At 64.9% G+C, this 68,903-nt stretch overlaps 1 protein-coding gene across 2 annotated transcripts; it reads left to right on the top strand.

Annotated features, from left to right (window-relative positions):
- The first annotated feature begins 14,982 nt into the window (after nucleotides 1-14,982).
- NTNG2 (netrin G2) lies at nucleotides 14,983-66,276 on the top strand. Of its 2 annotated transcripts, XM_055142813.1 has the most exons (9): nucleotides 14,992-15,289; nucleotides 17,964-18,086; nucleotides 18,334-18,948; nucleotides 35,958-36,601; nucleotides 59,331-59,503; nucleotides 61,377-61,400; nucleotides 64,921-65,088; nucleotides 65,397-65,531; nucleotides 65,791-66,276. In XM_055142813.1, exons 3-9 carry the CDS (start codon nucleotides 18,736-18,738, stop codon nucleotides 65,997-65,999), a joined length of 1,566 nt encoding a protein of 521 aa, XP_054998788.1. In that variant the 5' UTR covers nucleotides 14,992-15,289; nucleotides 17,964-18,086; nucleotides 18,334-18,735; the 3' UTR covers nucleotides 66,000-66,276. The 2 variants fall into 2 exon arrangements, with proteins under 2 accessions (XP_054998793.1, XP_054998788.1); XM_055142818.1 differs by lacking the exons at nucleotides 64,921-65,088; nucleotides 65,397-65,531; nucleotides 65,791-66,276 and adding exons at nucleotides 63,380-63,445; nucleotides 64,041-64,213 and having other exon boundaries at nucleotides 14,983-15,289.
- The last annotated feature ends 2,627 nt before the right edge of the window (nucleotides 66,277-68,903 follow it).

The following is a 68,903-nucleotide window of genomic DNA, read 5'->3' as shown; positions in this document are numbered from 1 at the left end:
CACCCTCGAGTGTCCGTCCCTCTGCCGGCGTCTGTGGCCCCGGTGGGGAGCGTGTGAGCTGCCCGCTCTGGGACTGTCCCGGCCGAGGGCCCCGGGGAGACTTGTTGATTAAAAATGCTGCGCGGAAAGGGAGCTGCTGCCGCTAGGAATGATTAATTAGCGTCCTGCTCGGGGCTCGGTCTGCAACGGCCCCATTAATATTAACGACCCTGAAGAGACCACTTCACGCTCGAGCCCGCGCCGTGATTTCTCGCTCCCAGCAGCACGGCTCATCCTTCCCTCCAGCACCCACGTCCCTCCCCCAAAAACGGTCCCCCGAGAGCGCTGGCCACTCGCTCGGGCAGGGACTGACCCCGGGGTTGCCCGGCCGGCCTCCGGGCGGAGCAGCAACTCAGGCGGGTGCTGGGTGACTCGAGCCATAGAAGCTTCTGGAAGGGGAGGGCGAGTGGTCGCGGGCGAGGGCGGCAGCGTGAAAGACCCCTTCGACCAGGGAGGAGGAAGTGACTTCAGCCCTGGGGGGGCGCCACCTGCCCCCCACGCATCCCGCCCTGTTCAGTTTTTTATTATTTTCTTTATTAATTAGTGAGTCACCGTGAGGTACAGGAACAGATTTACACGTTTTCGTACTTGAGTTTCCCCCATACAGTGTTCGCGCTCCCCTTCCTCCGCCAGTGTCCATTCTCCACAGTGAGCCCGGTATCCCTCCCACCCCCCAATCCCACCCGCCCTGTTCTTGAAGTGCCCGAGGAAGGGGTGGGGCAGGACCCTCATCCGTGTCCTGCTGGGAGCAAACGGCTCGGGCGGGCCTGATGCTCATACACAGTGCTCGCAGCCCGCGATGCTCCAGGATCAGGAGCATAAACCGCCCCCGGCTCCTCCTCAGCGTGTCTCGGTGGGCTTGGGCGACGGCGGGGACCCTCGGCAGCCGGGGTCCCCCTCGTGAGCGACGCGTGCGGTCAGGGGCCCAGCAGGAATGATCTCTGGGTGTTGGTCGCTTATTTCTTGCTAATGGAATTGGCATTTATTGGGCTACAGGGCGGGTCCGAGGGTGCCCTCCACGAGCTCACCTCCGCCTCCCGAGACGGGGCTGGGTGCGAAGGCCGCGGGGCGGAATGCAACATAAAGCAGTGTGTCCGAGTATTAGACCACACACACACACGCATGCGGGCACATGCACATACACATATGAACACACTCACACATACATACACACATGCACACTGTATGCACACATGCATGCATACACACGCACACACGCACCACATGCACATACATGCACACATGCGTGCACACACATGCATACATGCACACACATACTCATGCACACACGCACGCACAAGCACACACGCACACATTCACACACACGCACACATGCACACACTCACACACACGCACACACATGCACACACTGTATGCACACATGCATGCATACACATGCACATACGCACACATGCACCATGTGCACATACATGCACACATGTGTGCACACACATGCACACGCACACACACATACTCATGCACACATGCAGACAACACACACATGCACACATACACACGTGTGCACTCACATACACACACACTGTTGCCGTTTCTCAGCAAGTGCACGCAGTTCCACAGGCCACAGGCCCCTTGACTCACCGCTCCGTTGCTGGCAGGGGAGGCCCATCGCGAGGACACACTTTGGACGCCAGAGGCCCGGATCTGACTGTCCCAGCGCGGGGCCCCCTGAGCACCACCTGAAGGACCCGTAAACTGTACGCCAGGAGTAGCCCTGAGCACTGCTGGGTGCTCCTCAAAATGAGTCAAATGTCAAAGGAGCCCCTGACCTTACCCAGCAGCCACTGAGGCTCAGAGACGCTAAGTGAGTGCCTGAGGTCACACAGCCGGAAACCTGGGCAGGCTCGGACACAAATGTGCGTGGCACTGTGTGAGCACGTGACCTGCCCCCAGCCCTTCCGGGGAAGCCTGGGGTGTCCGCAAGCCTGTGCCGCGGGCACGGCCAACCTCCCGCTCCGCCTCGACCCTCTTCCACTGAACCGCAGCTCTCCCTGGGCAGTGACGCTCGGGGCTGGCTGCCCGCCCGTCAGCCTCCACCCTGAGTCCGAGTCCTCCAGACCCCCGCAGGACTGCTTCCTGGCCTCGCCGGGCGGCGCCCTCCAGGGCGGCAGAGGGCGGTGGGTGGTCTGGCCCCGGAGCCCCGTCCCTGCGGCCCTGACAGTCCCTCCAGCACCGGCGGGATCGGGGCGCCTCACTCACTCCCCGGCTGGAGTCCTGTGGGTGACCCCTGCAGAGAGCTGCCAGGGTGGGCCCGGGGGCCCGGGGGTCTGTCTGCCCCACCCCAGCTCTGCCTGGGCTCCGGGGTCCCCACGTGCCCGGCACACTCCAGCCCGGCACCATCTCCCTCAACTCAGATCCCCACTCAGAAGCTCCAAGACTTTCCTTGCTGAAGGGTGCTCAGGAGGGCTCCTGGCCGAGTGCTCAGACATGGCCGCCCCACAGTGCTTGGGGGGCGTAGGGGGGCAGGGTAGACCTCAGGCCCAGACGAGCAGGCACCGCTCTCCCTCGGGGGCCCTCCCCAGCCTTCCAGGCACAGTTATTTATTTATTTGCTTGTTTGTTTGGTTTTGGTTCGGGGCCACACCTGGCAGTGCTCCTGCTTCCTCCCGATAGTGCTCCAGGATTACCCCTGGCCTGGCCTAGCACCCGGGCCGGCTGCACACAAGGCCAGCGTCCTACCGGCTACCCGATGTACCAGTCTGGGCCCTTACGACACACCCTAGGGAGGCCGGGGTGGTGTCACCCGTGCTGGAGCACGGCCTTGCCCAGGCTCCAGCTGGGCGTCCCGAGTCCTGGGCACTGCCAGGAGGGGCAGATGTGGCCCCAAAACCAAACACAGAAGTTAAACAGGAAATAAATAAAATGAGCGTTTCACTGGCAGCCAGCAGGTCAGCACGCTGGCCACCCGCTGCCGGCCCGGCTCCGTACCATCTCCAGCAGGCCCTAGCGGTGCCCGTGGCTACAGTGCTCCCTCTCTCCAGAGTCCCCGGGAGCGGGTCTGGACGCAGCCCGGGAGCGTCGCGCACGGCTTGCTGCCTTGCCCAGGGCCGTTCTTTCCCAAGGTGCCCCCCGACGGGCACAGCGCGAGGCTCCCGCCTTCCGCTGCAAGAGGCTTGTCTGGCCCGGCCCTCAGCCCAGGGAGGCAGGGCCCTGAAGCGGGCGGGCGGGGCGGGCGTGAGCACGGGCCCCGCTCCCCTCACAGCAGCACCCACCCGTCCCGTCCCGCGTGGTTCAGGTTCACCTGTTGGCGTGTTTGGGGCCCCTGGCTCTGGACTCGGGTCTCTCCGGCTGGGCCGCGGGGCCCTGTGCGGGGCCCGCATCTGCTGCAGGGCCAGGCCCTCCTCCCCCCGTGGGCGTGTCTCGCGGCTGCCCGCCTCCGCAGTACTGTCACCTGCAGTGTCCAGGGGCGGCTTCTGACTCGGTGCATGAGGGTCACCCCGGCAGTGCCCAGGGGACTGCCACGGAACCTGGGCGTGCAGCCCTCTGAGCAGCTTCTCTGGCCACGAGAGTCATTTTCTTGACCCAAACCAGGCTTTGAGGGCCTGGAGGAATATCTCAGTGGATTAGAGCTTTTGAACATCTGGTCACGAGTTCAAATCCTAGGGTCCCCCATGCCTGCCCACTCCTCTGCCTGAGGCCCTTGGTGCCCAAAGCAAGGGTCCTGGGGCCCCACAGCCAGTTTCCTGAGCACTGGAAGAAAGAGTCTAGTCTCCAGTGGACTCCGCAACGAAGTCTATAGATTTGAGAGCCTGGGCCAGCGAGTGTGACTCCCGGTGAACGTGTGTGTGACCTTCACAACCGTAATTGAGTGTGACCCCGTAAGCACAGGCGAAGCCCCTCTGCCCCCACTGTGAGCACCACAGACACGGGTTCCAGAGCCAGGCGTGGAGCAGCCTCGGCGGAGGAGGGGCGGGAGAGGAAGCCGCAGAGATGGCCCAGCGGGGAGGGTGCTGGCCTTGAATGTGGCCAGCCCGGTTCTTCCCCTGATGCCCCGTAGGGTCCCCGGGCCCCGCCGGGAGTGGGCCCTGAGCACGGCCAGGTGTGGCCCAAGAGCAAGCAAAACCCCTAAAAACCAAATAGCCAAAAGCCACGTTTCTAAGCAGAGCCCAAGCGTGTGCCGCGGGGCAGGAGCTGCCGGAGGACGAGCGGGCGGCCACACTCCGACAGGACACGCTGGAGACGTCTCTGGCGCTGTCGGGGAGCGTGAGCCGGCAGGCGGGCCCAGCCGGCCCCACCCTGGGTCTCTGGGCTCTGCTACAAAGCGTTGCGTTGGGTCCACACGCCGGCCCCTGGCGTGTGGCGTCAGGCCCCTGTTAGGGCTGTGAAAACCGGGTCCCAGGGCCAAGCAATAGACAGCCAGGGGCGCGCTTACCTTGCATGCAGCTGACCGGGTTCGATCCCTGGCATCCCATAGGGTCCCCTGAGCCCATTGGGAGTGAGCCCTGAGCAAAGAGCCAGGGTAAGCCCTGAGCACCACTGGGTATGGCCCAAAAACCCAAGAGAGAGAGAGACAGAGAGACAGAGACAGAAAGAAAGAAAGAAAGAAAGAAAGAAAGAAAGAAAGAAAGAAAGAAAGAAAGAAAGAAAGAAAGAAAGAAAGAAAGAAGAGAGAGAGAGAGAGAGAGAGAGAGAGGGAGGGAGGGAGGGAGGGAGGGAGGGAGGGAGGGAGAGAGGGAGAGAAGGAGGGAGAGAGGGAGGGAGGGAAGGAGGGAGGGAGGAAGGAAGGAAGGAAGGAAGGAAGGAAGGAAGGAAGGAAGGAAGGAAGGAAGGAAGGAAGGAAGGAAGGAAGGAAGGAAGGAAGGAAGGAAGGAAGGAAACTGAGTCTCGGTGAGGGAAGTCACCATCTTGGCGTGGATGTGGGTTCAGATGTGTCTACTGGTTCCCACAGTCCGGGATTGGATCAGGACAGCAGGACACACACAGACACACACAGAGACACACAGAGACACACACATACTCTCTCTCACACACACACACACACACAGAGCTGGCAGCTGGTGGCCTGGCCTGAGCCCCATTCCTGGCCCCTCGGGAGGGCGGGGAGGCCCTGGGGAGGCGGGTGTGCCTGCGGGCCGGCCTGGCGCTCCCCTCGTGTGCCCATTACCCCCGGGGCTCCACTTAATAGCGGGCCCAGCTGCTCGGAGCCTCTATCCCTGGCAGTGGGAAGGCTGTTGCCATGGAATGCCGCCTCCCGCCGGGGCACAGAGCCGGGAGCAGCCGCTCGGGCTGTGTCTCCTGTCCACGCCCAGGCCCCCGGGTGTGCCCCACCGCGAATGTGGCCCCCACGGGAAGAAAGCCGGTGCCAGGTCCGGCCTGGGACGTCCAGCACTCCCCCCGCCCCGCTCTGCACGTGCCCAGCCCCTGCCCCCCGCGCCCTGGGCTGGGGGTGCTGAGACAGGTGTGGGCCCCTCCGTCCCCGGCCACTCCTGCTGGCGCTGGCGTGAGCGGCCCCGAGTGGGGGGGGGCTCCATGTGCCACGGGCGGCATGTCTGGAGGCTCCGAGCAGCTGGGGTAACGGGGCCGAGCCTGGTCTCGCTTGTGAAGAAGGGGCTCCCGATCACAGCCTCCTCCCCTCCCGCCTCTCCTGGGGAACCCAGGGGCGCGGAGACCCCTACGAGCGGGTGGGCAGCAGAAACGCCACGTCCCTGGGAATCACCGGGGCGAGGCTGTGGGCCCCAGAGAGTCCGTCTGCCGCGTCCACTCGCGGGCGTGGCAAGGGCTGAGGGGAGGGGACAGCACAGGATCTCTGCTGGCAGCAAACTGATTCTAAATGCCCCGACCAGCAGCTGAGCTGAATCTGCCTCCCCCTGCCCCGAGCGACGGCTCCCGGCCCCCGCCCTCCGCGTCTGTCCCCGGGCACCTACGACAGGCAGCACCGGGAGCGGAGAAGCTGGAGCTTCGCGTCCAGAGGGGTGTGAGGAAGGGGTACCGGGAAGCGTCAGTGCAGCATGGAGGCCCCTAACGGGCGTGTGGGGTAGAACCTGGCGGGATCTGGTGGGTCTGGTGGGTCTGGTGGGTGTGGTGGGATCTGGTAGGACCTGGTGGATCTGATGGGACCCAGTTGGACCTGGTGGGACATGGTGGTGCCTGGTGGGGTCTGGGTAGGACCTGGTAGGATCTGATGTGACCTGGTGGGATCTGGTGGGTCCTGGTGGGATCTGGTGGGGCCTGGTTGGACCTGGTAGGACCTGATGGGATCTGGTGGTGCTTGGTGGGATCTGGGTGGGATCCAGTGGGATCTGGTGGGGCCTGGTGGGGCCTGGTGGGATCTGGTGGGATTGGGTGAGAGCTGCGGGGTCTTGGGTCTCCATCATGGAACGCAGCTTCACGAGGCAGCAACGCTGTCGTCTTCTCTGGGAGCCCCCAGCTCGTCCCATGAGTGGCCTCCAGCGCCGGACACTAGGCCAGCGCCCCTGTCCCCTCAGGGCCGCGCACAGGCCCCACACGGCCAAGTGGCACGGGAACCGTTGTCGGGCTGTTTTGCAGCTGTGGGGCCTCGGTTCTGAGGGGACGAGCCTCACAGGGTGGGCGCCAGCGCCTGTCCTCCCCACACCGCCCCTGCCTCGACTGTCCAGCCTGTCCCCCCCACACTGCCCTGCCTTGACCGTCGGGCCTGTCCTCAGGCAGGCGGCTCGTCCGGGCAGCTTCATCTTCTGACGCGAGGCTCTGAGCGCCCCTGACTCAGCAGGATATTAACAGCCTCAGGTCCTGGGGGGCTCTGCCCGAGGAGCCGCCGAGCCCGCCCACCTGCACTCACCCTGGCTGCTCCCGCCAGGGCTGAGGCCACACCCTCCTCGGCGCTGTGCAGGGCGGGGTCCCGGACCCCAGGACACGTGCCTGCAGGTGCTTTGCTTCCCCTTTGATCGCGCAGGAGCCCTGTGAGGGGCCGGGGGTCACACAGGGCGGGCCGTGCGTGTCCGCCTCAGCCTCTCCGGCCCTCCCGCGCTGGCGGCCTCTGCTTGCGGCTGGCCTCTCCACCCGGCCTCGGCCCTGCCCGCGGGGGCCTCCACCGGGTGGGTCCCCGCCAGCGAGGGCCAGTCTCTGGACACTCCCGTGGCTGCTCCTGGGCGGGGCCAACACTGCCCAGGTCCGGCCCGCTGTTGGGGGGCACTGGGCAGCCGAGCGGGCTCCCGCCTCCCTCGGGGGCCGCCTGCTCTGGCGGGAAAGGCGCCCGGAGACTCTGGGGGGAGCGGGCAGGGGTTGCCTGCCCAGGGCCAGAGGCCCTTCCTGCCTGCTGTGCCCGTGGCCAGCTGGCCCTGAGGGGAGGCCGGGTGGGGGGGCATCTCCCTGCAGCCGCCCGGCGGGCCCTGAGGGACAGGAGAGGCCCCTCCCCCCAGCCCCTGGGACAGCTACAGCGCCGGGTGCAGGTGGCGCGGGGTGGGGCCTGCAGGGGAGCTGCCGGGCTGTGGGCAGGCCTGGGTCCAGGAGAGGACCAGGGCCGGTTCCTCTCCGTCTGCGCAGGAAGTGTTTCGGGCATGTCCACCGGTCGGAGCAGCGCCCCCTGCAGGCCAGTGGAACAGCAGCAGCCGTGCCTTCAGGACCCCTGGGGCCAGGAGGACCTTTCTGGAAAAGCCCAGGTCACCGGCACCTCGGCTCGGGAGCCCCAGCGCACAGTGCTCACACGGCACCTGCTCCACAGTGACTGGAGTCACTTTCCTACCTGCTCCCGGCCTCGGCCTCTGCGACCGCGCAGCCACGTCAGCTGCCCCGGCCGCTCTGGGTGGTGGTGCTGTGCGTGTGTGTGCGCGTGTGTGTATGTGTGTGCATGTGTGTGTACGTGCGTGTGTGTGCGTGTGTGTATGTGTGTGCATGTGTACGTGCGTGTGTATGCACGTGTGCGTGTGTACACGCGTGTGTATGCATGTGTGCATGTGTGTGTGCGTGTGTGTATGTGTGTGCATGTGTACGTGCGTGTGTACACGCGTGTGTATGCATGTGTGCATGTGTGTACGCGCGCGCGTGTGTGTGTGCATATGTGCATGTGTGTGTGCGTGTGTGTATGCGTGTGGGTGCCTGTGTGTGTGCACGTGGGGAATCCATGTCAGGCCCCTGGCAGCCGGCACTGAGCCGTCTCCTCTCCTCGGGAGTGTGCAGGGTGGGCGCTGAGAGCGCCTTGAGCTGTTAGCCAGCAGTGTGGGGGTCCTCCAGGCCACACAGCCTCCCCCCTGCCAAGTTTGCCAGAGGCCTGGGGGCGCGGGGGCTTGGGTGCAGCCGGGTCCCAGGGCTCTGAGAGCACAGAATGGGGCCGGAACTGGGTCAGCATGGGGTGGCCGAGGGCTCCGGGTGCTGGGAGAGCCCCGTGGGTCAGGCGCTGGGCACCCGCAGACACAGGCTCGAGCATGATGGGGGGGTGCTGCCACCTGAGCCCCAGGAGCGAGCTCTGCGCACCACCAGGGGTGGCCCCCAAACACACAGAGGCACCCGGCCCCCGCCGTGCGAGAGGCCTGGTCACGCGCCACCTTCCTGCAGCTTTGGCCCAAGTTTCTTCAGACTGAAAAAATAAAGCAGCCCCGGGTCCTCCATCAGACTGGCTGCCAGCAGCCGCCTTCCTCTGTCTCTGCAGTGACAGAAAGGCCAGCCCCGCGCCGGGCAGGGTGCCACTTCTGTCCCAGCCCCGAGCACGGCAGGCGGGAGCAGCGGGGGAGGGAGGAGGGGCCGGTGAGGCGGGGCCTGGAGCCCCGAAGAGGACCCCACTCTCTCGGTGGGCAGAGTCCACCAATGTGGACTCTCGGGGTCACTGGGGTGGCGGCAAGGTCACAGGACAGTGGCCAGATCCCGGGGCCCGTGAACAGGCGGCTGCCGAGCTTTCTCCACCCACGAGACCGAGGCGAAGAGAAAAGAAGTTTGTTTTCCAGGTCAGGAGTCGAGCTTCGGGGCCGGAGCCATGGCACAGCGGGGAGGGCGTTGGCCTTGCACACAGCCGACCCGGGTTGATCCCCGGCATCCCGGACGGTCCCCCGAGCACCGCCAGGAGTGATCCCTGAGTGCAGAGCCAGGAGGAAGCCTGAGCACCACCGGGTGTGGCCCAAAAACAAAATTGGAGAGTTGAGCTTCTTCAGTGATGCCACCCACGACCTTGTCAGGAACCCCAGTCCCGGGGCACTCCCCAGTCCTGGGCAGAAGCAACTGGCCAGGATGAGGAGAGACAGGAAGTGGCATCACCACCTGGGCTGACCGGCACTCCCAGCAGCACTTTGTACGGCACGTGTGCATGCATGTGCATGTGCATGCACATGTGAGCGTGCATGTGTGCGTGCATGCATGTGTGTATGCATGCACATGAGTATGCATTTGTGTACACATGTAGACATATGTGCACTTGTGTGTGCATGCATGTGTGCATATGTGCCTGCGTGTGTATACGTGCATGTGTGTGCGGTGTGTGCATGTGTGTGCCTGTGAGCGTGTGCGCATGCATGTATGCATGTGCATGCTGAGTTGGGGAGCAGGAAGGTGAAGCTGGGGCTCCTCCTCACCGCGTGCTGCTTTCTCTCCCTCTGGGTCCCCTCAGACTGTCCAGCTGCCTTTGCCTGCGGGGGCCTTGCTGTGTGCCCGCCCCCCTCTGTCCCCCCGCCCAGGGCGCTGTGTGTTCCTCCAGGCGGGGCCCGAGTGAGTGGACGGCACGGGAGGAGGAGCTGCTCTCAGGGCCAGGCTGGGCACCGCTGCCCCGGCAGGGCTGGGATCCTGCGAGCGGCACCAGCACTCACGGGAGGTCCTGGGCCCCTGAGCCCCCAACTCGGGGGGAGGAAGCGTTTCCTGGACTCGGGGGCAGCTCACGGGCGGGGTGGGGGCCCGCAGGCTGTGTCCGGCTCTCTCCCGCTCTGCAGGCACCTCGCTGCGGGTGACGGCCGGAGAGGGAAGAGCTGAAGGCGCTCTGGGTGCCAAGGGCGCCGACACCGGCCGTCTGGCTCCCCAGGGGGGTGGGGCTCCTCCTCGCAGCAGCCACACACACCCGCAAACACACCGCAGCCCTGCTCCACCCTGGCTAAACCCAGCCGTCCCACAAACACAGCGAGCTTTGCCCTCCACCCTGGGCTAACCCCCGCCCCCCGCGATCCCCCTCACCCTGCAAGCACAGCAGCTCTGCTCCCTCCCGGCTCACCTCACCCCCACCCCCCACCCCCGCCCCCCCCACCCGCCATCCTGCAAACTGCGCTCCATCCTGGGCCGACACCCCACCGCCCCGACACGCCCTCCCCCAAGCTTCCTGGGAGCCAGGGGTGATGGGTTCCCCATAGGCGACGGGACCCTCGCTGGCTGCCATGGAGCTGGGCTGCAGGGGGTCTCACGGGCAGAGGCAGGGAGGGAAGGGCGTGCCCAGGAGCCCCCGACTCCCTGCAGCCGGCCCCCACGGGGACGGGACGAGGGCGCCTGCAGCGGCTGCGCAGCACAGAGCCGGCTTCAGGACCCGGCCCGGGCTGGGGCTCAGACACGCACCACGGACCAGCACAGTCCCTGGGGAGGCTCCCCGGCGTCGTGGTCTCGCCCGCACGGCGGCAGCCCCGCGGCCTCTGTGCACTCGCCCGTGTCCGGCGGCAGGGACCCGGGGGAGCCCAGTGGGCCTGGGGTGCTGGCTCTCACCCTGAGCCCCGACTGTGACGAGGGGACGCTCCCCCCGGGGACTGTGAGACAGCACAGGGCTCGAGGGACCTGCCTGGCACCCTTCCCACCCCGATTCAGATCCTGGGCACCACAGAGAGACTCCTGAGCACTGCCAGGGGTTAGCGCCGAGCACAGAGCCAGGAGTGACCCCTGAGACTGGCCCATCTTCCCATGTTCCATCTGAGAAGATTCACCTGCGTTAGATCCCTGAGCCCAGATGGTCCTCCAAGGCCTCCAGGAGTGACCTTTGAGCACAGAGCAAGGAGTCAGCTCTGAGCACTGCTGGGCGTGGCCCAAAACTTGAATAGAAGAAAAAGAAGGGAGGGTGGACCTAAGGCTGGCCCAGGGTCCCGCTCAGCGCGGGAACAAAGCGCCTTCTGTTGATCGCACGGAGATCTCACGGGGACCCTGGGGAGACGTTCACGTGGGTAAACGGAGGCAGAGGGGACCATTTGACTCTCAAGGCCGTGAAGCGAATGTCCAGGCGAGGGAAGAATCAGACCCTGGAGCACTGTTCCTGGAGCAGCCCAGCAGCTGCAGGCCGGGTAGGCTTTCCTGCCAAAGGGACGGACTCAGCCACTGCCCGGGGAGACGGGCGTGAGGGCAGCTGGCCAGCCTGGTCGGTCGGAGAGCCACGAGCTCGGGGCCGAAGTGACCGGCCAGCAGGCAGGCGCCCAAGCAAGAGGAAGGAGGAGGGCCGTGCGTCCTGCACTGTGAAGCGGGGACCCCAGAACACAGGCCCGCGGCGGAGGCGGTGGGAGGAGGCGCCACGTAAGGCGCGCTCCATCCCGAACCAGCATCACCGAGTTAATCGCGAGGATGATTAATACAGTGATAATAATTAATGGGCGGCCGGTCCACAGCCGGGAGCCGGAGCCAGCTGGGGGGAGGGAGGCAGCGACACAGCCTTTGCCACTGCCTGGAGGCGTCACCCTGGGGACCGCTGGGGCGGGTACTTGCTCTCTGCCATCGCCCTGCTGGGCTGGGTCACCAAGGCCGGGAAACCCCCCCTATCAGGGCCCCCGGCCACTTCTCAGGGGCTTACCAGGAGTCCCAGCTGCTCAAGGTCAAAAGGACAAATCCTACTTTTGTCTGGTGTGGCTGGGAAGGGCCCGCAGGGGAGGGGGCGCGGGGCTCGGCTTGTCCGTCTCACCTTCCCTCCCAAACCCCCAAACCTTGGGTCTCATTGTGAAGCTACCGGGCAGGGGGCTGGGGGGGCCACGCCCAGCGGTGCTCAGGCCGCCCGGCCCGGTGCTCCGAGGTCCTTTGTGGTTCGGGGGACGGAATGGGGTCAGCTGTGTGCCAGCCCCCACCCCCCAATCGTTTTCACGTGGGACCTTGTAATTTCCTACAACTTATCTGCCTCCTGAGTGTTTCCTCCCGGGAACGGGTCACGCGGCAGCGGGTGGGGCGGGGAATCCACCGGTGACCTCTGGCCCGCATGCCACTGGCCCGGGCGCCCGCCAGGGCTCCGCACTGTGTCTTTATTATGAATCACATGTACGCACATACAACGTATTTGAAAGCAGGTCCAGGTCCCTCCCTTAAAGACCGGGGGCTGAAATGAAACGCATTGTTCTGCTGACGGCACTCGGTGGTGGATTCCTCAGAATAGTTCCAGTGGACACCGTGTGGGGTGGGCGGCTGGGCGGCCTTAACTCTGCGCCCCTGGTCTCCTGGCTCCTTTTCGTGCCTGTGAAAAGGTCATTTGTCACAGGGCCCCTTTAATGAAGTTTCAGCGCGGAGGGTTCTCCGCCACCTGGTCCCTCTCTCCCCGCTCAGGCCCGCCTTGGCCTGACAAAGCTCAGGCGGCTGTCACCCCGGGCGCGGCAGCCTGGGGACCACCTTCCTCTCCTCGTGCAGTCACCCACCCCCCCCACGCCCAGGCACATGGCCCCTTAGGGCTGAGCTGAGCCGTCACTGTCCGAACTCCTAGCTCAGTGCTCTTTCCACTGGCCCCCGTTTCCAGGGACAGCCTCGGACAGAACGGAAACTGCCTATTGGTGGCATCCTGGGGAGGAGCTGGGCAGGGGGGCAGCGGGCGGGCACCCCTCCGCGTGGCTTTGCTGGCGATCGGCCGCACCTCCCTGCGGTAACCTGGAGGGCGTGCCGGGGTCCCCCCCTGGCCCAGACCCGAGGCCCTCCCTCCCACCTGGCCGCTCCTGACAGCCTGGAGTCTTGATGTAGATGGAGAAGGGGCCTTGCCTGCGATTGATGATGACGGGGGGGGCGGGGGGGCTGTGGCCGCCGGGCCATCACTCACGCTGCCCGCCGGGAACCCGCCCCGCGCCCTTCGCCGCTGCCTGCAGGCTGAATGCTTAAAAACCAAACCGCTGAGCTGGGCTCTCCTCCCAGCTGCCTCCTCCTCCTGCTGGCTGCTCGAGGCCAGGGAGCAGAGAGCTGGGCGGGGCGGGGGGGCTGGGGGGCTCTGCTCTCCCGGGCAGCGAGGTGAGGTGGGCCACCCGGCGGGGGCAGGGGGGCGTGGAGGGGGGGGTGAGAACCCGTGCTGAAGGAGCCCCTTGGCAACCTGACTCTGGCCCTTCTGTTTTAAAGGCATGACTCCCCACTTCAGAGTCACAGAGGGGGCAACTGAGGCTCGGGGGGGCCCGGGCATGGCGCCCCCGGCTCACCAGGGAGGCAGGTGGCCGCCCAAACCCTCCGGGGCCCAGGAACCCAGCCTGGCCTCTTCCTTACCTGTGTGACCTTGGGCTGGTTTCGTGACCTCCTGGAGCGGCACCTGTAACTCGGGCTGCGGGTAGGAGTGAAGTTCCGAGGCTGTGGGAAGGACCCGTGGAAAACACGCGAACGCCTTTGCACAGAGCCTGGCGTGGGACCAGTGGGCAGCGGGCGCGGGAGTATGATTACGGCTGTTGTTGTTGTTGGCGCAGTCGCCTGCCCGCTGACAGGAGCCGGGTGGGATTAGCCCGTGTGCCCCTCTCCCAGCTCAGGGGGGCCCGGGGAGGGGCAGGGCGGTGGAGGTGGCTGCGCCTGGCTGGGTGCAGACCTTGCTCCCCGTCCTTACACCCTCTGTGACCTTGGGCCCTGGGTCCCTCCCTCTCTGTCCCCGGCAGGCTCTGTTCCTGCACCCAGTGCGTGTGCACCCCCCCCAGGGCCCACCACCCCCCCTGCTGGCGGCCAAGCACCTGGCGACCACAGGTCCCTCGGGAGTGGGAGGGGCCGCGCTCTCCGCAGCCCGGAGCAGCCCAGCGGGAGACCTTCCTGCCACTGCGTGCCCAGCGCTGCCCAGGCTGGCCAGCTCCCTTGGCTCTGCCCCGGCCCCCGGAGGAGGGGGTGCACCCACACCCTTCTCCCTCGCTGCGGGGAGCGAGGCCCCACCAGCACCCCCTCCCGAGCTGGCTTGGCTCGCGGAACCAGGCCCCATCAGGGTGGGGGCGGAATGTGTCAGCTGTTATTCAGGCTCTGGTGTGTGCTCAGATGCTCCCCCACCGCAGCTCCCCAAATCCACCCACCACCCCGTTACCCACTGCTCGGGGCCTTCGCCCGAGGGAGCCAGAGCCGCAGCCCGGAGCCCTGGCCGCGGGGGGCGGGTGGGGGGTGGGCGCACTGACTCCTGGGGCCCCTCCCCGGTGGCAAAGGGGGCAGCCCCCACACCAGGGGCGCCGGCACCCTGCAGAGCCTGGACGCGGGGCCGGCGGGCTCACCTCACCCCTTCGCGGGCAGGACACGCTCCGGGCGCGGGGCCCCTCTGGCCCCGGGGCCCCGGAGGGGCCGAACGGGCGGCGAGGGCCCGGCCGGGGCGGGCTCGCTCCCGCGGGGGGCCGGGGCGCGCGGTGCCCCTCGCGCGCCCCCGCGCTCCGCCGTATTTCCTCCTGCACCTTTAAGAAGACCGCTGCTCGGAGTGGGATGGTGTGTTCAAGCCACACAGAGGAAGTTACGCAGCCCGGATCAGACCGAGAGATAAAAGCCCCGATGGTGCTCGCCGGGGATGGCAAGAGGATTTAGCCGCGGCTTTAACTCGCCGCCGAGCGCTCGCGGGCCCTGAAGCGCCCGGAGCCATCTGGCCCGCGCCGCGCCCCGGGGGGATGCCCGGGCGCCCCGACGAGCAGCCGCGAAGCCCACCCGGGCCGGGGGCTGGTCCTTGCTGCGCCGCCCAGGGGGCCCCAAAAGTTTGCACTTGTTAGCGGCGACCTCCGGCTCGGCCGGGCGGGCGATGCGGGCGGCGCGCGCGGCCCCTGCCCCCGGCCCGCGTCCCCGGGACGGCTGCGCGCGGGGTCCCCGGCGGCCGCTGGGCGCCCGGGCCGCGCTCTGAGCCCGCGGCGGGAGCGGCCGGGCCGCAGCCCGCGGGCCTCGCCTGCGCCCCGCGCCCCGGAGCGCGCCCCGGGAGGCACCGCAGCCTCGCCCGGCCCGAGCCCCGCCGCGCCGGCCGCGGATGCCAAAGTTCCTGGGCGGCGGCGGCGGCTGGCAGCGAGGCCCGGGCGGCCGCCGGCAGGGGCGCTCGGGCTGCCGCAGCCCCGGGGACTCGCGGGGCTCCCCGCCCGCTCCCCGCGCCCGGCCCCGCGCCCCGTCCTGCGCGCGCGCGCCTGGAGGCCGAAGCGGACCCTCGGCCCGGCTCCCGCCGGCGCCCCGCCCGCGGCCCGGCGCCCCGCGGCCCCTGCCCGAGTCCCCGCCCGGTAAGTGGAGCCGCTCGGGACGCGCCGCGCCCGCCGCGCTGCAAACTTCTCGCGGCGCCGGGCAGGGGTGGGTGGCGGCGTGCCGGGGGAGGGGGCGCGCCACAGGCCCGGGGGGCTCCGCGCGGCTCGGGACCCGGGGGGCGCGGCGGGCAGGCGGGGAGCGCGCGGCGCGGGGCCGGGGCGCCCGAGTAAGTTGCGGGGCGCGGCGGCCGCGGGGTCCTGCCGGCCACGGCACGGGGGGCGGCGGTGGGGACGAGGCAATTAGTTCCCGGGCGCTCGGCTCGCTCCTCCCCGGCGCCGCCGCCGGCCCGGCCCGGACAGCCCCGGGGCCCTGCGGAGCCGGCTGTGCCCGCGCCGAGCCCGCCCGGCCCCCGCCTCTCCGCCCCGCGCCCCGCGCCCCGAATCCAACTTTTCGGGGCTCCCCGTCCCGCCGCGGAGAAGGCGACTGGGGGGGGGGGCGGCGCGCCGGGCACGGGAGAAGCTTCCGGATGGGGGGTGCCCGGACGGTGTCGGGGGGCGCGGGAAGGTGACCCCGGCCGGCCGGGGGGCGCCGCGACCCCTCCTGCCCCCCTCCCTGTGCCCCTCATCCCGCAGGCAGATCCCGCTCCCGGGCGCCCGGGCGGGGAAGGCGCCGCCGTGGGCGCGGGGCGGGGGGGGCCCGCTCGGGAGAAGCCCCCCGACCCCGCGCCGCCTCCGCCCGGGTCCCCGCACCCCTCCGCGCCAAGTTTCCCAGGACTCCGGGGCGCAGCGGCGACTCGGGAGCTGCAGCCGCCGGCCCCGCCAGCTCCGAGAGGCGCTAATTCAATAAGGCAGAGAAACCCGAGTTCAGAAATCCTGGCAAAATCTAATTTTCGGGGTTTAATACCCTGGCCATCAGCACCCCCCCACACACACACCCCGGTTCCCGAGGACTGTTAAAAGAAAATAAAGCGCATTGATTCTATTTGTTTCTGGGAGCCGCAGTTTCTTAATAATATCAGGTGAAGATTTATTTTCCAAGGAGAAAGCGATCCGCGGGGATCCAGCGCGCACTCCGGCACCCCCCTGCTGTCTCCGCCGGTCCCTTTCCCTCTGTTATTCCCAGGCTCTGGTGCCTACACCCCCACCCCCACACCCTGGGTTTTTTTTTTTTTTCCTTTTTGGCAAAAGCCCTAGTACTGTTGGAGAGCTAGAATCACAATCCCCCTTCGCCATGCCAGCAACGCCCAATTGATTGACTAGTTGTAAACACATTTATTCCCCCAGCAGATTTCACTGTTGTTGGCTCACCGCTCCCCCCACTCCATTTTTTCCAGGGAATCCTGGCTTTTAAGGCAATGGAACCGCTAAGCAATCTGCGTTTTCGATCCAGCTCAGCCCAGCCTGGCCTGCCCGCCTCCCTGCCTGCCCCCAGGGCAAGCCTGGGGCGGGACTGGGGACCGGCAGCAGCTGGGCCCCGGGTGGCGGCCCCGGTGGCACCCCCGTCGTCGGGAGCTCCCTACCTGTTAGGGAACAGTTGGGAGTCCGCGGCTGGGAGAATTAATTAGGAACGTGCTGTTTTCTGGGCTGCACGAAGAAAGCTCGGAGAGCGGCATCCAAACCTTTGCTGGCCGCTATTTTATTTTTACTACATTTTCTCAGATTGTAAAAATAGTCTCCAGGCGGCTCTTTCTGGGAGTTTTCTAGCAAGGAGCGCGTGTTCAAGGCTGGGCAGACGCTGAAACAGCCTTCACTCGCAGCCCGGCTGGGAAGGGGGTTGTGGTGGGTTTCTCATCCGTCTCCATCACGGCTCCTTCAGCCAGGAGCGGACCCGGGGCTGCAGCCTTAATGCAGATGAATGATCCCCCTGGTCGGGGGCGGGGGGCTTCTCCAGGGAGGCAGAGGCGCCGGACAGCAGCCCCCTACCACAGTGCTCACCCCTCGGGCTTGTGGCGGGAGTTTCTGTCTGGGTGTAGAATGCAGTTTGGTGGAAATGTCGTCAGCGTTTCGGGGACCCTCCAGTCTGTGAGAGATGAGAGGTGGGGGGCCAGGCAGAGGTGAGCAGGCCCCCCTCCGAGGGAAGACTCCTAGCCCAGGTGCTCCCGCCTGACCCGTCGCTGGCCAGACTCAGGTGCTGGTCGTGGGTGGAGCGTGTGGTCAATGGCCACGCTGCCAGGCTTTCCCCACGGCGACGGTCATCTCGGTGCTCTGGCCGTGGAACCCCAGGCTGGTTCCCTTAATCCAGGGACAGGAGCGTCACAATCGTGACCCCCAGACAGAAGCGGGGCGCCCCGGCTTCTTCCACACCGAGGTGGAATTCACGGAGGGCTCCGGCAGCTGCCGTGCCACGGCCCCCTCTGCCCGCCCCCGCCCGCCCCGGCAGCGTGTCCCTGCGTGCTAACCACTTTGACATTTTGACTTGTTCCCGGTGGTATTTGAAAGCCAACCACTCGATCTTGACTCTTGGGCACGTGCTTGGAGGCACTGACAGCCCCCACCCCCACCCCATCTGCTGACCTCACACCCCCCAGGAGTGGACGCCTCGGTCCTATCCTCCGCGCCCCATCTCCAAGCGTGCAGCTCCAATATTTCGGAAAGCCGCCCCGTGTCCTCGGGAGACGTCAACGATAATGCAACCTGGGTGTTTTGCACATCCTGCTAGCGGGCTTTTGTTCCTCGCCGGCCTCATCCCGTTCCTCTTTTTAATTTGTTGCAGGTGTTGCCGCTAATGAGCCGCCTCTCTCCTCCCAGCTACCCTGAGACCCGCCGGACCCCGGGTGCCTGGAGGGTGCAGGGCTCCGGGAGCCTCATCCTAAGTTGCTGATGGCTCCCCGCCAAGGTCAGCAGAGCCCCGTCCGTGCCTGCCCCCAGCCCCCAGCCCCCAGCCCCACCCAGGCAGGCGAGCGAACTCCCCCAGCTCACGCCTCGGGAAACTCCGCCGTGCCTCTGCCCAGCCTCACAGCCGCCATCACCTCAGGCCCTGTGGAGGAGAAACCTCTCTGTTGGCGCGGGGGGGCCGGCCCCTCCGAGGGCCGAGTGGGCAGCCCCCCGCCCCCCTCCTGATTTGCTTCTCTCTTTGCTTGCAGGCCACCGGGCACTGCCGCGTCTGTGCTGAGCGCGTCGCACGTTAAGGCCCTTGCAGCACCCGGACTGCTTGGAAGGACAAAACTTAAAAGCCATCGGATCCGGCCCCGGGCCAGGTCCCCGTGGAGTCCCTCCCTATCCCATTTCCACCCACTGTCACAATCTGAGAGCCAGCCGGTCGGATCTGCGGCACCCCGTGGGGGCGGCGCCATGGCAAGGTGAGGAGGACACGGCGCGAGGGGCCGCGCGGGGCTGAGCCCAGGTCCCTCCTGTCTGCTGGAGAACGTGACTTCCTGTCCGCCGGCGCGACCCCTGGCCTCCGCGTCGCTGGTCCATGCTGAGGCCGCCAGCGCCCCCCGCCCCAGCTGCTGCCGCCCCGCCCCGGGGCCCCTGCGGGCGCCGCCATGCCGCCCCTCCTCGCCCTCCTCCTGCACTGGCTGCCGCTGGCCGCCGCCGACTATGACATCTGCAAGTCCTGGGTGACCACGGACGAGGGCCCCACGTGGGAGTTCTACGCCTGCCAGCCCAAGGTGATGCGGCTGAAGGATTACGTCAAGGTGAAGGTGGAGCCCTCGGGCATCACGTGCGGGGACCCCCCGGAGAGGTTCTGCTCCCACGTAAGTCAGGCCCCGCCGCCCCCTGGGGAGGGCTGTCTGCTGGGGGGGGGCAGAGCTGGGCTCTGTCCCGCCCGGGAGTGTGCCGGCACTGGAGCCATGCCCCTGCCACCCAGGACCCTGGGGTGGGTGTGGGCAGCACCTCCCCCTGGACTGAGGGGGCCTCCCCTCCCTCCCCTCCCCTCCCCTCCCTGCCAGTCCGGGCACGCCCAGTGCCACGTGGCCGCCTTGCTGGCGCAGGGTCGAGGACTGCAGAGCATTTGCCCTGGGGCGGTGGAGGGGCGGGGGCAGGTGGCCCTGCCCGGTGCCATGGTCACTGGCAAGTGGGGCAGGCGCAGGTGCTGTCACTGAGTCCTCGGGCCTCTGTTCCGCTCTGCCGCCGGCAGGGCTCCCGGTCCTGGTGCTCCTTGGCGGAGTCTCAGAGCTCGGGGGTGCCACCGCCTCTCGGCCGGGTTGTGGGGCATGAAGCAGCACTGTGGGCGCGGGCGCACTGAGCGGAGCCTGGCGTCCCCTCCCGGAGACAGCCCAGAGCCGCGGCCTGGCCACCTTGGTCAGCTGGTCACAGAAACCGAGGCCCAAACTGCACCAGAAGTGCTGCAGCCGGGTGGGGGTGTCCAGCTAAGGTGTCCCCAGAAGTGTCTGCCCTCGGCAGGGTTCTGGGTCCTTCCAGCAGCAGGAGCCGCAGGAGCTGGCCGGGGCTCGAGGGGCTAGGTAGGGGTGCACTGCATGGGTGCCGGCTGGGACACCAGCGCGCGGGGGCTGCACTGCGGCAGGGGCGGGGCTGGCAGGAAGGGTAGAAGGCAGCCAGGGCCCCGGGCACCACGGGAGGGGCACAAGCCCCCGAGGGGTCGGGGGTCGGGGGTCCAGCCGGGTGCACTCACCCCCAACTACTGTGTCTGCACTGTCTCTGCTCTCAGCTCTCCATGGCCGGAGCTGGGAGCCTCGGGGCCCGGGGAGGCCTCCCGTGCCAAGCTGCCAGGCCAGGGGTCACCCCTGCCCAGCCGAGGCGGGCTCAGCCCGGGGGGGGGGGCGGGCAGAGGGGACGGGCCTGGGTTCTGGGGAGCTGCTAGTTCCCCTTTATCCCGGGTGAATGGGAACACCCGAGTGCCCGGAGCGGGGCTCCGTGACCCCACAGCTGTTTGAGACTCAGACTCCCGTCAAGGGCCTGTGGCAGCTCTGCCCCATTACGGAGACGGGCGGGGGGGCTGCCCTTCAGAGGTGGCCCCTACGGGGAGGGGGGTTCACACCCTGACGGACTCAGATCCCAGGACTGCAGCTCCGCATGGCAGGGCTTGTGCCTGCTCCCAGCTGTCACGGCTGGGGTGTGCCCGGGGGCACCGTCCTAATCCCCCTTAGGGATTAGAAGGGACTCGCCTCAGTCCGGCCAAGGGTGCCGGGTCTAGGTGAGCCAGAAGCTTGGCTGTGGTCAGTGCTGGTGTGTCCGCCTGGGGCGTTTCTCCTGCTCTGAGTGAGCGGGGGAGCCAGTGCTGGAGGGGGTCCGCGGTGCGCGCGTAGCCGACAGTTCTGTCCTCAGCCTGTTGTTGCGCCCCCAATGGGGCCCCTGGACCACTGAGCCGGAGGACGTGCGACCCCGCCTCCTAGTTCTCAGGAAGGGCTCGAGAGAGCGGCAAGTGGTCCAGCCCAGTCATGAAGTTTGAGTGGCCACCAGGGGGCGCTCTCGTGGCAGCCCAAGGCACTCCCCGCCCCCCTCTAAACTGCCTGGTCAGCTTTGCAGACCCGGTGGGTCCCTGTCCACAGTCCTGCTCCCCTGGTCAAGGGCTCTCTGCATCTCCGACGCCCTTGAGCGTGCAAGAGGGGCCACGAGGCAGCGTTTTGTTCTGTTTAACTTGGGGTGCAGACCCTCTGCGTCCTTCTGCAAGGCCACCTGAAAGCTGAATTGTAAATTCTAGCCAGTGAGGAAGGAGAGGGAGAAGGAAGACCAAGATGAATGAATAAATAAAAACCTACTGCCTCTAAATGCACAGTGAGAATTAATCGGATGAGCTCTCGGCGGCGGATTCTTGAGCAAGGGCAAAATTTCAGTAAGGCTGTGGGGGAAGGTGGGGCCCGCCCTCCCCAGCCCGCCCCGCGGCCCCCGACGAGAGGAGGACCTCTCCGTGCGCCTCCGAGGCAAAATTCAGCCAGGAAGGTCGTAGCAGGCATGAGACGATGGTACCCGAGGCCGGAGAGAGGCCCGGCCCCGCCCACCCAAAATACAGTTCCCTGAGACATGCAGACCCCCGGGCCCCACCCCAGACCTGCAGAGCGGGAATCTGCATTTGAGCCTGATGGGCTGGCAGCTCCCGGTGGGGCCCGAGCCATAGTCCAGCAGGGAGGGCGGATGCCTGGCACGCAGCCGACCCGGGTTCCATCCCTGGCATCCCATAGGGTCGGTCCCCTGAGCACCACTGGGAATGATTCCCGAGTACAGAGCCAGGAGTGACCCCTGAGCATCGCTGGGTGTGACCAGGGATGGGCCTGGTTCTGTGATCTCTGCAGTTAAGGGAGTGCGGCTGTCGCGGGGGGAGGAGGTCGAAGCATGTCTGTGTGTGTGTGTGTGTGTGTGTGTGTGTGTGTGTGTGCACGCGTGCATGTCCTGGGGGTGGAGATGCAGCTGAGATTCCCGCCTGTTGAGTCCACGGTGGAAGGTTCCAGAAGGAGGAGGGGTGATCGCCCAGGCAAGAGCCACAGATTCTGGAAGACCTGAGTCACGTCTCTGCTTTGCCACCTGCAGGCTGAGCCTCTGGGTCAGCCTCAGTTTCCCCGGCTGTAATTGTGTGGCTGCCTCGCCCACGCCAGCAGCTTCCTGGGGGAAAGAGGATGCGGAGTCCAGAGTCCCCGGAAGTGCAGGGCGCCTGTGCGGGTCCGGTCCCCATGTCCTTGGGATCTCCACAAGGAACATGAAACTTACCCTCTGCAGACACTTTGGCACCCGGGGGGGCCTTGGTCCTGCCAGAGGGGGGGCTGCGAGGTGGGCCTCTGAGCCTTTGCATAGAGCCTGCCTCATGCCTCAGTTGTCTGAATACAGCAAATGGCCACAATCTGATTTTATTTTTATTTATTTAGCTTTTTGGGTCACACCTGGTGATGCACAGGGGTTACTTCTGGCTCTGCACACAGGAATCACTCCTGGCAGTGCTCAGGGGAGCCTATGGGATGCTGGGAATTGAACCCGAGCTGGCTGCATGCAAGACAAACGCCTCCCCGCTGCGCTATCTCTTCGGCCTAGATGGCCACAGTCTGCGCCCTGGGCGCTCCTGGGTGCCCAGCCCCTCACCTTGGCATCCCACAGCACGCACAGCCAAGGTCACAGAGGTCAAGGTCCTGACACCCAGAGTCACATGTGGCACCAGGGTCCCGGGAGCCCCTCCTGCCTCAGCTCTGCCCTTGAGACGTTTCCCGTCTGCAGACCAGCGCCCGGGGTCCCGGCCCACCAGGGCTCGGGTCAGTGGGGACACATGTGCCAGCCCTGTGGCCGGCTCAGGGGACAAAGCGAGGTGCAGAGAGGCCCCCAGGTCTGGGGGCGCAGGCCTTGGGGGGAGGGGACAGGTGTCCACTGAGCCAGGGGCCGGGGTGACACAGCTGTGTGGCGCCCCCCGCCCCCGACACTGAGGGGTGGTGGCCGGAGGCCGCGGGAGCCTGGGAGTCCCGGGCATGGGGCAGTGCCAGCGGGTGCCACCCTGGGAGGGGCTGTGCCACTCGGGCCCGTCATGCCCCGGCCCCCGGGTGAGGCTGGACTAGCTGCTGCTTTCTGGACGCTCCTGGTGGTGCTCAGGACTTACTCCTGGCTCTGTGCTCAGGGATCCCTCCTGGCGGGCAGGGGGGGGAAGGATTGAGTTCTGGGAGCCACACCTGGGTCGGCCACGTGCAGGGGCGGGGGGGGGGCAGTGCCCTCCCCGCTGTGCTGTCACCGGGACCCTCGGGAGCAGCTGTTTCCGCCCTTGGGTTTGTGATGCTTCTGGCTCGGGTTACAGCTGCGCAGCTTCACGGAAGCTCATGAAAATGTACCCCAACGCCCGGCACACTCCAGCTTCCTGCTGGGCACAGCAGGGGGGGGTCGACAGGTGGTTCTTGGGTCCCCCAGAAGCCTTGCCCCTGGACCCCGCAGCCTCAGTTTCCCCAGCTGACCCACTGGCTTTGGATCCTTCCTGCATTCTGTGGGACCACCAGCTGCCTGCTGAGACTGGGGGGACGTCCCAGCTGGGGTCCAGCCTGGGTCACAGACAAGTGTGGGGACCCCGCTGCAGAGAGAGGGTTCCACAGACGGGTTCTGGCCCCCGCACCGCAGCTGGCCGCTCCCTCAGTGTTCTTGGAATAAAGGCAGCCCCCGGCACACAGCCAGTAAGTGCACAGGCTGTGGCTTGAGCACCGCCAGGAGTGAGTCCTGAGTACAGAGCCAGGAGTGACCCCCGTGCATCACCGGCTGTGACCCAAAGAGCAAATAAAAGAGAGATTTAGGTCTGTACGTATGTCAAAGGAATTACCTCCCATTTACCATTTAGTCAACCTCTGTAGATGCTACATTTTTTCCCAGCTTTTTGGATATTGGAAGGAAGGGTATTTTTTAAAAAGAACTTAAATATTTCTGAATCGAGGTGCAATTTTCCACTGCTGCAACTAACGGTTGAACTTTTTTTTAAATCATGACAAAACTATATAACATCAAATTTTCCTTTTTTGCCAGATTTCAGTAGCATTTAGCACATTCACTGAGTGCCAGCACCACCTCTCTCTGCCTCCAAGACACTTCCTTCCCCCCTAAGGAACCCCCAGGCCCGATGGCAGCTTCTCCCCACAGTCCCGCTCACCCGCCAGCCTCGCACTCCGGAGCAGCTGATTCCGAAAATCTATAAATAGAGCCAAGCTCCGCGTTCTGCCTCTGGCTTCTCCCTCACAGCCTGTTTTTAAGGCTCTCCCCTGTCCCCGCCTGTTCAGAACATCTCTCCTCTTCATGCCCGAGTAATATTCCCTCGCCCCCACGTAGCTTGGATTTGTTCTTGCACACCCAAGTTGCGTCCGCATGGGGGCGCTCGTGAGTAGCAGTGGGACAAATATTTGTGTACACGCTTTTGCAGCGGCCCATGTTTCCGTTTTCCTTGAGTCTATCTATACCTCTGGCTGGAAGGACTGAGTCATATGGTAATTGTAGGGTGACGCTTGGGCGACTCTGCCAAACAGATTTCCACAGCAGCTGCGCCATTTTGCATCCCCCCGGCCTTGCCGAGGCTCCTTTGCGCCTTGTCCTCGCCAGCGTTTATTCCTGGCTTTGTTTGTTATTGCTGTGGCCCGCTCTGTGGGTGTAAGTGGTATCTCGCTGGGGTTGGATTTGCATTTCCTAGTGAGTCATGGTGGAGGGTGCTGACTGGCCACTTGCCTTTCTGTGGAAAAATGTCTCCACGTAACCTTTGCCCACTTGTGATCGGGTGGTCTTTTTATTGTTGGACTGTGTGTGCTCTTTACATAGTTCAGGTACCAGACCCCTGGGTGTTGGATTTGCAAAGTTTAGTCCATCTCTTTGGACTCAGGTTCTAATGTTTTATTTGTTTGTGGGGGTCACCCCCAGCGATGCTCAGGGGTCAGTCCTGGCTCTGCGCCCAGGAATTACTCCTGGCGGTGCTTGGGGGACCCTATGGGATGCTGGGGGTCAAATCTGGGTCCACCACGGCAAGGCAAACGCCCTCCCCGCTGGACTACCCAGTGCTGGGCGTGGGGCTTTCCGAGGCCGTCAGACTGGGCGGTTTCTCCCTCCTGGCTCGCTCCTGTGCATCTCGTCTGAGACGGGCTTGCTACGCCGAGGCTCCCTCAGGCCCCTCCACGCTGGGTGGATTTGGGGGTGTGGGGTGAGACCATCTCTTGCTCAGGGGTCCCCCGTCCTGCCGGCACCACCTGTGGAAGGGGCTCTTGTCACTCATTCTTGGTGCCCTTGGGGACTCTCACGTGGAGATCCAGCCGAGGGGCTGTTTCCGGGGGCGGTTTGCGGGTGTGACTGCCAAGCTGCTGGAAAATGGGTGATCTGGGTGGAGGAGCCAGTCTGGAGATCTCAGCCATGGGTCCCACACACCTGGGTCCCTCTGCCAGTTCTTTTTTTTGGGGGGGTCACACCCGGCAATGTACAGGGGTTACTTCTGGCTCTGCACTCAGGAATTACTCCTGGTGGTTCTCAGGGGACCCTATGGGATGCTGGGAATCGAACCCAGGTCAGCTGCATGTAAGGCAAACGCCCTCCCCGCTGTGCTGTCGCTCCAGCCCTGCTCTGCCAGTTCTTTCATGCGTGAGGCTCGTCCAAGCGTGTGGAGAGTGGCCTTGAGCATGGCTGTGGCTGGGTTCTGGAGGTTTGATGGGCTGTTTGCTCTCCCTCCTGAGGTCAGCGGCCCACCAGCCCAGACACGCCCCATTCCATCCCATTCTATCCGTTCCAATCCCATTCTATCCCATTCCATCCTATCCCTTCCCTTCCCTTCCCTTCCCTTCCTTTCCCTTCCCACCCACCTCCCTTTCGCTGCTTACCTGGGGCACTGCTTGGTCACAGCAGGTGCCCCGGGTGCTGACGCTAATGATCCTTCTAACGCAGGAGACGGTTTGGAAAGGGTCTGGGAGACTGTCTGCAGCCAGGGGAGCTGAGCCCCAGGAGCCTGTTACTGGGATGAGCTAACCGGGCCTTTGAGGGAGGCTCCAGCCATCCCCAGCGGCCAGTACCCCAGGCCCAGCACTCTGCTCCTTAGTGGGGGTAGGAGCCTGGATGTTGGGACCTCTGGGTCCCTCTAGGGTCCCAGGAAATTCTTGGGATGCTGTGAACTCCATGGGAAAGTCCCAGAGTCTATTCCCCACCTTTTCTGCCTGGGGAAACTGAGGCAGAGAGCAGGGAGTGCTTTCTTCAGCCCCGAGTAGGGGTCTGGGACCCCTGAGCCAAGTACATTCCTGAGGATGGTGTCCCTCTCCCTCCCAGGATGTCACCCCATCCACAGAGGAGCCCCCTGCGGCCAATGCTATGACAGAGTTGACTCTGGCCCACAGTGCTCAGAGCCGCTCTGCAGGGTGGGGTGTCATAGCTCCGACTGTCCCCTGAAAGTGCTGCTCTCCCATGGGGCAGGGCTTCCTGGGCTCAGGGTCACACGCATGGCCGTGTGCAGGGCCTCCCAGGGGCCAAGCACTGACAGCAGCTCTGTGCCGCCACCCTCCGAACCCCACTCCCTGCTCCCAGCATGGAAGACAAACAGGGAGGAAAAGTGAGACAGACTCAGTGCCCAGGACCCGGGACATGCACAGCAGCACCCAGCAAGGCTCCTGACGCAGGGGCCTGACCCCCGACACTCCAGGGAGGGATTCCCGAGACAGCGCACAAGGGTGACGGCAGACCCACACACACCCACAGGACACGCATGCAGACACACCTCACTTGTCACACTAATTCACAAACATGCTGAACATGCACTGACTGTACACTAACATACACCGAGTGTAAACACACACTGAACATACATCGAGTATACACACACTGAACATACACCAAGTGTACACACACACTGAACATACGTCGAGTATACACACACTGAACATACACCAAGTGTACGCACACACTGAACATACATCGAGTATACACACACTGAACATACACCAAGTGTACGCACACACTGAACATACGTCGAGTATACACACACTGAACATACACCAAGTGTACACACACACTGAACATACGTCGAGTATACACACACTGAACATACACCAAGTGTACACACACACTGAACATACGTCGAGTATACACACACTGAACATACACCAAGTGTACACACACTGAACATACATCGAGTATACACACACTGAACATACACCAAGTGTACACACACACTGAACATATATCGAGTATACACACACTGAACATACACCAAGTGTACACACACACTGAACATATACCGAGTGTGTACACACACAGAAACACTGAACATGTAGTGACCGCACACAGGAAAAAATGTGCTGACTATGCACGTACATACTGAGCAACACCAACTGTGCAACACCAACACAAGCTGAGCATACACTGTGCGCACACACACACATTGAGCATGCACCGACTGTGTATACACAATCTGAACATACACCAAGTGTGCACACCCACTGAGCATACACTGTGCACACAACACTGAGCATACACTAACTGTATACACACACTGAGCATACACCAACTGTGCACACACATGCACTGAGATGCACCCACTGTTCACACACACTGAGCATGCATCAACTAGATACACAGACCGCAAATACACTATACACAAACTGAGCATGCACTAACTGTGCACACAAAGAGTGAACATGAACTGACCTTGCACACACTCACTGAGCATACACTGAACATACACTGTGCACACTGAACATACACTGAACATATACTGTGCACACACATGCACTAAGCATGCACCGACTGTGCACACAGTGAACATGCACTGACCATGCCTACTCACAGAGCATGCACCAACTGTGCACACAAAAAGTGAACATGCGCTGACCTTGCACACATACACTGAGCAGGTACTGACTGTGCGCACACACTGAACATGCACCAACTGTGCAAACACACTGTGTATACACTACTGTGCATACACTGAGCATACAATGGCTATGCAAACACAACTGCGCATGCACTACTATGCACACACAGTGTATGCACTGACTATGCACACACACACTGAGAATACACTGTACAAAAACACAGAAATTACACTGTGCACACACACTGAGCATGCACCGACTGTGCACATGCACTGAGTATGCACTGACTGTACACACACACTGAGCATACAATGACCATGTAAACACAAATGTGCATGCCCTACTATGCACACACACTGAGCATACGTTGACTATACACACATGCACTGAGCATGCACTGACTGTGCACACACTGAACATACACTGTGCACACACATGAGCATATGCTGACTATACACACACATGCACTGAGCATGCACTGACTGTGCAACAAGCAATGAACATGTATTGACCTCGCACACACACACTGAGCATGCAATGAATGTGCACACACACTGAGCATACACTGACTGTGTATACACACTGAGCATACACCAACTGTGCACACACACTGAGCATGCACCGACTGTGCAAACACACACTGCGTATGTACTACTGTGCACACACTGAGCATACAATGACTGTGTAAACATATCAGCACATGCACTACTGTGCACACACAGTATGCACGAACTATGCACACACACAAAATACACTGCACAAAAACACAGAACTTATGCTGACTGTGCACATACATTGAGCATGCACCGGCTGAACACTCACTGCACATACACTGTGCACACAGAGAATACGCTGACTATATACACACATGCACTGAGCATGCACTGATTGTGCACACAAGCAATGAACATGTACTGACCTCGCACACACACACTGAGCATGCAACGAATGTGCACACACTGAGCATACACCGATTGTGTATATACACTGAGCATACACCAACTGTGCACACACACTGAGCATGTACTGACTGTGCTTGCACACATTGAGCATATGATGACTGCACACACTGAGCATACAATGACCATGTAAACGCAACTGCGCATGCACTACTATGCACACACACTGAGCATGCACTGAATGTACACACACACTGAACATACACTGTGCACACACATGGAGCATATGCTGACTATACACACACATGCACTGAGCATGCACTGACTGCACACAAGCAATGAACATGTACTGACCTCGCACACACACTGAGCATGCATCGACTGTGCACACACACTGAGCATGCACTGACTGTGCACACACATTGAGCATATGATGACTGTGCACACACGCTGAGCATACAATGACCATATAAACACAACTGCGCATGCACTACTATGCACACACACTGAGCATGCACTGACTGTACACACACACTGAAAATACACTGTGCACACACATGGAGCATACGCTGACTATACACACACACTGAGCATGCATTGACTGTGCACACATACTGTGTATACACACTGAGCATGCACCGACTGTGCACACACACTGAGCATGCACCGACTGTACTTACACACTGACCATGCACCAACTGTGCACACACACTGAGCATACACTGTGCACACACAATGCCCGACTGTGTGCACACACACTGAGCATGCACCGGCTGCGTGCACACACACTGAGATACGTGCCTGGTTGAACATGCCTGCTTGTGGATTTCCCCCTCAAGCCGTCGCCTCGTCCTGGCAGTGCAGAAGGGTTCCCCACCCAAGCAGGCAGGGCCCCTCTAGGGTCCCCGCGTCAAGTCACCCAGCCCCCCAGCTCCTGCCTGGACCCACAGTCCTCAGCTCCCCACGTGGCAGGGGGAAGGGGCGGGTACTGAGGGGCTCCCCTCGCAGATGAGGCCCTTGGCACCCTCCTCAGGCTGCTGGGAGCAGGCTCTGCACCCCTGCCCTACCACCGGCTCCTGTGACCAGCGCCTCCCTGCATGGGGGGGGCGCGGAGAGGCTCCGAGCGGAGGGCAGCAATGGGCAGCAGTCTGGGGGAGATGCAGGGAAAAGGGGGGCTGGGGGGCAAGCGCCACCCAGGACACAGGGCTGCCCCCTCCCAGGGCCCCCGGGACACAGGGCTGCCCCCTCCCAGGGCCCCCGGGACACAGGGCTGCCCCCTTCCGTGCCTTGGCTGGATGCGGGCTCCTGAGTGCCCTGTGCCGCCGGGGAGCGGATGTGGTTGGCCTGGGGTAGCCCGAGGACCCCCATGGGAACTGCCGTAAGCACTTTCGAGCTCCCTGGAGCTGCGCCACTGTATCCCCCGAGATCTCGGCTCGCCTCAGCTTCTCTCCCACACCCCCGGTGCCAGAGCCTCTGGGGCACGGCTGGGCACGCCCCCCAAAGCTCCCGGGCTCGGGGCACAGCCGAGTTTGAGAAGCCATTCCTCGTGCCCGGGACCCTGCGGGCTCCCTGGTTGCCCCCAAGGTGGAGACCGGCCGCCGCGCCCTCCTGCTCTGAGCTGGGGGTCGGCTGCTCCTCCTGAAAGGGTGTTGGCGACAGCCAGGACCATCCTGGCAGCGCCCCCGCCCCCTCCTCTTTGGTGTGGCCTCTGCAGGCGCCCCCACCCCCACTCCGGCTCAGCCAAGTGCACTAACCCACGTGACCCACGGCCTCTGAGCAGGGGCTGCCCCTCCCAGCCCCCTCCCAGCCCCCACCCCCTCCCTCTCCCTCCACTCCCCCCCTCTAAGCCCTCCGGCTAGTCCTCCGCACACACCTCCCAGGACTGCTGCCACCAGCTCCTGCGGGTCGCACAGCACACTGGCAGCGCCCGCACCATGCATGAAGTGGGCGTGGCTGACGGCAGAGTGGGCCCCGTGGGGGCGTGGCTGACGGCAGAGTGGACCCCCTGGGGACGTGGCTGATGGCAGAGTGGACCCCCTGGGGGCGTGGCTGATGGCAGAGTGGAGCCCCCCTGGGGGCGTGGCTGACAGCAGGCAGAGTGGGCCCCCCTGGGGGCGTGGCTGACAGCAGGCAGAGTGGGCCCCCGTGGGGGCGTGGCTGACGGCAGGCAGAGTGGGCCCCTGGGGGCGTGGCTGACAGCAGAGTGGGCCCCGTGGGGGCGTGGCTGACGGCAGAGTGGGCCCCCTGGGGGCGTGGCTGACGGCAGAGTGGGCACCATATAGCTCTTCTTTGGACCAGCCTGGGGGTCCCACTTGGGGTTTGGGGGTTGGCTGGTGGCTTCGCTGGCCAGCTGGGGGCTTGCTTGGCTTTGGAGCTGGGGCGAGGCTGGTCCCAGGGCCTGGCCCTTCCCTGGCCCCCCCTGGTGAAGGCTTGGGGCGCCGCAGCCCCCCTGGTCACGGTCTCTCCAGACCTTTGGAAACTGGGGGTGAAATAGTGACGGAGAGAGCGAGTGAGTGACGGGAGCGCTGGGTCCCCCCCCGACAGCCCCCTGTGGCGAGCCCCACGCACGTTAACCAGGGAGTCTGGGGGGAGTCTCGACAGTGCCCCTGAGCCCTGGGTGGGGGTGTCGGGAGGGAGGCTGGGAGGGCCCCAGGGCCTGGAGAAAGCGCCCTGACCCCCTTTCCCTCCCCGCCTTGGCGCTTTCTGGGTGGAGGGCGTGGGCAGGTGGCGGGGGTCCGGGTTTTCCTGGCCTGCCACCCCCTTGCAGGAATAACGCCGCCCAGCGCACCCCCTAGAAATCCACCTTCTTTTGCTGTCGTCATTTGGCTTGGGGGCCACACCTGACAGTGCCTCAGTTTCCTCACTTGGGAAATCAGAAGATGGTTCTCAGTAGACGCTGAGAAGCTCCCGCCCCGCTGCTGGATGCCAATGAAACGTTTCCCCCGGCACCAGCGGGGTCTGGACTTGACCAGGAGGGGGCTGGGGTCCCCGGGCAGCAGGAAGGCTGGGGAGGCCCAGCCTGCACCCGCGGTCCCTTGGGCCCACCCCCGCCTCCCTGCGCCGCCGCCCCCGCAGTTAGAGCCACTTCTTCATCCTCGGTGATGAAATATTCATGTCAGCAGAGCGGCGCTCCGGGCGCGCGTGGCGGGCTTTTAGAGAGCAGGACGCGGTTCTCCTCTCTAAGCATTTTCTGGGCCCGAATCAATACGGCTCGCGCCGCCCCCGCCCGCCCGGCTCCCCGCCCCCGCGCCCTCCCCGGCCTGGACGGGGCCAGCCCCCATCCCGTCGCCCCCCACCCGCTCCAGGAGCCACCCTGAGCGCCGCGGGTGCGGCCCCCAAAATAGAGACAGCCACAGGTGGAGCAGTTTGGGGCAGGGGGGATGGGGAAGGGGGAGGGGTGGGGGTAGGGGGATAGGCGGGGGGGGGGCAGGGGGCGGAGCCTGAGTGAGGGGGCAGCAGGAGGCCGCGCTCGCCCCACTCCCCTCTCCAGTCCCGGCAGTCAGAAGCCCAGGCCGGACCCCAGGCTCCCTCAGACGCTGCTCCCGGGCCCCTGCTCTCACCCCCACCCCCACCCCCTGTCATGATAGACTTGCGGGCTGGGGGGCACTGAGGAAGGGGCTGCCCCAGGATCTCAGCCAGAGGCCCTGGGGCCAGGGGTCAGGCACAGACCCCCCACTGCTGAGCTGTCAGCAAGGGGAGCTGGAAGGGACTCGAGCTGCAGTGCTCGGAGCACCAGGGGCCTCACTGGTGTGGAAACACGTGCAGCCGCCAGGAGGCCCCGGGCCGGAGAGACTGACCCCCTGTCCCAGCCTCAGTCCCTGCCTGGTCCCCCTCTCTCCTCCCAAGCCTGGTGGGCGCTGGGGACGGGGCCGTTGCCCTTGCTCCCGGCCAAGGCCTGCGGGTGCGGGAGGCTGCCTGGGGCGTTGTCCCGGGCAGACCTTGGCCAGGCGGTGCCCACCTTGGCCGGCTCAGGGTCTAGGGGTGCCTGGGGGCTTGTGACCAGGAAGGGCACGTCCTGGGAAAAGCCCCCCCCCCCCCCCCCGGGGCCCGCAGCCCCGCCCCCACCCTAGCGGGGGAAGGCGCCAGCGGAGAGGCCAGAGGCGGGCGGCCGGGTCAGTTTCCGCTGATTCACGCGCGGACGGTCACCTTGCGGGCGCCCAGGCCCCGGGGAGGAGAGGGGCCCGATCGATGGGGGTGCGGGGTCAGGGCTGCAGAGCCGAGCCGGCTCCCAACTCGACCCGCGCGTCCGCCGGTGAATTATTCATCCTGCTGCAACTTTCCTTACCGACGCACAGGAAACAATTGGTTAGGGAGAATTCCCGGGGCACCCGGCCTTCCGCGGGGCAGGGCGGGCAGGCGGTGGGGGCCCAGCTGCAGGGCAGGTGTCACGTCCACGGGCTCTGCGGAATGGCACGAGGCGGGGCCAGGCCACCCCGAGCCACAGGGACACTCGGGGCGGTGCCACCCAGAGGGCAGTGGGCGCTAACCCGGGCTGTGCCCCCCCCCGGCCGAGCAGATCTCGCCACAGCTGGTTCTAAAGAACCTGCCGCGTCCCCTGGGCAGCCCCAGTCCTGCAGGGGAGCAGCTGGGCTGGCCCGACCCCCGGAGGGCTGTGACCTAGAGAGGCGGCACCGCCCCCTCCCCACCCACCCGGCGCCGGGGCCAGCTGCCGTCCCATGGTCGTGGCCTGTCCCCCAGCACGGAGGGTCTCGCCCGCGCTTGGCGGTCAGTGTGCAGCTGGCCAGGGCTCTTCGCGCTCAGCTGTGTCCACTCTGCAAAGACCACATGGCGCGGCCCAGCCGCCCTGCCCCCACCACACACGCCCGCAGCTGCCTGGAGGGTGCTCAGGGCCCAAGCCGGCACCCCGGGGCCCGTGCACGGCAGCGCTGGCTCCTGGCCCAGCTGTGGCTCAGGCCCGAAGCGTTTCTCGAAATGCTCAGCCCGCAGAGCTGTGACCCCAAGCGCCAGGGAAGGGCGGGCCAGGCTCTGTGCGTGGTGTCGGGATCCCGGGGTCCCCTGGTCTGAGCCTCTCTCTCTGCGCCCCTCCCCCAGCTGCTGCAGTCTGGGGACGTTCCCCACGCTCTGCCCCTCTGTCTCGGCTGGCAGGGACCCGGGGCCACTTACGTGCCCCAGTCGCTTCCCTCCCTCAGGGGGAGCTTGGAGACCCCCGAGTTTGCTGGAGATGGTGGCAGGTTTTCGGCCTTGGTGCTGGGATTTTATGCACATCTATGAAATGTTTTATATATGTAAAAAAATTCTTCCAGTGGGGTCAGAGGTCAGCTGTGGCATCTCTGAGAGGGCAAAGGTGTGACGAGGACTCGGAAGCCCCAGGCCTGGCCTGAGGCCCCGGTATCTGGGCTATGTCTGATTCCGGGGGAATCTGGCCCTGGGGGCACTGGTACGCCCAGCCACGGGGCACCCCCAGCCACGGGGCCTCAGGGGGCCGAGCCCAACCCCCCGCCCCTGCCGCCTCTCATGGCCTTCCTGGTGACGAGCAGGAGAACACAGGGCGCGGCGGGGTTCCTGCGTGCCTGCCGCCACTCTCCGTACCCCTAAACAGTTAAACGAAGTGCTGGGGGCCCGGAGGGGGCAGAGAACCTTGTTGGCTGCGGTCGGGGATTTATTTATTGTACTCTCGGCTGCTGAAGCCGGCGCTGCGGCCGGATGGTAAATACACAGGCTGATTCATTAGTTCCCGACCATCTGCTTCCCGCCTGCTGGGGTGGGGGTGGGGAGGGGGTCTGGCCTTGACGGCCAACCTGGGGGCCCGGCCTCACCCCATTCCCAGCCCCCCCCACCTCCAGGCTCCCGACAGGTGAGGGCAGGGAGGGCAGAGGCCCAGGGAGCCAGGGAAAGGCGGGATGCGGTGGGGTGCGGGGGAGCGAGGGAGTAATAGCAACTCCAGAGGCGCCAGATTAAATTAATTCTGTTACTGACTAATTAACATGATGGCAGCGATCACTGTGATTTCATGAGTGGTGGCCGGGGGCCCAGGCCCAGTAGGGAGGCTTCAGCGCAGACGAGCCCAAGAGGCCCCAGAACACAGGATGAGGTACTCGGGGACTGAGTCAGGCCAGGAGGGCCTCTTGGAGGAGGTGTGTGTGTGGGGGAAAGCTCAAGGAGGAGGGACCTGGTGTGGGGGGACAGCTCAGAAGCGAGAGGAGCGAACAGGACGGGTGGGGGACATGCTGCAGGTGGGCGTGTGCCGGGGGCTTCTGAGAGAGCTCCTGTGGGGGCTGCCTCCCCACCCCCGCCCTGACGCGCCTGCACTGGCGCCCGGCCGGCTGCTGAAGCCGCAGATTCACCTTCTCGGCTCTGGAGGAGAAGCTCCGGTCAAGGTTGGTTTGACCCCGGAGCCCGTGGCAGGGGTGGTGCAGCCCCTCCTGCAGCCTCCTGGGCGGGGGCTCTGCTGACGTGAGCACCGCCCCCCCCAGCCCCCGCCGCAGCAGATATGGATGCGGAGACCCGCCCGCCCGCCCCTGCGCTCACACGGACACCCCCCGCACCTCAGCCCTGCACCCCAGCCCCAGGGAGGTCCCGTCCGTGTGCTGGGTGGGCCGGTCCATGGCCGGGTGGGCCGCCCCAGCATGTGGGCTTTGAGGGGACACGGCCCTGCACGGAGGGGGCGGTGGGGGGTGCAGGCTGCTGCTGCCCCAGCCTCTGTGTCCAGTGCGGGCTGGGACGTCTGACCCCCTCGTGTCCCCAGACAGCACCTGCCTCTGGGCCCAGCAGCCCCAGGCCTGGCCCAGGCCCTCCCTGACCGGCTCTGCCTGTGACCCAGGGACAGAAGCCCACCCTCTCTCCCAGGACTGGCCAGTCCCACCCACCCCGAGCTTCGGTTTCCCCGTTTGCTCCATGCAGGAGCCCCTGCGTGGGAGCCCCTCGCCGTGCCCCCAGACCCGCAGGGCTGGGCCTGGCGGGGGCGGCGCGGGGGGTGGGGACAGAGCTATTTCGGTCAAGGGCGCCGTGTGGCAGGCAGCCAAGCCCAGGGGCCTGCGGACTCTCCCCTGTGCCGAGGGGCTTCAAAGGTGCAGACCGGGCCCCACGGGACGGCGCGGGGGCGGGGAGGCCCCGGGAGGCCGCACCTGGGCCCGAGCGGCTCGTTTGAGAAAAGCTTTAACTCGGACGCAGCCATTTGTCTCCCGGCCAAGCAGGCCCTGAAATATTCATCAAAGGGCTGGAGAGGTCGGGGCTCGCGGGCGGCGTTTTTAATCAGCTTTATTTCTCGGAGCATCTGGGGGCCGACGGCAGTGCCGGACAGCGCGGGCGCCCCGGCCATCCTGCTTCCGGGGTGCGCGCCCCGCGTCTGCTAGCATTGGGTCCGCCGGGGCGCATGGTGCGGGACCCGCGGCCGTGCTGGGGTGCGCCCCTGTCCGGGACGCTCTGAAGCGGCTTCTCCACACCCTGCCCCCCAGCACCCCTGGACTTGCCCTTCCGGCTTGGAGGGCTCCGTTGGCGGGGACCCTCTGGGGGGACCCCCAGTGCACGCGGGCTGAGTGACCGTGGTCTTGAGGGAGGTGGGCTGTGCCGGCTCTGCTCAGCCCGCCCCGGCCTGCACCCCACCCCCCCCACCCCCGCCCAAGGCCGCAGCCCGCCGCCCTCACCCCTGCTCTCCCCGCCCGGCAGGAGAACCCCTACCTCTGCAGCAACGAGTGTGACGCGTCCAACCCCGACCTGGCGCACCCGCCGCGGCTCATGTTCGACAGGGAGGACGAGGGACTGGCCACCTACTGGCAGAGCGTGCCCTGGAGCCGCTACCCCAGCCCGCTGGAGGCCAACATCACGCTGTCGTGGAACAAGAGCGTGGAGCTGACCGACGACGTGGTGGTGACGTTCGAGTACGGCCGGCCCACGGCCATGGTCCTGGAGAAGTCGCTGGACAACGGGCGCACGTGGCAGCCCTACCAGTTCTACGCCGAGGACTGCATGGAGGCGTTCGGGATGCCGGCGCGGCGCGCGCGGGAGCTGGCGGCGTCGGGCGCGCACCGCGTGCTGTGCACCGAGGAGTACTCGCGCTGGGCCGGCTCCAAGAAGGAGAAGCACGTGCGCTTCGAGGTGCGCGACCGCTTCGCCATCTTCGCGGGCCCCGGCCTGCGCCACATGGACAACCTGTACGCGCGCCTGGAGAGCGCCAAGGGCCTCAAGGACTTCTTCACGCTCACCGACCTGCGCATGCGCCTGCTGCGGCCCGCGCTCGGGGGCACCTACGTGCAGCGCGAGAACCTCTACAAGTACTTCTACGCCATCTCCAACATCGAGGTGGTGGGCAGGTGAGCACGCGGGGGCGCGGCGGGACCCGGGACGGTGCTTGGGGGCGGTTCCTGGTACCTGGGACAGTTCCTGGGTTGGTGCCTGGGTTGGTGCCTGGTTCCCGGGACCCTGCCTGGGGCGGTTCCCGGCAGCTGGGACAGTGCGTGGTTCCCAGGATGGAGCCTGATTCCTGGGTTGGCTCCTGAGACCGTGCCAGGCACGGGGGACAGTGTCTGGTTCCAGGGGTGGATCCTGGGACAGTACCTGGGACTCGTCTGTCACCTGGTTCCTGGGGTGGTTCCTGGTTCCCACGGCTTTGTCTGTTTCGGGGGAAATCCCCTGCTTCCTGGAATGTTGCTGGTTCCAGCAGAGCCTGAGCATGGGGGCCAGGACCCCTGGAGTCCAGGTGGTGGAGGGAGGTGAAGGGCAGCTGACCCTGAGGTCCAGCTGGCTGCAGGGCCCAAGGCCTGTAGGATTCCATAACCTGTGTGACTGCTGGGAGCGCCCTGACCCCTAGCACACAGCAACTTTTTTTTTTGAAAAAAAAAAGTATACATATGTATACAAATTTATTTATTGAATCACAGTGAAAACAATTACAAAGCTTCTGGGTTTAAGTCTTGATGATGCACTGATGAAATACCCGTCCCTTCAGCAGTGCACATTTTCCACCACCAAAAACCCCAGTATCCCCCCATCCCACGCCCTCCCCCTTCCTGTGCGGCAGACGATTTCCACATTACTCTCTCTCTACTTTGATTACATTCAATATTTTGACACCAGACCCACCATTATTATTTGGGATTTCCCCCCAACAGTCAGGCCTGCCGGAAGGGCAACATTAGACAGTTTGTCTTCCCTTGCTGATTATGAATAGCATGTGATGTCGCGAGTTTGGAATTCTGAAATGTTAATAATTGAATCTGAAGGGATTTCTGCCGAGCCGCTGAGTTCCGAGATTCGCTTGTGTGTCTCTGGGATCATGGCCATTAAGCAGCTTCATCAGTGGCTGGAGGGACTGTTCGTGGGTGGCGACTCTTGGGGTCTTCCTGGGGCGGGGGAGGACAGGGCCAGCTCCAGCCTCATCCCCGCGAGGCCCAATGTGTCTCCTAAGAGCCGGAGCCCTCCCAGCCGCTGGAACATGCTGAAGCCCTGGGTGTTCGCGGACGCCCTCTGCTGGCAGCCGTAGAGACAGGCGTGTTCCCGGGACGCTGGCGGTCAGATCCCCTCTGCTTCCCAGGGGCATCTAGGCTGGGGTGCCCGGACACTCCCCAGGACCCGGGGTCGCAGGTGCAGCAGATGAGCTACGCCACAGCCGGGTCTGCCCCGGGGCTAGATGTGGGGCACCCCATGGGCGTCCTCCCGGGCCCGCTGCTGTGAGGGGCAGTGCTGGCCCTGGGCCCGCTCTGGACTGACTGTTTGGTGGGCATGGGGCAGGGAGCAGGGGACACCGGTGCTTCGGGGCTTAGCAGCTTCCTGGGGGCAGCTGACGTTCCCCCAGGGTGAGGACTGCAGAGCAGTCGGGTCAGGGCTGGAGTCCGCTGGGCCGTGCATGGCTGCGCCTCAGTTTACCGGTCCCTGCAGTGGGGGCAAGTATGGTGCGGTTCTCACTGGATGGTGCCGCGTGGAATGAGCTCAAGGTGTTCACGTGTGAGCACTTGCATGCCTGGAAGCCAGCGCTGAAAGGTCACTGGGTAAGAGAAGGGGCCAGAGCCGGAGCACAGCGGGGAGGGTGCTCGCCCCACACGCGGCCCACCTGAGCTTGATCCCCGGCCCCCCATGCAGCCCCCCGAGCACCGCCAGAGGCAGTTCCTGAGTGTAGAGCCAGGGGTAAACCCAGGGCATCGCTGCGCCTGCCCACTCCCACCCAGAAAAGTGTCCAAAGTCTGGGAGGCTGGAGGCCACTGGACACACTCAGGGCTCAGGCACGTGGGCGGAGGCCACTGGGGGGCCCCGGCTGGCTGGGCCAGGGTGGGGGTGGGGGGTGGGGGGCTGCCCTGGGGGCCCCCTCTAAGCTGTGGGGACGGGACACAGAGCTTATTCTGGGTTTGTAAAATCATCACTGTGTGTGTGTGTGTGTGTGTGTGTGTGTGTGTGTGTGTCTGGTGTTTGAGAGGGGACGGGAAGCAGGTTGGGCCGAGGCCCCCGGCTGAGCACCCATCCACCTGCTTCTGTTGATTCCACTTCCTTCTTCGCTAACTTCACTCACGCAGCAGGGGGGTCGCCCCTGCAGGTGCGAGCGCAGGTGTGCAGGTGAGAGCCTGCCGCTCCCCACCTGTGCTTCCCGGCCCCTCTGCTGGGCCGGGTCACGGGCATCTCCCTGACCCAGCTCAGGCTTCGGGGGGTCCTCGGCCCTCCCCGTGCCCTGCCCTTGCACCAGGTCAGCGGCTCTGGGGTGGGGGGGAGCCCCCACACCATCTCGAGTCTGGACCTCGATTGGGACCTGCCTCAGGCTGCGCCCTGCCCCCCCCCCACCTTGTCCAGTCAGACACGATGTGGGGCTGGGGGTCCTGGTGGGGGCAGGGGGGTGTCGCCTGTCACCTTACGGGCCTGTCAGAGGCGTGATTCTGCACAGCAGAGCTGGGGCTTGGGGCAGGCATGGGAGAGCTAAAGGTGCCGCCCAGCCGCTTCCTGATCAGAGGGAGGTGTGGCCCCACGTGCCCCAGTCCTGGGGCCAGCCCCCCCCCCCAGCCACACTCCTCACCGGACCTTCGTTCCCGTGACGTGGGGGCGGGCTCCCGGGTAGCCCGTTGGCGGCGGCTGGTGCCAGTGTCGATGCACAGATGGGCGCGTCCCGCGGCTGCTTGGTCTGCGAGGCGGGCGGCCTGCCCGGCCGTGCCAGGGAGCCCCGGGGGCCAGCCGAGGCCCGGCTCCTCCCCGCGGGCCCCTGCACTTGGCTCTCGGGTTCCGGGACTTCCCACCGGGGCCGGGACGGATTCCCGTGGAACGTCGTGACCCAGAGTGGCTCCTGCACGCAGCCTGCCAAGAGCCGCTGGGCCTCAGCCAGCACCGAGGGAACTTCAGGTGCGATTCTCGTGGGGTCGCCGGCCCCCCGCTCCCGGCAGCGCCCGAGGCCCTCAGACTGTCTGAGAAGCCCGGCCTGGTCCCTGTTCCCCGGGGTGTGCCCCTCTCTGCCTCGTGGTTACTTTGCTTGCTTGTTTGTTGGGGGGTCACACGTGGATGTGCTCAGGGTTTAGTGCTCCTGGCTTTGTGCCCACTGATCACTCCTGGCAGTGCTCATGGGTGGTGGGGGTGGAGCCAGGGGCGGCCACGTGGCACGCAAGCAGGTCACGTCTGTGCTGTCTCTCCTGCGCCGTCTCCTTGTTTTGAGATGAGGCTGAGCACTGAGCAGAGAGAATCATACGGCCAGGCGGGTCACTGGGTCGGGGGTGCTGACGGCTGCCCCAGCCCTGCCCAGTCAGCTGTGAGGGGCTACCCTCCCTGCAGCCCTGGAACGGGGGGGGGCGCCTGGTGCCTCCCACACCCAGGCTCGGGGAACGGGTGCCCGGCAGCTGCCAGCCGATCACGAGGCCTGTGACCTGGCGCGGTCTGCGCTGGGGGGACGAGGTCATCCCTCGCATTGCTTGGAGCAGAGACGGCCCCTCCTGTGCCCCCAGCCCAGGCCCTGGTTGGCTCTGCCGAAGCTTGGGGTGGGGTCCAGAAGCCCCTCGAGCGAGTGGGCGAGCAGGGGCCTCCGGCGGAATTCGGGCCAGCCGGGGTTAGGGTCTGGCCTGTGGTTGCTTTATGGAGTCCCTGTCTGGGGACTCTTGCTGGGCCTCAGTTTACCACCTGCAGAGCGGAGCTGTGGGGTGTGTCCAGGCTCTGCTCTAGGGGCTTGAGGCGATGGGCAGGAGGCCGCATCCACACCCAGACCCGCGCCTGGGAGCTTAGGAACAGGGGCACCTCCAGGGGGTGGGTGGGGGTTGCCAGCACCCAAAGGAGCCACGAAAACTATATCCCTAGTGGGGGGCAGGGTGATAGGGCAGGGTGTGGCCTCCAGAAAGGGGGGCCACCGGCTGCTTGCAGGGGAGAGGAGGCGCACGGCAGACATCAGGCAGTCTCGGGTGACTGATGTTGGTGCCGCCCCCCCAGCCCTCGAGAGGCCAGACAGAGCGGGAGCCGCGGAGCTGGGGCGTGGGTGGGCTGTGACGCCCACGGGGCATCGGGCCCCTGCCGAGGTGCAGGCTGTGCTCACAGGAGGACCGCCTGGTGCCCAAGCACTGCCAGGCGTGGCCTAGAAACACACACATGAATGAAGTTAAATCTCTGGTGCTGTCAGTGGCAGGCTGTGCCCTGGTGCCCTTCTCTGCTTCCTGTCCTTTTTGTTCGTGTGGGGCCACACCCGCTCAGGGCCTCCTCCTGGCTCTGTGCTCTGGGATTGCTCCTGGTGAGGCTCGGGACACCGTCTGGGGTGCCGGGAACCGAGCACAGGTCAGCCGCATGCCAGGCCAGCGCCCTCCCCACCGTGCTCCCTCCCACCCAGGATGAGGCGAGGTCCCGAGTGGGAGAGACTCACCCGGGGAGGATCTGGGCAGCCTGACCGGGAGAGCACCCCCGCCACCCCCCAGCATCCCGGGGTGCTGGGCTCCCCCCGCCCCGGCTCTCCCCCGCTCCTTGGCTTCTTGTCCTGCTCCACAAATGCTCTGTGGCCATCGATCCCTGTAACCGGAGAGGGACGGAGCCCAGGACGAGAATAGAAAGTGCGGTGGGAAGGGTGGTACCCACTCCGCGGCCCGGGGGAGAGGGCAGACCAGACCCCTGGGGACATGCCCGACCCTCCTTAGGGAACTACAGGGAAGCAAGTGCCAGGAGCTCCCCGTGTGGCCGGGAGGACAGGCCCCCCCGGGGTCATCACAGACTCTGGGAATGTGATGTCCTGCCCAGGATGGTCACTATGGAGGGCAGAGGGGGTAAACTGAGGTTTGTGGTAGGAAGAAGGGTGGGTCATCAAAGAGGCAGGAGGGAACAAGGGCGTCAGGATGGGGGGGCTGGGTCCCCCACGCGCTGCTGGCGCGGACAGCCGGGGGTGTCAAGTCAGTGAGATTGCATGCAGCCCAGCCCCCGCTCCGGACAGACCCCAGGGATGGAGAGTGGGGTGGGCAGCACCTGCGGGCGAGTGACCGCACACCCGGCCCAGCTTTCAGCATGAGGAGGACGCGCCCAGTGAGAGCGACAGGCAGATCCCGCCTCCTGCGGCGTCCGGGTCAGAGACAGGCGGGTGGTGCGCTCAGGGTCCGGGCAGTGTGGGCTGTGACCCGAGGGGACAGTGGGTGTGAAAGTCCTGGCTAGGGCTGCGGGCTGCACCCAACGCCGGCAGGAAAAGCACGTACGGTCACTGCAGCCCGGGACAGTGATTACAGGTAGGGAAAGTTGGGAAAAGTCAGAAACTGACTTACAGGCGGAAACTGACTGTTACATGCATGCTTCTGTTACATGCAACAAAGACTGTAGCTTATGTGCAGTGGAAACAGTAACCCACAGGGGCAACTGTAACTGCCTCGCAGCCAGTGGCGCACAGGCGTTTGTTTCCCAGTGAGAACACAGCGCAGCTGCAGACTGGAGCTGTCCCCCCTCGACCCCCGCGGCCTGGCCCTGGCCCGGCCCTCCCAGCTCTGTGCTCTGACCCCCACCAGGGTCAGTGTGGCGAGGCTGGGGTGAGATGCCCCTAGATGGGCTCAGAGCGTGGGGGAGGGGCTGGAGACCCCCGGAGGCGTCTGCGGGGCCGGCGGGCGTTGGGCCCGGGCTGCCGGCCGTGTGCCCTCTGCGCAGCGTGCGCGGGCAGGGGCGCCCGTTCCCACTCCGTCACCCAGCGGTTGTGCCCCCAGTGTGGAGCGGAGGATGTGCTCCGGGTGCAGCCAGTGTGGGCGGGCTCGGCCCGTGTGAGCAGCGGCTCTCGCCTGGCCCGGGGGAGACTTCCTCTGCCGGCCACCGCCCAGTGTGGCCTGGCCCTGAGCCCGTCACAGCCGGGGAGGGCAGTGCCACGGGACTGAGGTGAGACCCACCTGCCTGCCCTAGGCACCTCGGGCTGTCCCCGTGCCCGGGGGTCTGTCTGCCCCTTCGTGAGGGCTTCTCCCTGCGTCTGTCATTACAGCCCATCCCCCAACATCCCTCCTGGGGGACACGTCTCTAGCGGGCACTCGGGCTGTGCCCGACACAGGGCCGGGACCCGCCCCCACGAGCAGAGGGACCAGCGGGCGCCAGACGATCACCTTCCCCCACATGGGCGGCCTGGAGGGGCAGGGACAAAGACAGCTTGTCTGGGGGGCGCAGAGTCCTGGCGGGGACCGGCGGGGTGCGGCCAGAGGCCCTGCTGTCCAGGGGCGAGGCTGGGGGCTGGGTGAGAGGCCCCCCCCGGGGACGGAGCATCCCGCCACGGCAGCCACCCCTCTGCAGGCCTGGGGCGGCGCTGCCCGGTGCCCCTGTGGTCGGCGGGACCCCACGCAGGACGGTGGCATTCTGGGATGGCTGGACGCTGCAGTGACACTTGACTGCAGGGACATCCGTGCCGCTGTGACCCTGTTGCTAAGCAACTAATGTGACAGGATAGAACAGCGCACGCTGAGTCCTGGGCTGGGAGGCTGGAGTTGGGGGCCTGGAGGGGGGAGGGGCGCCAAAGGTTCCTCCAACACCATCCTACCCGGGCTGGGTTCTGACGGGGATGGGGGCGTGGGGACGGACACACCCCCCCAGAGGGCGGGGGGTGGGGGCGCAGTCAGCCCCGAGCTTGCACCGCAGACCCCGGAGGACGGAGGCAGATCGGCTGTTTAGTTGGGGGTTAGCATGAGGCACTCCAGGCTCAGTGCTCAGGTAATAACCACTCCAGTAACCAAGCCCAAGCCGGCTGTTTGCAAGGTGACGGCTTCCCCAGTGGGTCAAACCAGCAGAGCATCCCCCTGGCTCCTTGCCTGGTCCCATCCCGCCCCCCCTTTCAGTGACCGCACTGTGGGTTTTGTGGGGCCCAGTTTCCACACGGAAGTGAGATGCTCTAGTGTCTGCCTCCGCTGTGACCCCCTCCCCCCCGTGAGCCGGCCCCCTGGGCTGCCCGTGTGGCCAGACGGCAGGTGTCCTGGCCTGACCTAGGCGCGTCCCGCCATGTGCCTCGGGGCCCCAGGACAGGGGGGAGCAGCCCCGCCTCCAGCCCAGGCGGGGGCGTGGGACCCCATCTGTGCCGTGTGTCCTGTGCAGTGCCTGGCCTGGAAGGAACAAGGCTACATGTGAGCCCGATTCCTGCCCCGCGCCCCGGCTCTGCATTCTGTGGTGGCTCATGATCACCACACCACCATAGCGTGGGGTGGACACAGATTTGAACCCGGGGCCTCTTCTGCAGAGAAGTGCCCTGAAATCGACTTGCTGCCTGGCTTAGCTATTTTTTTTTTCTTCTTGGGTCACGCCTGGCAGTGCTCAGGGCTTCCTCCTGCCTCTGCACTCAGGGCTCACTCCTGGCGGTGTTGGGGGACTGTTGAGATGCCGGGGATCGAGCCAGGGTCAGCCGCGTGCAAGGCAAACGCCTTCCCTGCTGGACGATCGCTCCTGCACCCCTGGTTTATCTGTTATTTTATTCTTGTTTTGCTTTGTTTGGGGGCCACACCCAGTGTTGTTCAGGGGCTACTCCTGGCTCTGTGCTCAGGCATCACTCCTCGGGGGGCTCATATGGGATGCCGGGGGCTGGACTCAGGCGGGCTGTATGCACGGCGAGCCACCCTGCCCAGAGAGAGGCTCTCTCCCTGGCCCCTCTGCTTAAAAAATGTTTCTAGCGGCTGCCCCCGGCAGTTCTGGGGAGACGCCGTAGCCACTCCTCAGGGCCCTCGGCCCCGTGGTTAGAGCTGGAGGCGCAGTGCTCAGCCCGGTGCACTCTGTGGGGCCACACCCAGCCGTGCTTGGGACCACGCGGTGGCGGGAGTCAGAGTCAAGGCCTGAGGCACGCCGGGCCTGCCCCCTCTCAGCCCCTCCCCACCCACGAGCTTCCATGTGCGCGTCACACCCTGCGGTGCTGGAGATCTCAGTTCTCCGGGCCACGCGATGCCGGGGTGGGGCTGGGGCCTCACGCATACACCTGGCTCAGCACGAGTCACTGCCCAGCCCCTGTCATTTCTGAAGGAGCTGCCCCCTCTATGCTCCACCTACAGTGCTCCACCCATCCGCTCCATCCCCCCCTCCCCGCATCTCCTCTTCCTCCCGGGGTCCCTGTCTCTGCTCACAGTGGGGGCGCAAGGGCACGTTCCTCCTGTCCCTGGCCGAGGGAAGCTTCACTTCGCTGGCTTGGGGCATTTGTGAATCCCCAGTGCTACGAGCACTGCAGAGAGAGTGAGGGGCAGAGAGAGAGAGAGAGAGGACAGGGCTCAGGGCGCGCGTCTTGTGCACAAGCCAACTCCAGTTTAGTTCCCAGCAACCCCAGGGTCCGTAAAGTCCCGCCAGGAGTGATCCCTGAGCACAGGGCCAGGAGTGATCCCTGAGCACAGGGCCAGGAGTGATCCCTGAGCACAGAGCCAGGAGTGATCCCTGAGCACAGGGCCAGGAGTGATCCCTGAGCACAGGGCCAGGAGTGATCCCTGAGCACAGGGCCAGGAGCTGTCGGGCGCGGCCCCAAACTGATACATAAGTAAATGGGGCGACGAAGGGTTCGAGGTGAGCATGAGCTTTCATCGCTCCTGGTCCACACCTAGATGTGAATTTGTCGAGTCACGCGATAATGATAACTTTATAAGAAACTGCCAAACTGTTGGGGGTGGGGGCGGCTGCCCAGAGGTGACCAGTTCTCCACAGGACATGCCAGGGCGGGCAGGGTCTGGGCACGTAGGGTTTAGCTTGGTACACAGGTGACCTGAGTTCGATTCCTGGGCACCCCAGATGGTCCCCTGGGCATCGCCAGGAGTGATCCCTGAGCACAGAGCCAGGAGTGATCCCTGAGCACCACTGAGGGTAGTCCCGCCCCCCCCCCCAAAAAAAGCAAGGGCAGGGGCCGGAGCGATAGCACAGTGGGTAGGGCGTTTGCCTTGCATGCGGCCGACCTGGGTTCGATCCCCGGCATCCCATATGGTCCCCCAAGCACCGCCAGGAGTAATTTCTGAGTGCAAAGCCAGGAGTAACCCCTGAGCATCGCTGGGTGTGACCCAAAAAGCAAAAAAAAAAAAAAAAAAATTAAAAAAAAAAGTTAAAAAAAAAAAAAAAAAGCAAGGGCAGGTGAGAGGGGGCTTCCAGACGTGCAGGTCAGAGACGGCCAAGGAAGGGCGGGATGAGAGAGAAGGCAGGACCCGCAGAACAAGGAATCGAGGGACGACTCCAGGAGTGCTGACCGAGGAGCCCAGTGGAAGGGTGTGCCGGGGGAGCAAGCATGGAGGACATCCCGGGGCAGAGGCCAGTGTGAATATAAGAAACCCACCAGGAATGACTCAGGCGAGGGATGGGGAAGGGAAGACTTTAAGGCACGGGAGGCCCCTTTGCGAGCCAGCTCACGGCTCTGGGACAAGTCTCTCCCACCCACCTCCCCGCCTCAGTTTCCCCACCTGCCGTGAGGATGATCCGAGAGCACACAGGGTGGGGGTCAGCCGGCTGGGCTCAAGCCCGACTTCTGCGAACGCAACCCCAGACCCCTGCCCGTCCCCCTCGCACCCCCCTGTCAGCCAGCGGGGGCAGGACCGAGAACCTCTCTTAATGGGAGGGACACGGAGCTGCTGCGGACAGCAAGGGGGTCCGAGCCCGGCCCCGCGCCCCGCGGCTGCCGGCCAGCTCTCCAGGCACCAGGGACGCTGGATAATAGGATTCGGCCTCCGGCTGGAGGATGTGAAGACCGTTAAAGCACTTAATAGAGAGCACTTCGCCCGGGACCAGATTTGATTTGGCCAATGAACTCAATTGCCGGCCTGGTTTGCTCCAGAAGTTCCCACAGCATCTGTCCCCATTAGCCTGGAAGTGGCCTCCTCCCTCCTGGGTCTCAGACCCCGGCTGGGCTGGCGGGGGGCGGGCTTCCCTTACTCCCAGCACCCCTCCACCCCACCTCCGTCCTTGAGTGGGACAGAAGTCCAGGGGCTCAGGGGGGCTCCCAAGGGCACTCAGGACTGGGAGTCCACTGGCCACTCTTGGCCGGCTGGGCTGACACTTCCGGGCCGGAGTCGGAGGAAGTGACGTCGCTTGGGCGCTGCAGTGCAGGGGGCCCGAGGCTGTGCCCTGCGTTGCCCAGAGAAGCACTCGGGTGGCGCTGTGTCACCCCCAGACCCAGAAGTGCAGGGTCTCACCAGGCCCCCCGGGGGCTGTCCCAGCTCCATCGGCACGGTCGCTGCGTCCGGCCTCCTCGCCGGACATCTCGGCTGCACCCTGCTGGCCTCACCCGTCCCCCTGCAGCTTTGCCCCAGCCCAGGACACGAGGATGAGCAAAGGGCCGGGAGAGAACAGCCACTCCCACCAGTGCCTCCCCTCATCCCGAAGCACTGTGGGGCGGGGGGGGGGGGGGTTTCTGTGTCACCCCATCCTTCGTGCCAGCAGAGGTTTGAGGTCTGCTGTTCTCTAAACCCCACAGCCCCTTGGAAATTCTTTTCTAAAGAAAAAAAAAAAAGAAAGAAAGAAAATAGAGGCTCGGGGCTGGAGCGATAGCACAGCGGGGAGGGCATTTGCCTTGCACGCGGCTGACCCGGGTTCAAATCCCAGCATCCCATATGGTCCCCTGAGCACGGCCAGGGGTAATTCCTGAGTGCAGAGCCAGGAGTAACCCCTGTGCATCGCCGGGTGTGACCCAAAAAGCCAAAAAAAAAAAAAGAAAAAGAAAATAGAGGCTGGAGCAATAGCACAGCAGGGAGGGTGTTTCGACACGGCAGGCCCGGGTTCAGTCCCCGGTATCCCATAGCACCCAAGCACCACCAGGAGTGATCCCTGAGCGCGGAGCCAGGAATAGCCCCTGAGCACTGCAGGTGTGGCCCCAACCGCCCCCAGAATAACGATAAATCAAAATGATGGTGTCTCGGGTGAGACGGCAGGCGGGGACGCTGGGGACAGCCTGACTTCCAGCAGCTCTGGCCTCCGAGGCACCAGCCATCTGCCGGGTCACTCCGAGCCACCGCTCACCCGAGATAACCCAAGCTGAGGGGGGGGGTGTGAGTGCACCCCACCCAGGGGTGATGAAGCCCCGAGAGCCCCAGGGGCCTGGCTCCCTGCACCCCGGGGGGGGCGCCCCCTGCGCTGGGCTCCAGCTCTCACGGTCCCCTCTTCCGGGAGGGTGACGTCAGCCTTCTGGCAGCCGGGCCTGACCTACATTCCTCCCGCCCGTCTGGGAGAGGCTCCAGGCCCCGAGAGCGGGCGCCCCAGCCCACGAGCTTCGCGGCACACCCGTGCCAGGCCTGGGTCCAGATGGTGCTCCCAGCGGCAGCACCCGGCATAGCCCCCTCCCCGCGGGGGGGCACGCACGGTGGCAGGAAAAGGGGCGAGTCCTCTGGGGAGGTGGCTGCCGCAGGGTCAGCTCCCAGCGGGCATGGGCTGTCCGGCCACACAGCCCCGTCTCAGCCAGATGGTGGAGACAGGTGGGGGCAGCCAGGTCAAGTGCAGGGACCCCCGGTAAGTTTGGGTGTCGGAGAGGCACCGAATCAAAGGCCAGTGTCCGTATATCTCGTGCCGCCAGGGGCTTCGAGTCCCCCAGGCGCCGGGTCCCCGACTGCCCGTCTGACCGCCAGCCTCGGGCCAAGCCGAGGCGGCTGCGTTTTGTCAGGGAGACCAGCGGGAGGAGCACGGCCCAGGGGAGCCGCCAGGGACGAGGCTGGCCCCGGGGCAGGGGACACCGCGCTTGTCCCCTCCCTGCCATGTGCTGGGGTCAGAGGGGCTCGGGGCTCCCCTCGCGCCCCCCTTCCACACGGGCACTTCCTGATTTCCTAGCCTGGCAGAATAGTGGCCACCGCGGGCTGCCCGACGCCAGCTGTGCCCTGTCCTGCCCGTCTCGTCCCCCTTGGTCCCGCAGGAGCGGAGGGCAAAGTCAGGCTCCTCTGGCTGCTCACGACCCCCGGGAGCCGGGGAGGACTCTCCCCTCTCCCCGCCTCTCCTCCCCGGCTCTCCTCCCCGGCTCTGTCTGCCCGTTTCCTTCCCTCCTGCCTGCTGTGGAGCCTCTCCTGCCTTCGTCACTGACGCTGAGGGAGTGTCGGAAGGGCGGGCTCGTGCTGGGGTCCTCTCTGGTCTCCACCAGGCCCGGGTGCTGGCCAGCCTCACATCGTCACCGGTTAATAGTGCTCCCAGGGGCCAGAGAGATGGCTCGGTGGGTAGGGCACAGGCGTTGCAGGCGGGAGGCCTGGCTTCCCTTCCAGGAGCACATGGTCCTCTACGCACCGTAGGAGCAACCTCTGGGGCAGCCCTCAAGCGCTGCAGGGTGTTGCCCCGAGGGCAAAAGTAAATGAGTAATAATTAACTTTGGAACACTCTGATGGGCGTGCTGAGGAGAGCTGTGTGGCAGGGCCAGGAAACGCGGGTGGCTGTTTCTATAAAGACAGAATCTTCTAGAAGGCCTTGTCCAAAGTTCCTTGGTAACCCTGAGCTCTGGGTGGGGCCTGAAGTGCAGCGGGCACCCATCTCGACTCAGATGCCGCCTTCCTTGGCCTCGGAATTGGGTAGCGGGGTATGGGCAGGATGGGCAGGGGGCAAAGGAATCAAGGTGAGTCCAGCAGAGACCCAGCCACCCCTGCTTCCTGCCACTGACCCTGCATGAAGTGGCCTCCTCTGACTGTGCGGCCTTGGGCAGCTTGCTTAACCTCTCTGGCCCTCTGCCTGCCTGTCTCCAAGACACAGGGGACAGCAGCAGCCCCAGGGGGTGGCTGTGCATGCTCACGCACTCACCCGAGACTGCCCAGCCTTCAGGAAAAACATGGAGGCCTTAAGACTGCAGGACCCCCTTGGGACTCCTTCGAGGGGCCCCCAGCCATCTGCCCTCGGGAGAACGTCGGGGAGGCCCAGCAGCTTCGTGGAGGCCACATCATCAGGGCCAGGGCGACCAGGGCCGCCAGCACGTGCCCGAGGCGGGAAAGGGCCATGCCCGGTCGCACCTGCCACGTGCAGAGTCCAGCAGCACCGGCCCTGGGTGGGTGCGTGTGGGGACGGCGGAGAGGCGTGGCTGGTCCCTGCATCCGGCTCAGCTGGGGGAGTGCAGGGCTTCCGGGTACCCGCCCCCCTCCCCCCCGTGCAGGCGTGCAGGGCTACAGGGCTTGGCTGGGTAAGCCCAGGGCTCCCGGGTACCCGCCCCCCCCCCCCCCCCGTGCAGGTGTGCAGGGCTACAGGGCTTGGCTGGGTAAGCCCAGGGCTCCCGGGTACCCCAGTGTACAGGGGTCAGGGCTCGGCTGGACAAGCCCAGGCTCCCGGGTACCCCAGTGTACAGGGGGTCAGGGCTCGGCTGGACAAACCAGGGCTCCCGGGTACCCCAGTGTACAGGGGGTCAGGGCTCGGCTGGACAAGGTCAGGGCTCCCGGGTACCCCAGTGTACAGGGGTCAGGGCTCGGCTGGACAAGCCCAGGGCTCCCGGGTACCCCAGTGTACAGGGGTCAGGGCTCGGCTGGGTAAGCCCAGGGCTCCCGGGTACCCCAGTGTACAGGGGTCAGGGCTCGGCTGGACAAGGTCAGGGCTCCCGGGTACCCCAGTGTACAGGGGGTCAGGGCTCGGCTGGACAAGCCCAGGGCTCCCGGGTACCCCAGTGTACAGGGGGTCAGGGCTCGGCTGGACAAGCCCAGGGCTCCCGGGTACCCCAGTGTACAGGGGTCAGGGCTTGGCTGGACAAGCCCAGGGCTCCCGGGTACCCCAGTGTACAGGGGGTCAGGGCTCGGCTGGACAAGCCCAGGGCTCCCGGGTACCCCAGTGTACAGGGGGTCATGGCTCGGCTGGACCAGCCCAGGGCTCCCGGGTACCCCAGTGTACAGGGGGTCAGGGCTCGGCTGGACAAGGTCAGGGCTCCTGGGTACCCCAGTGTTCAGGGGGTCAGGGCTCGGCTGGACAAGCCCAGGGCTCCTGGGTACCCCAGTGTACAGGGGGTCAGGGCTCGGCTGGACAAGGTCAGGGCTCCCGGGTACCCCAGTGTACAGGGGTCAGGGCTCGGCTGGACAAGGTCAGGGCTCCCGGGTACCCCAGTGTACAGGGGGTCAGGGCTCGGCTGGACAAGCCCAGGGCTCCCGGGTACCCCAGTATACAGGGGTCAGGGCTCGGCTGGACAAGGTCAGGGCTCCCGGGTACCCCAGTGTACAGGGGGTCAGGGCTCGGCTGGACAAGCCCAGGGCTCCCGGGTACCCCAGTGTACAGGGGTCAGGGCTTGGCTGGACAAGCCCAGGGCTCCCGGGTACCCCAGTGTACAGGGGGTCAGGGCTCGGCTGGACAAGCCCAGGGCTCCCGGGTACCCCAGTGTACAGGGGGTCAGGGCTCGGCTGGACAAGCCCAGGGCTCCCGGGTACCCCAGTGTACAGGGGGTCAGGGCTCAGCTGGGTAAGCACAGGGCTCCCGAGTACCCCAGTGTACAGGGGTCAGGGCTCGGCTGGACAAGCCCAGGGCTCCCAGGTACCCCAGTATACAGGGGTCAGGGCTCGGCTGGACAAGCCCAGGGCTCCCGGGTACCCCAGTGTACAGGGGTCAGGGCTCGGCTGGACAAGCCCAGGGCTCCCGGGTACCCCAGTGTACAGGGGGTCAGGGCTCGGCTGGACAAGGTCAGGGCTCCCGGGTACCCCAGTGTACAGGGGGTCATGGCTCGGCTGGACCAGCCCAGGGCTCCCGGGTACCCCAGTGTACAGGGGGTCATGGCTCGGCTGGACCAGCCCAGGGCTCCCGGGTACCCCAGTGTACAGGGGGTCAGGGCTCGGCTGGACAAGCCCAGGGCTCCCGGTACCCCAGTGTTCAGGGGGTCAGGGCTCGGCTGGACAAGGTCAGGGCTCCTGGGTACCCCAGTGTACAGGGGTCAGGGCTCGGCTGGACAAGCCCAGGGCTCCCGGGTACCCCAGTGTACAGGGGGTCAGGGCTCGGCCTGACAAGGTCAGGGCTCCGGGGTACCCCAGTATACAGGGGGTCAGGGCTCGGCTGGACAAGTTCAGGGCTCCCGGGTACCCCAGTGTACAGGGGTCAGGGCTACAGACACAGGGGTACAGTGTACAGGGGTCAGGGCTCGGCTGGGTAAGCCCAGGGCACCCGGGTACCCCGTGCAGGACTCGGCTGGGTATGCTCTCAGGGCATACACCCACGGGGGTCAGGCTCTGGCTGCCCCACTGGGTACTGGCTCTGCCCTGACCGTGCGGGGGCCGTGGCAATTGCCAGGCTGCCCTCGTCTCGGCCTCCCGCCCGCAGGACAGAGGTGACGCTGTGTCTGCGGCTGTTGAAGAGCGTGTGGTGTTCTTGCGGCTGCTGTGAGCTGCGCTGTGTGTCAGGTGCAGTGCCGCCGGTTCGTAAGGACAGTGGAACGCACTGTGCAGGTGTGAGGGCACCACCTGTCCCCGGTCCTGTCGCCCAGTTGAACGCTTCACCACCTCCCACAGCCCCGCTGACGGAGCCTGTAGAGCTGTGTGTCGGGGCTGAAGACAGAGTCCAGGGCTAAGGTACACGCTGCGTGGTGCCGGAGCGATAGTACAGTGGGTGGGGCCTTTGCCTTGCATGTGGAAGACCCGGGTTCAATCCCCGCCATCCCAGCTGGTATTCGGAGCACTGCCAGGAATGATTCTTGATTGCAGAGCCAGGAGTTAAGCCCTGGGCATCACCTGTGCATTGCCAGTGTGGCCCCCAAACCCAACCCAAACCAAACCGAACCCAAAAAAAGGTACATGCATTGCATGAAGCCTACCCCAGTTTGATGCCCAGTGACATATGTCCCCCGAGCACCCCTGAGTTGGCCCTGGTAATCCCCCTAACTGCAGGGCCCAAACAGCACCCTATTCTGGGCCCTTGAATTAAACCACTTGGCCCAGAATTATCGATGGGGCTGCCAGGGCTCCTGACCACTGCTGGGGAGCCCCAACACCCCAAAATCTGTGCTTTACGTCCAGAGACCAGTGACAACTAAGGAAGTGCGCCCCAGTACCTGCGTGTAGTACCTTCCCCAGCTCCCAGCCTCCAGGTGTGCTTACACTGAGCATCCGGGCGAGGGAGAGGCAACGGAGGCTGACTGGACGCAAGGATTATGGAATCCTGCCTGTGCGAGCGACACTTGACTTCCCAAAGGACACCCTGTTGGCCTAGGAGAAGGGAGGGGGCCTAAGGGCACATTCCAGTCGGCCCAGACAAAGGGGCAAAGCCCATTCCAGTTGGCCCGGGAAAAGTGGGTGGAGCCCCACAGCCCATTCCAGTTGGCCCGGGAGAAGTGGGTGGAGCCCCACCGCCCATTGCAATTGGCCTGAGGAAAGTGGGTGGAGCCCCACGGCCCATTGCAGTTGGCCCGGGAAAAGTGGGTGGAGCCCCACAGCCCATTGCAATTGGCCCGGGAAAAGTGGGTGGAGCCCCACAGCCCATTGCAATTGGCCCGGGAAAAGTGGGTGGAGCCCCACAGCCCATTGCAGTTGGCCTGAGGAAAGTGGGTGGAGCCCCACAGCCCATTGCAATTGGCCCGGGGAAAGTGGGTGGAGCCCCACAGCCCATTGCAATTGGCCCGGGGAAAGTGGGTGGAGCCCCACAGCCCATTGCAATTGGCCTGAGGAAAGTGGGTGGAGCCCCACAGCCCATTGCAATTGGCCCAGGAAAAGTGGGTGGAGCCCCACAGCCCATTGCAATTGGCCCAGGAAAAGTGGGTGGAGCCCCACAGCCCATTGCAATTGGCCCGGGAAAAGTGGGTGGAGCCCCACAGCCCATTGCAATTGGCCCGGGAAAAGTGGGTGGAGCCCCACAGCCCATTGCAATTGGCCCAGGAAAAGTGGGTGGAGCCCCACAGCCCATTGCAGTGGGCCTAGGAGGAGGGGTGACTCCTCGGCGACTGGAACCTCCTGGCCATTGCAGGCGTAAGCAGGTGCACAGATAGAGAGAACGAGGTCGGAACCCTGCAGAGTCGGGAAGAGAAGCAGAGAGGCAGACGGGGAACATGGAGAAAGGTCAGCCGTGCACACACACTGCCCCCCACCGGAGTCACGGAAAGACGTCCCCTGCCCGCTGAGCTGGTTCCGTGACAGCCCTGGGTCGGTTCCCCACGCTGTGGGCTCCTGCTGGCAGGACTGCCCGGCAGGGAATTCTTAGCTCCGCCGGTGGTGGAGCAGGTGCCACACTGCTGCCCAGTTCGGCCAGCAACAGGGGAGGGGCTGCTGGACAGGCGGGGGCCCACGAGGGGCGGGAGGGGCCGAGCCTCGCCTGACCTTGGGCAGCCTTCTCCCCACCTGTGCCGCCCGACGGCACCCTCCCCCATCACAGCGCAATATGCTGCTCAGAGTCAACTGCCAGTTCGTGCATTTTTAACAAGCCAAGGTCAGTGTTATCACCCGGAGTGAAGATGGCAATCTTTGGCCGATGTAACTGACATCTAAAAATACCCGTGTTCGGCCAGAGGCCGGTGGCCGTTCCTGGATCCACACACGGGATGTTAAATAGGGCTTCGGGAGGCGAATGAACACGCTCTGAGGTCAGACTTCTGCCGGATGAGGCAAGCAGGGCTTTTTCCCACCGGACCTTCCGGGCCCCGGATGCTGAGTGCCAGGGCCCGGGAAGGGACAGGGTGTTAATGCATCAGTGTGCTGTCGCTTAAGGTCTAGGCACGGACCCTTTTTTGCCCAGGGGCGTCTGCGTTCTGGTCTCCCTGAGATAAGTCTCCATTGCCCGCATCTGCCTGTGCCCCCCGCAGGCCCACGGTGCATGAAGACTGCATGCTCTTCCCGCCCCATTCAGATCAGCCCCGAGGTCCAGCCGGGCAGGGACTAGGGCAACGTCTGGCTTCCCGGCTCTTGGGAACAGGGTTACGATTCAGCACCACGGACAGTGCCTTGATCCTCGATGCCCTTGGACCCAGGGGCTGAGTGCAGAATTGTGCGTGAGGTGAACCAGATTCTCAGCCCCTTCACAGCCCCCCCCAACACCCCCGTTGAGGAGAAAGCCACGTGTGTCTGGGCCCCGGCACCTCCCTGGTGACAGCACTTATTTTCTTTTGTTGTTGTTTTGGGGCCACACCTGGCAGTGCTCAGAGGTTACTCCTGGCTCTGTGCTCAGGAATCACGCCTAGGGATGTTCAGGAGCCATCTGGGACACCGGGGATCGAACCCGGGTCAGCTATGTGTCAGGCTAGCACCCTCCCCACTGTGCTGTCACCCCAGCTCTCCCTCCAGAGGGGCAGAGGGGAAAGTAAGCATGGGCACAATGACAGAAATTTTGTGCTCTAATTTTGGGCTGGGTATGTGGCTGTCACACCCCAGCAGAGGGACATGTGAGCAGCAGCTCAGAGCTGCTGGCTGGGCAGAGCCCACAGAATCGCAGTTCCTCGGTGGGTGGCAGCAGGAAGGGGTGCTGGTGACATCATCACCCTGTCTGTGGGGTGGGGAAGAGGCGCTGAGGCCCCGCCTCCTCAGCCCATCTGGCTAGGACCCCCTCTCCAGACCCCACTAACCCTTAATGTCATCCGACAGGGGCGGGGGCCCCACCCCAAATTTATCACACTGCAGGTTAATATTTTTAAATGTTTATTTATTTTGGCTTTTTTGGGTTCATACTCAGTGACGCTCAGGGGTTACTCCTGGCTTTGAGCTCAGGAATTACTCCTCACATTGCTCTCGGGACCATATGGGATGCTGGGAATCGAACCCAGGTCGGCCACATGCAAGGCAGATGCCCTACCCGCTGTTTTATCACTCTGGTCCCTGGGGGTTACGTCTTTACCATAAGACTGGGGGTTCCAGTTCAGCTCACGCTGCTGCCGTCCACTCAGCTTGCTCCCCCACCCTATCCATGGTTCAGATACTTCTGAGTTTGGGTGGCATCACATCTGGGGGAGCCTTGAACCCTGGGCAAGGTCCTTCACCTTCCCGAGCTTCCTCTCCCCGTGTCTGACCTTCTTGTGGCCTCTCAAAGAGGAACAAGACCCCCCACACCAGAATGCGTGGTCCTCTGGGGACCTGCTGATTCCACGGTGGCCCCGCCTTCCACATCCTTCAGGGTCCCACGGGGAGTTTGCGGGTGGGGCGAAATGGGGAGCAGCAGCATGGATGCCCTGGGGCCACAGGGAAGGGGGTCCTTGCCCCGCAGCACTGCGTCAGGGGTGCCGAGGGCCCGGGAGCCGCGGGAGGCGTGGGGAAGGGGCAGTGCCTCTCCAGGAGAGGGTCGTGTGCAGCACGCAGGGACGGGGACCAGCAAGAACACACCTCAGCCCGAGGTGGCTGGCCACAAAGGAGAGGGAATCTGCCAGCCAGCAGGAGGAGAGAACATTCTAGAGAAGCAGGGCCACCTTGTCCAGGCCACTGTTCTCTGCTGGCGGCAGGGCTGCGGCTTCTGCCTCTCTTCTCTGGCTCTCGGCCCCCAGACCCACCTTATTCTGGTACAGCCCTGGCACAGCTGGACGAGGGGCCGGTCACCCCCAGTGGCCAGGGGTAACCCGTCTGAAGGACTCGCGAGCTCCAAGTCAAGTCCCTCCCCCTGGACTCTGCTGCCACTTGCCTGGCTGAGTTTCTCTTTGAGCTTCCAGAAGTTTCCAGAAGGTTCTTTTCTCCTGCCCTGGCTGGCCCCTTAGGTCTTCACTTAAAGCTCTCTCTCTCCTGAAGCCTGGCCTGCAGGGCCCCACGGTGCCTGTTCCTGGGCTGGCTTGAGCGCTAGGAATAGCTGAGATCAGAATCGTCTGTCACTGGGGCTGGGCAGGTAGCACGGCGGCCCAGGTCCAATCCTGGCACCCCTCATGGTCCCCTGAGCCCACCAGGAGAGATTCCCAGGCACAGGGCCAGGAGTGGCCCCTGAGCACAGCCAGGTGTGACCCTACAATAAACAAAAAGAAGCGTGTATCGCCTCCAATGACAGGAGCGAGCCCAGCACCTCTGTCCCGGAACGACCAGCACAGAGCAGGGTCCCAAACCCGGGCGGCAGAGCCCAGGGTCCAGGCTCCAGTCGGTGGAGTGGTGCCCGCCCACCTCCACGTCCTGCGTGGACCCGGCCCTGAGTGACAGCTGGGTGTCAAGCGAAGCATGCTTAATTTTGATGAAGCGTGTTTGTGGGTTTTTTAGAGCAGTTGTAGGTTGGCAGAGAGTCGGACAGATTGTGCTGACAGCCCCTAATGCCGGCACGTCCTGGCATGGCTCTGCCCCCCCCCGCAGCCCTGACGCTCACCTGTCGGCGGGTGACACTGAGCCACAGCCAGATGCTGACTTGGGCTCACTCGTGGAGTGCCCCCTCCCTGGTGTCGGCAGGGGGGCCTTCGGTGGGCCCCTCTCCATACTAGCACAGGGCCAGACCGAATACCCTCACCCCCACGCTCCCCCGCGCCACCCCGTCCCCCCACCCTGCCTGTGGCACGGTTCCCCGTGGCACACGCTGTCCCAGCTCAGAGTGTGCCACGAGCAGGGGCCCGGTAAATACTGCTCTGTGCGTATTTTAATGAAAACAGGCTCTGACTCAGCACGTTGCTCTGCAAGTTGCATTTTACAAATATTGATGATATACGCTGGAGACTTCCTGTCCAGGATCTAGAGCCCGCTCGGACACACACCCCAGCGTTCGCCGTGGGGACTCCAGCACGCAGGCGCACGGACCGGACAGGCTGCCCACACCGTCCCCACCTGGCAGGACCCCCACGCACGGCCCCTGCTGCTGTGTCTCGGTCTCTGTCCGTGTTCTCCACCCCGAGCTAATCCCTGACCTCGGATCGCTGCCCTGGGGGGGCGGGGGGTGTCCCTGCGACTTTGGAAATAGAAGGACTGCGGGGGCCAGAGTCACAGTACGTGGGGAGGGCGCCTGCCTTGTGCACAGCCAACCTGGTTCAGTTTGCAGCATCCCAGAGGGTCTCTCAAGCACCGCCGGGAGTAATTCCTGAACGCAGAGCCAGGAGGAACCCCTGAGCACTGCCAGGTGTGGCCCCAAATAGCACACAAAAAGATAAGGACTGTTGGGACCCATCACCTCCCTGTCCCCAAGTCCAGGCCTGGGCTCACTGGTCGGCGCCGGGTGCAGAATCTGCTGGTTGAACTCAGGTGGTTTGACCCAAGAGCCAGGTAGGGCCCCTGCGGCTGCCGAGAGCTTTGGGCTCCTCTCGACCCAGGGCCCTTGAGTACAGGCCCGTTGGTCTGACTGCGGGCACAGCCCACCTGCCTGGCGTTTGCTGGGCTTATGTCAGTGTAACTGGGTCCAGGCCGGAGCCATGGCACAGCGGGGAGGGCGTCTGCCTTGCATGTGACCGACCCAGGTTCAATCCCCGGCATCCCATAGGGTCCCCCGAGCACCGCCAGGTGTAATTCCCAAGTGCAGAGCCAGGAGCAACCCCTGAGCATCACTGGGTGTGACCCAAAAATTAAAAAAAATTTTTTTTTAATTTTTAATGTAGCTATTTTAATTCAATTTTAATTTAAATGTAGCTAGGGGCTGGAGTGGTAGCACAGCAGGGAGGGCATTTTCCTTGCACGTGGCCGACCCGGGTTCGATTCCCAGCATCCCATCGGGTCCCCTGAGCACCGCCAGGAGTGATTCCTGAGTGCAGAGCCAGGAGCAACCCCTGAGCATCTCTGGGTGTGACCCAAAAAGAAAAAAAAATTGTAGCTGGGTCCAGGGACTTGGTCAGCTTCAAGTTCAGCTCGTGCTGGTGAGAGTGAGCTGGGGAGGAGGTGAGTGCAGGGGTGCGGGGCTGCGGGCAGCCTTCTGGGGAGAAGCATCTCTCTGGCCTCTGTGTGACTATGTGTGCATCTGTGTGCTTGCGTGTGTCTCTGTATCTGTGTGTCTGTATATATTTGTATCTCTGTGTGTCTGTATGTTTGTATGTGTCATGTGTATATATCTGTGTGCATGTGTATCTGTGTGTCTGTGTGCATGTGTGTCTCTGTGTACCTGTGTGAGTGTATGTCTGTCTCTGTGTGCATGTGTGTGTGCATGTGTCTCCGGGGGGCTGTGTGTGTATGCATGTGCATCTCTTTGTGTGTCTGTGTGTCTCTCTGTATATGCTATTTCAGGCTGTTGCTACTCTGAGCTTCAGTCATTCATTGAGTCTGTGTGTGTGTGTCTGTGTGTTGTGGGTCTATGTGTCTGTGTCTGTGTGTCTCTATGTCTGTGTCTGTTTCTCTGTTTCTCTGTGGGGTGGGGTCTGTGTGTGTTTCTCTGTGTGTGGGTTTGTGTATATGTATGTCTGTGTGTACATCTGTGTCTATGTGTGTTTGTGTGTGTCTCTGTTTCTGTGGGGGGGTCTGTGTGTGTCTCTGTGTTTGTGAGTGGGGGGGTCTGTGTGTGTCTGTGTGTGTCTGTGTGTCTGTGTGTCTGTGTGTCTGTGCTGTTCCAAGCTGTCGCCACTCTGAGTTCCAACCCTTCATTGAGTAGCAGCTGTTAAAGGGCGACCTCTGACCTCTGTCCTCCTCCTCCAGTTCCCAGCTGGGCGCTTCTATAGCAAGCCCCGCCCCCAGCTGCGGGCGCGCGGAGGTACCGTCTCCAGGGGCGGGGCGGGCGGACAAGCGCTCTCCTCTTTATTTACCGGATTGTGGAATAATGAGTTGCCCATGAATATTTCACCAGGGCATGAATAATGCAGCGTGGTGGGAGCACAGGGCGGGGCGGGGCTCCTGGGGACAGAGGTCTCCCCTCCCCGCGCCCTCCTGTGCCAAGGCTTTGCTTCCTGCTGTCCCGGAGGGGAGGGAGGCTGGGAGGTGCTCGCTGACCTCTGCCTTCCGCCCGCAGGTGCAAGTGCAACCTGCACGCCAGCCTGTGCTCAGTGCGCGAGGGCAGCCTGCAGTGCGAGTGCGAGCACAACACCACCGGCCCCGACTGTGGCAAGTGCAAGAAGAACTTCCGCACCCGCTCCTGGCGCGCCGGCTCCTACCTGCCGCTGCCCCACGGCTCGCCCAACGCCTGTGCGTACCGCAGAGACCACACCCCGTGCCTCCTGCAGCCCTGGCTCCCCTGCCTCCCGCCCAGAGCTGGGGGCACGCACACGCCCCCGGGCTCAGGTCCATGCACACCCATGCCCCCCAGATCCATGCACACCCATGCCCCCAGGCTCAGATCCATGCACACCCATGCCCCCCAGATCCATGCACACCCATGCCCCCCCAGATCCATGCACACCCATGCCCCCCAGATCCACGCACACCCATGCCCCCCCAGATCCATGCACACCCATGCCCCCCAGATCCATGCACACCCATGCCCCCCCCAGATCCATGCACACCCATGCCCCCGGGCTCAGATCCACGCACACCCATGCCCACGGGTTCAGATCTATGCACACCCATACCCATGGGGTTCAGATCCTTGCACACATATGTTCACATAGGCCAATATATATGCACATGCATGCACATGGGGCTCAAGTACATGCATACCCCTGGACACATCTCAAATGCATTCACAAAAGTCTAATATACATGCACACCTATGCATGCAGACATGGGCTCAGATATATGCACATGTATGTGATCAGATACATGTATACACATGATCAGCCACACACGTGATGTGTTACATGTGCACATGCCCATGTATACACAGGTTCATGTGCTCATCTATGTGCATACATACACAGGTTCAGGTGCATGTACCCACATACATGTGCTCATATGTGTAAGACAAGCATACACATGCTCATGTACATGTACACAGGACACATGTGCTCAAGTATATGCACAGCATGAACATGTTCTGCATATACACACAAGCACACATTATAATTATGCTGTGTTCAGACACATGTACACAAGAACCAGATGCTGAAATGCACACGTGTGCATGTGGTCAGGTACATGTATGTACAAGCAAGTACATATACAAAAACATTCACATGTGTGCTTAGGTACATGTGGAAAAAACATAATATGTGCTCAAACACAGACACATAGGTCTGTGCCAAGTACCTGTATCTCCATGCACACATGTCCCATGCACACAGTGCTCAGGTGCATGTACAATCATGCACACAATGCCCAGATGCATGTACACTCATACACATACTCAGATGCATGTAGATCTAGCATGCACATGCTCTGATGCATGAACACCCGTGCACACACATGTTCAGATGCATGTACACCCACGCACACACATGCTCAGATATATGTACACCCTCCTTTCCTCTCCCGACTCAGATGGGCCAGGGAGACAGTTCTGTAGTACACCCACCCATGTCCAGTACATAACTCTTAGGGGGCCTCAGCCTCATCTTCAGGGATCTCCATAAAACCACAAATCCAGGGACCCCTCAAGTGGCAGACAGCAGAGCCCAGCTGGCCCTGAGGGTGCCCCCGGGACTCCCAGCGCCGTGCCCAGAGCCTGCAGGGGCTGGCATTGGCCCGTTCTCCAGAGCGACTCTCAGACCCCGTGGGGACCCGATCTTGCCTCACCCTCTGCCCACAGTTCATGTGACTTGGGCTGGTGAGAGGAGCCTCGCAGGTGCATGGGAAGCCCCCACCCACACACTCAGGAAGCCCCCTGGGGATCCTGAGGCCTCTAGGACCCTATGGCAGTGCTTAGCTCCGGCCGGGACCACCTGTCCCCGCGTCCCACGCAGGTTTCCGGGAAGCTCTGGGGCTGCGCCCACTAGCCCTGGTTCTTCTCGATGGCGTCAGAGCCTGCAGGAGTCCGTCTGCCCAGGGCCGGTGGCCCCATTCCCAGCACCCGCCCTGCCCGCCCCGGCCCCCGGCCCCACCAGCCAGCCCCGCCTGCCCGGCTGGAAAGGGCTCAGCCCTCTGCAGGGAGCAGGGGCGCCCCTGACCCTCCTCTCCCCCACAGGTGCCGCTGCGGGCTCGGTCGGCAGTAAGTACAGCCCGAGTGCCGGGCCACCCCCTCCTCGGCGTGTGCCAGCTTCTTGCCCCCCGCACCCCCCGCTTGCTCGGCACTGCTGTAGAGTCGGGGTGCTCTGCTCCCGGGGCTCACTCCCCCTCCCCAGCTGGGAGCTTCTCCTGCTGCGCAAGGGTGGGCGTGGGGCCTGGGGCCTGAGGTGCCCACCCAGCGGGATCTGGGGAGGATGGGGGGGGAGTAGTGTGGGGTCTCGGGCCACCCTGGCACTGCCCCCTGCTGGCTGCATCTGGCCTGTCCCAACTCTCAGAAACACTTTCTTGAGGGCCAGACCCTCTCCAGACTGTCCCCTAAGGGGCTCCAGAGGGCATGGGAAGCTGGACCCGGCCCCTGGCCACCCCTCATGGCTCTCCTGGTCTGGTAGCTGCAGCCCCCCACAGAGGCCCCTATCTCCAAAGCCCTGGGGGGATCCCCCGCCCTGCCCCCACCCACTCGGGCCCCATCTCACCAGGGGTCCCGTGAGGGGTCAGCCCAACAGGCCGGGAGCTGGGCTCCCGGGGAACGAGAGGCAGACCCTTGCCACGTGGGCACACCCCAAGGCCTAGAGCCGTCTGCGTCCTGCACGCCTGTGCGGGCCGGCGGGGCCCAGCCCGGTAGCAGCCCCCATGCAGCCCCCGCACAGTGGGGCTCGGGCGCTCTGCCCCCACCCAGTCCCCCGGCAGCCGCCCCCTGGGTGGGCAGGGCAGGGTGGGGGTGAAGGGAGCCCCTGACCAGGCGTGCCCGGCCTTGGGGGCGGGGTACCTGGCCCGGAAAGGCGCCCCTTCCCCACAGGTGGGGGCGGGGCGGGGGACGCAGGGATCTCCTGGTCCAGGGACACACTCTGTGATGAAAGTCGGGGCGACCCCGGCCACCCCAGGTCCGGCCGTTCTCTCCCTGAGTCCTCTTTCCCACCAAGCCCGTGACAGGCGGGCCCGGTGCCAGGGACAGGGACAGCCCGGGCCTTGCTGTCCCGCGCACACGTGCACACAGGGGCACGCAGGAGCTCCCCATCTGTGTCCCGAGCAGGGGTGGGGTGCGGGCAGCGGGGTTGGGCCGAGAGTGGAATCCTAGGGCGCAGCACCCGCCCCGCAGGCTCTGGTCAGCCCCCCCCAACCCCCCGCCCCGGTCTGGTCCCAGATGAGGACCAAGGAGGCAGTGAACGTGGGTGGGGACAGGAAAAGTGAGCAAGGCCCAGGGGACCCGGCTGACCCCCAGGGTCTATGCTTGGCACCTCGGAGACCTGGATTCAGCCGCTCCCCGATTCCATGGAACAGGCGGTCCCTCCGCCTGCTCTCCCCACAGTGCTCCCAGCCACCTGAGCGTGGCCCCCGGCGCCTTGTCAGGCCGCTAGAGGCCAGGGTGCTGGGCAAAGGAGGCCGCTCACCCCAAGCTCCCCACTGCAGGGCTGCGGTGGGAGAAGGTTCCAGAAGGAAAAGGCTTCCCAGCAGCTCTAATTAAGCCCTCTGGGGTAGGCCGGCCTCTCTGGCTGAGCGGGGCTGGACAGCGTTCCCGTTCCTGAGGGCGGCTGGTTCCTTCCCTCTGGGTCTGTCCCTGGAAACCCGGCAAAGCCCTCCCGCCCCTGTCACCCCTGTCACTTCCCCTGCTGTGGCCCCGAGTCTTGGTGGGGGAGGGGGCTCACGTCTGGGGTCCCTGGTAAGGAGTCCAAGGCAGGGGGTGTGCTGGTTCTGGACTCACTGCTGGACTCGTCTGCTACTGGCCAGCCTCCAGCCGGACCCCAGCAGACCAGGTCCCGGCCCAGAGAGAGCACCCCGCAGTGGGCGCGTGGAGAACAGGCCACACCCCCAGATCAGGTGCCCACACCAGCCCGCCCTGGCTGCTTAGTGTAGACGCTGCCCCCTCCCGGGCTGGAACCCAGCCCTCTGGCTACTGTAGAGACCCCATCTTACCGCTGCTCCTAGGGGCCCTCCCATAACCTGTTTCTCCTCTTCCTCCCCAAGAGTGGAACTGGCCACTTCCCGCTGCCCCTCTCGGGGCGCGCCCCCAGGGCCCCTCAGCTACGGCAGGTAGGCGGAGCCGTGGGCCCCCTCCCCCCCACAGCAGCGGCAGGTAGGGTAGGGTCGGGTCGGGCCGGGCCGGGACCCCCAAAACATTGGAACCCGCCACTCGCACCCCCCAGGTCTAAGAGGCTGGCAGGGCTCCCAGCCTCTGCAGGAGCTGGGGAGAGGGCACAGGGACACTTGGCCGACCCCGGGACAGCCCAAGGGTGCGGAGCCTCAGGGCGGGGCCTGCGGCCAAGGACCAGCAGTGCAGGAAGTGCCTGGGATGGGGGGGAGCCACCTGCACGGGGGTGCTGAGGGTGAGTGCCCTGGGTGACGGGGCGGGCACGGGGAGGCACACCCAGACCCCCACAAGGAAGCAGGGCGCCCCTGTGTGAGTGGGGGTGGCCCGTGGGCAGGAGGGAGGAGGGAGTGAAGATGCAGGGGCCCCCAGAGTCGTGCCGAGTGTGTCTAAGAGCCGCTCCTGCAGCGTCCGGGGGTGCCGGCACCCCGAATGAGAACAGGTGACCTGGCCAGTGTCCCGAGGCCCCTTGGGAGACCTAGCGGGCCAGGCCCGGCTGGGCCCCAGCTGATGAATAAGCCCGTTTCTAATCCCTCCAAGCTCCGCGCCCTGCCACCCCTGCACCTGCCCAGTCCAGGCCCAAACCTCCCCGAGGGACTCCTGCAGGGTTCCAAGGTAAGAGGGCGGTGGGCGCGCCCCTTCTCCCACACCCCCTCTGGGCGGCCAGCAGGAGCCGGCAGGTAGCTGGGTCAAGGTGAGCGGGAGGTTACCTGCCCCCCTGAGAGCCGGGGGCGCATGAGTCAGCGGCTCTGAGAGCAGCTGCCTGAAATAGCCCGCGGCTCCCTGGGGAGGGGGGCCGATCTCGCACAGGGGTCCGGATCCTGGGGACAGTGTGGGGCAGAAGGGGGCAGGGCTGGCCCCTGGGCCGCGGAGCCCCGTGGAAGAGCATCCTGGTGGCGACCCACTCCCAAGCCGCACCCCTTCCTAACGTGGGGTTCCACCTGCCAACCCCCCCGGGGGGTCACGGGACAAACCTCAGAACTGCAGGATGGGGGGGTGCGTGTGTAGGGGGTCCCAGAGCCCAACCAGGCTGCCGGGAAGAGAGGGGCGGGGGCCTTAGAGAATTGGGGGCCTAGGGCGTGGTCATCCGATCTGCAGAATGCCAGGCAGATGGGGGCGGGGGGCACGTTGCCCGACCCTTCACTGCAGCACCAGGAGGAAGCTCCAGGCTCGCGCATGCGCGCTCAGGCCCGTGACCTGCGTCCCGCATGGCCGCTCCGTCTCCCGCGCGGACCCCCTCGGCCTCCCTCCTCCCACGGGCAGCTGCCCTGGGCCGGCGGGGGTGTCGCTGGCTCAGGCCCGGAGCTCCCCTCGGCGTGCGTGACCCTGTGCCTCAGTCTCCCGGGATGCACGGGGCGGGGTGCGGCGGGCGGCCGCGCGCCTCCGCCCACTGACGCCCGCGCCCCCCGCCCGCCCCCAGACTGCGAGTGCTACGGGCACTCCAACCGCTGCAGCTACATCGACTTCCTCAACGTGGTGACGTGCGTCAGCTGCAAGCACAACACGCGGGGCCAGCACTGCCAGCACTGCCGCCTGGGCTACTACCGCAACGGCTCGGCCGAGCTGGACGACGAGAACGTGTGCATCGGTGAGCGCGCGGCCGCGCGGGCACGGAGACGCGCCCCCGAGGGTCCCGGCCCCGGGGGCACCCACCCCCGGGCTTCGGAGGGAGACCGCCCGCCCGGCCCAGAAGTGCCCGCACCCGGCTCCTCCCGCCCCGCCTGCCCCCCCTGCCCCGCCCCGGGAGGGAGCCGTAGGCTCGGGGACACCCCCCTCCCCCCGGCTGGCAGCCCCACGAGGCCGGAGTCCTGCAGGGCCAGGGGGCTTGCAGCCAGGAGGCGCGGGAATACAGGTGGGCACTCCCTGACCTCTCGGCCCGCGCCTGTGTCCACGTAGAGTGTAACTGCAACCAGATCGGCTCCGTGCACGACCGGTGCAACGAGACGGGCTTCTGCGAGTGCCGCGAGGGCGCGGCGGGGCCCAAGTGTGACGACTGTCTCCCCACGCACTACTGGCGGCAGGGCTGCTACCGTGAGTGCGGGGCGCGGGCGGGGGCGGGGCGGGACCCGGGCGGCGGGCGGGGACGGGATTGGGTGGCCTAGGATGTGGGCGGGGCCTGGGGCCAGAGGCGGGGACGGGATTGGGTGGGGCTAGGACGTGGGCGGGGCCCGGGGCAGCGCACGCGGACGGGGCGGGCTGGGAAGGGTTGGACGTCGAGCGGGGCGGGACGGGCAGGACGGGCGGGCAGGTCCCCCCACCCCGCGCGCCTCACCGGCCCTCTGCCCCGCAGCCAACGTGTGCGACGACGAGCTGCTGCTGTGCGCCAACGGAGGCACGTGCCTGCAGAACCAGCGCTGCGCCTGCCCGCCCGGCTTCGGCGGCGAGCGCTGCGAGCGGCCGCGCTGCGAGCCCGACTGCGACGGCGCGCCCGGCGGCCCGCGCCCCGCCACGCTGCTCGGCTGCCTGCTGCTGGGGCTGGCCGCCCGCCTGGCCCGCTGACCGCCGCCCCGCCTCCTCCTCGTTCCGTTACCGTCCTGGTGTCTACTGCGCCGGCGCGCCCGGACCCCGGCCCGGACCCCGCGGCCGCCCGCTGGTCGCTGGCCCGATTCTCTTTTCTATTCCTCTGTTTCCCTTCGCCGCCCGGGCCCGGGGGCAGGACGGGAGGCGGGCGAGGCCGGGCCCCGGGTTTGGAGACGGTTCCGTGTGTACCCGCCGCGCAGCTCGAGGGGCCGGGCGGCGCCCCAGTAAAGGCCGCTCGCGGCCGCCTCGCGCCCTTCTCTGCCTGAGCTCATTCCCTCGGCGCGCCGCGTCGCCGGCCGCCCCTCGCGCCGCGGCTGCCCCCTGCTGGCCGGGGCGGGAGCGCCAAGCCCGCTGCTCAAGGGGCCCAAGCCGGGAGCTCGTGTGTATCTGGAGGGGGGGGAGGGGGACGGGCCGGTCTCCGGATTCCCAGGGGGTCCCCACCCCAAACACACCTTCCCGGAGATGGGACCCGGGCTCCAGCCCTGGGCGCCCCCGCCCTGCCCCAAGGCCCCCAGCAGTGTCAAGGGCTAGAGGAGGGACTAGAACTGGATGTGACGGGCCCCCAGCGCCCCCTCCTGGCCGCCCAACTCCACTAAGTGCCTTCCCGGCCCCAGCTGCCCTCAGCCTTCACGCAACCAAAGCAAAGCCGCGCGTGTGTGTCCTGAAAAGCCTTTGTCTGTCCTTTCAAGCCTCAGGTGGCCAAGTTAGGGGCCTGGCCGGGGCTGCCAGATGGAAGGTGGCCGTGCTTTTTGGAGGGCCTGGCAGAGGGGACAGCAGCCCGGGTCACTGACGCCGCCCCCTTTTAGCAAGCGAGGAGCAGCAGTGCCCAACAGCCTGCAGCCCTGGGGCCACTTCCTGTGCCTCTGAGCTGCGATCTGAGGGATGCCCACCCCCCACCCCCGCCTCAGGTCTTTCCTCCCGCACTGCACCCCAGTCACTCCTGACACGCACCCAGGGCTGAGCCAACTCAACATAGCCCTGCAGGAAACGGGATGGAGCCACGTCTAAACACTCTAGGGCAACCGCGTGCATCTGCTGGCAGAGGGGGCAGGGCTCTGTGCACATGTACATGCCAGCTCACCACACACACAAGTGCACACAAGTGTTAGGTGCACACATACGTGTAAACATAGGTGCACACAAGTACACGTGTACCATTGCTTGCAAGTCTACACAAACGTGCTGTCCACGTGTGTATATAGGCATACGCAAGTGCATGTATTGCTGTGTGCATGCACATACGTGTGCACACAAGACGATGCATGCACTTTGTATGCATCATACGAAGGTGTGTGTTGTGCATACTCATGTGTACATGTAACATGCCTACGATGCACGCACACATCTGTGCACATACATGCACGTGCATGCAGGTGCAGTATATTGCCCACGTGTACACACAAGTGCACATATGTATCCAGACTTGCAAGCAATGGTACATGTGTACTTGTGTGAACCTATCCAGACATGCATACACGTCGTGCATTGCTGTGCACGCGAGGGCGCACACAGCTGGAGGTCCGATTCTCCCTCCAGCTCTGCGGTCCAGAACCCAGCCTGGCAGGGAAGGTTCTGGGTGGGCGGGAGGGTCAGGCCAGAGGGCTGGGCTCAGCCTGCACCAGCAGCTCCACTGCCGTCCATCCTGCTGGGGGCCCCCCGGGTGTGGCTCCGGGGGCCGGAAGTGCCCGCCTTCTGAGCCCGCTGTGTCAGCTGCCGGGGGAGCAGGCGCTGCATGCTGAGCGGCTGAGGCGGCCGTGTGCATCGTCCATCAGAGTGGCAGCTGGTCCCCGAGGACCCCTCAGGCCTGACCTCAGCTGCGGGGTGCAGGGAAAGTGGCTGGTGGCCATTTGCAACCCTGACATCTCCCGGGCAGCGGGAGAAAGAGCACCACATGCGGAGGGGGGGGGGGTGCGGGGGGCAGGGCTGGCCCCGACTGCTCCCAGCGCTCCTGCTGGGCTCAGCAGCCCGACTCACCGCCCAACTAGTAACTGCCCCCACCGTACGAACCCTCCAAGCACCCGCAGCCCCAGGCAAAAGACCCCCACACCCCTGAAAGGGCCTGCCGCTGCCCAGGCGCCCCCGCCCCGTCCCCTCCTGGAGCAGCAGGGCCGAGCCCGGCACCCCGACTGCATCGCTGGGCCTGGGGTCAGCTGAGGACACTCCCAGACAGGCCAGTGACTGCGGGGGACACAGCAGGGCCGAGACCCCATGCTGGGCTCAGATGGTCGCTGTTTGCTGACGCATTTCTAGTACTTTCCCACGAGGCAAACCCAGGTGCTCCCGCCCTCCCCCGGGGCCACTGCCGTGGTGCTCAGCTCTGCAGGCGGGCGAGGGTCAGAGGGCTGCGTGAGAGGTCACCAGGAAGGTGCTCGCTTGACGCTCCTGAGGCCAGTCCGGGCACGCCCGGGCACAGCCGCCAGCACCCTGCAGCTGCGGCCTCTCTGGCACCACGGGTGCTTTCTGGTCAACTGTCAGCCGCCGCTTCCGGGCTGGCTCCTGCGGGCGACACGAAGGCCGCAGCCCCGCGGGAGCACACGGTGGCCAGCCCATTCCACCAGCGTCGGGGGGGGGGACCCTCCAGGACCCCAGGAAGCACGAGGGCGCCTGGGGCTCCGCAGGGGGCCAGCGACAGTGACCGTGGGAGTGGGTCAGGGGCGCGTCCCCCCAGCCCCCAGGCCCGGGCAAACCCACGGCACCGCCTACCTCAGCACCCGGCAGGGCGTTGCTGGGGACCGCAGTGGGCGGGGCGGGGGGAGACCCGGGCCCCCTCCCCACGCTGCAGCCCTCCGTGAGGCTTCCCAGCCCCAGCCTGCCAGAGTGGGCATTTCCGCGGGACAGACCTCGGTGCCACACGGGCCGGAGAGCCACAGGGTGCGGGCTGGG

Source organism: Sorex araneus, chromosome 1 (assembly GCF_027595985.1).
Source record: "Sorex araneus isolate mSorAra2 chromosome 1, mSorAra2.pri, whole genome shotgun sequence".
NCBI lineage: Eukaryota > Metazoa > Chordata > Mammalia > Eulipotyphla > Soricidae > Sorex > Sorex araneus.
The sequence above is the reverse complement of the archived record's forward strand: the minus strand, read 5'-3'. Positions and strand labels throughout refer to the sequence as shown.

Bases quoted from the DNA above. Each gene is read 5' to 3' on its own strand.
- NTNG2 (XM_055142813.1), top strand. From the start codon at position 18,736: ATGCCGCCCCTCCTCGCCCTCCTCCTGCACTGGCTGCCGCTGGCCGCC. The intron at 36,602-59,330 runs GTGAGCACGCGG...TTCCGCCCGCAG, and splicing joins AACATCGAGGTGGTGGGCAG to GTGCAAGTGCAACCTGCACG. The intron at 65,532-65,790 runs GTGAGTGCGGGG...TCTGCCCCGCAG, and splicing joins CTGGCGGCAGGGCTGCTACC to CCAACGTGTGCGACGACGAG.